Genomic DNA, 72,089 nt, shown 5'->3' on the forward strand with positions numbered 1-72,089 from the left:
TTAAAAGAAATTTTAGAAAAATGTCTTTTTTCTTGATCACCCTTTCATGTCGATTTCAAAAGCAGTTTACTAACCTTTGAATTACCATTTTGGTAGTTTTTTTCTTTTTTTCTTTTTGTTTTCTTTTTGTTTTCTTTTTTTTTAACAGCGGATGGGGGGGGGGGGGGCACGTGCCCCCATGCCCCCCCCCCCCCCCCCCCCCCGTATAGTTACGCCACTGCCTGGTAACATTTTCCTTCGGTGCATAATGTATTTGGATGCACTGCATGCTCGCATGACTAGTCCAGGAAGCTATAGGAAGAATTTGATTTAGGTTTGTATAATTTCAGTCCGGATCCTTCCCTTTCGGGTAACAAAAATCATGAAAGTGCATGGCCATTAGATAGTTTTGAATGGAGTGACTAACTAAATTGGGTTCAGTGGGTATTATTTTACAACATGGTTCATTCGAATTCGCTCAAGAAGAAAAAAAAAAATGAAATCCTAAAATGTTGGTGAAATGAAGGGGGTGGTACTAAAGTGATACATAGTGAAGGGGAAAAAAATCACCATGACTTCAAATTATAAACGACAAGGTTTCGCCGGCCCTGTTGTAATGTATGATAGTATGTCGTTATCATCACTATTGTTATCATTACAGTAACTGCATACTTCTATCATCATCACGATCTACTATCGTTGTTGTCATTTTTATTGAATACTTTATTGCAAAGGAGTATGTATCAAAAGTCAATCTAATACCGGAGTCTTATATGCACCGTTAACCTGTCAATACTATGCAATAGTGATATTTATTATAGTGTTGCGGCTAGAGGGCTATTGATGTATGTGTTTGTGTATTGTTAGAGTAGATTGATCCTATTCGCAAGAATAAGATTATCAAATCAAATAAAAAAATAAGTAGGCCTACCTTGACCTTGATGAGATAATCTCTAAAATCATGCAGCTCTTTTCTAACTAAACTGGGATCGGATGTGAGTGTGACAGTGTAGTTGATGGTGCAGAAAATATGTACATCATAGACGAGTAAACTTATTAGGATTATACATGTCCTCATAAACTGAAAACAAAGCAAAACAAACAAGACAGAAACAACACGTTTTCTTCCAAAGGGTTGTTTTGATAGAATATCTTTGATGCAGCCAGATGCGCGTTTTGTAAAGTAATACAACTATTTGTCATGATTTCGTGGAGGAAAGCGAATACACAAATCATTTCGGTAAGTGTTGATTTTACATATTAATCTGCCTTTGCAAGCAATAAAATCCTCTGAGGCAATGAAAGAAAAGATGAAGCAAAGGGCCTAATGATTTTATAAAGCAATGGGATTGGCAATATAGTCCTTTCAATATTGACGAAAAGTCGTGGGCTGCGCAGTCAAAGGACTGGAGGTCGAACGCCATCTACTGGCAAGTCAAACTAACCACGCAAATTAACTTTACTACCAGGCGTCAAAAGATATTTCGCCAAAACCTCGAAGCCATTTCATGTGCAATGCAATCCGTCTACAAAATAATCAAAACAACCCAGCCTTGACACAAACACGTAGTGAATTTATGAATCATCTGTGAACTTGTTGCGTTGGCAAAAGGAGAACAAGCGGCTCACTCATTTGAAACTTTTACTTCGAATTCGCTGACACTGTAAATGGCCGAGGAAAAACCTCAGCTAGCTGAAGAGGTTAAGGTAGAGCCAGAAGAGACAGAAGAAATGATGAAAGACGTACAGTTAGAAGGAAATATCGACGTCCCGAGCGTGCTGCAAAAGACAGGGTAGGCAGAGTCGGATCGGGTGCTATGAGTACCGTACATGTAATGTATGTGCAACCAATTTAGTGCAGTGCACGGTATCCGCAATGTAAATACTGCACTGGTGTACTGATCCATGAGCTGAAATGCCACGACTCAACAACTGTGTAGGTAACATGTTAGACAGTACAGTGCAGTAACAAACGTTTTGATAGTCAAGACTCGAGTCATGCAGCATGGTAGCGGTAGTCAGTAGGGACCAGCGTACTCATCCAATGTCGGCAATGACTAAAATTCCATTTGTATTGCCTCCGCTAAGGCGTTAAATTGTTTGTTTGTCTGTCTGTCTGTCTGTGTCAACTCAATAAGTGTGTGCAAAATGAGTCGACCGGTCAAAAAGTTGTGAACACTTAACTCTTAACGTGCCATACCATGGTCGCCGAACGGCGACCTCAGTCCTGACGTGCCATGGTCGCCGATCGGCGACTAAGAAGAGCGAGAAAAGCATTGATCATTGAAGTTATTGTGGTAACGTCAATTACGGTATGTTCGCCACTGCGGTAAGGTCGCCAGACATTCACATCGCATGTAACGCGTGCCGCGATCGGAGATCAGGTTGGGCGACGGATTTTCATCACTCTCAAAATACATTCGTAATTCACCTTTTTCCTCCGTAAAAACACAAATAATTGTAATCAAAATATATTTTACCATATGTAACAAGTGATAAAACCATTTTTAATGCGAGGATGTTTTTGATTTAGAAAGGATTTCGGGTGGCAGATTAAGGGAGATTTTCAAACGCGGTGACTGACAATGCCTCCTTCATTGAAGCGTATGTATAACACACACGCTAATAATATGTTGCAGGCTATGAGTGGCAAACTAATTCAGTGCCGATATTAGTTCGCCAGCGCGGACGTGCACAAGAATTACACACAAGTGGCGACCATACGGTAATTGACGCTACCATAATAAATATGTTACACCAAGAAACTGCCAATGATATGTGCTGGTAGCTGATTAGTATAACCATCGTTTCCACTGAAAATATAACCATGTTTACATTGGAAAATTTTGAGTAAATACATGATTTTTCAGCTAGATGTATTTTTTTCGCGTAGGGAATATCCGCAGTGAGCACACCCTCCGCAAGATGTGTATGGACCAAAAGTCTCATTGGTAAACCACGCGTGTGTATGCTATTGAATCAGCGTGTATTGTCTATGCGGTTCCACTCGCATTGTTCCGCTTGGTTGCTGTCCTGCGGAAAGCTGCTTTGATTTTGTCCCTCAAAGAGGGTCAGCTTTCGTTCGTCGGTCAAGTCTTTCATCCTTTTGTTTTGGTAAACGTCACTAATCGTCCCCCACGCTAGCATAGGAATTGCGTGCAGACAAAGGCAAGCCGATTTCAATAGAGTACGCCCCCCCCCCCCCCCCCCCGGTCCGCTTAGACAAAAGACGGATTAGTAGGTTCTTCCTTCTCAAGTGGACAAAAGACACTCTCCCAGATCCAGGGACATTACTTCAGTTGCAAATACAGGATCCGGGACTGAAGAACTCACATTTGGGAATGAATTACTGAGGCAGAAAGAGAAATTGTTCAGACAAAATAAACTGCTAGTATCTTTAGAATCATACAATTCTAGAAGGCAATTTTGATTTTTGTTATCATTTGAAAGAGGAGATGTTGCTCTAAAACTTTCTCACAGAGTCAAGGGAGCGTTCTATTGAAGAAAAACCGCGACTGGCTCTTTTTTTCCATACTACACAAAAATTTGTAATACTTTTTTGATGTATCAATTATTTCTGCAATATTTCAGGTTCAGATAGAAATTATGGCAAACTGACTACATGACATGAAAGAACAAACATTTCTTGATATATGTTGTGTAGAACTCAATTCAAAACTGTCAATAGTTTCAGAGATATGGCGGTTTTAAGTCAAATTTCATTGTCACTCCAGTTTTGAAACGTTCTAGCTTTAGGTAAAAACCTCTGGCACGTTAGGGGTTTTGGGCCTGGCACATTAAGAGTTAATAAGTTGGATTTGGGTGAAAGCAGAGCACTAACTTATATGGAGTAACATTACCAGTGCAATAGAATCTATCACAAATCTGACAAATAGTTAAAGGGTGTGTACACTTCTGGTCGAAGTGAAGATTTAATCGTTGGCTCTAACGTTTTGCGAGATATTCAGAAATCACTCTGAGATGTCAAAGAGCATGCAGTTCTAAGGGGTTTCAAAAGTTTATTCGATGAAATTCAGTTTTGAAATGGCTGAGATATCCAAAAACAAGGTGAAACAAAAAGATCTATGCTAATAAAATTGTGGCATGTTGCCTTTTATTATTAGCACTTTTTTGGATATCTCAGCCATTTGAAAACCAATTTTCATCAAATAAACATGGAATCCTTCTTAAAACTACATGCTCTTTCATATTTCATAAGAGGCTTTTCATTATCTCACTTAGGAATGTTCAAAACCGGAATCCCTACCGTGGTACCTCAACCAGTACTGTACAGTCCCTTTAATGTCTGTTAGACAAAAGGCTGAGAATGACACAATGAACAGATTATTAAATTCTGGGATTGATCCGGGAATTTTAATGCCAATGGATTTTATGAAGGATTTTCAATATTTTGAATGATAGGGTCTATGGTCTTTGGAGGTCAAGCTGCGCATTTTTTAGGTTTGCATACGTGCATTGCCATTAAAGTGCGTGCTCTACATGTAGTTTTTGCTAGGGCGAGGTGCTCCACGCAGCTGGAAGTTGACGTATTGAAATTTAAAAAGGCTTCAAATACTACTAGAGATCTTCTGTAGGCTATGCCTACTGAATCCTAATTGGGAAATCGGGCAATTTTCAGCATACGTATATGGGTGGAAGTCACTGATAGTAATGTATAATGGATGGAAGAACAAGATAATTCTTTCAAGTCCAGGTTGGACAAGCACTGGTCCTCCGTACACCAATCTCTTCCTCAAAGAATGTATAGCCCATCGCCCACACGCACGTACACAAAGTTTTAGGTAGGATCATGTACAACCTGATGGAACGACCGGAGGTCTTGACAGGACTGCACCTAATACTACTTCCGTATACCGATGATGATGATGAAGATTGGTGGTGGATGTGAGCTGCTTGACGGAGGTCTGCGCTCGTACTCAGAGTGCTTCTCTAGTTTTTACTATGCTCGCTTTCTGGAGACAGATTTTGATTTTCCATGGAGGCTGGGATGTCTACATATTAAACAAGCCATGTGTTGGGATTTACTTTATTCAGTGATTCATGTCTGTGCGTCACCATAGTTGCGATGCCGATGATGTGGTTATGCTGGGAATAGGATTGTATGTAGTTTGCTTGTACACCTTAAAATGATGGTTTACAATAACAGTAGTAACATAAATTTACCTTAAAAATTGTCTAGATCCTGTGTTTAGATTATAGTGTACTGGTTGTGGGCTTAACTTTATTGACAGCTTTGTAAGTTTAGGCACCTTAAGTTTTGTACTTTTTACTACATGTTTGTACTTTGAGTTGAAGTTATACAAAACTTATTAATTGCCCCTCTGCTTCGCAATATTCGGCTTGTGGTAGCTGGTTAATGGTAACAAACACTTTAGTCTAATCATGTTTTGTGCTGGCTGTGCGATTTACATTGCAGTTGGAGGTCTACTTAGCACATGGCCATGGCCATGAAAATTGTTATTGTTCTTTATTTGTGTACTTTAATTGTTCATCATTTCTGTTGACAACAGACTAAAAGAGGTACAGTGTACATACAGTTGTACCTCTCAATCCAAAAGTGTTTGATATGTGAAGATAATCTGACTTGATTATGAAGTTCGATTGTTTCAATTCACGAAACACTGTATCTATCTTTATACAGTAGCACCGAGAATTATCTTCAGAGTGTATGTAGCAAATCAGTGTTTTAGGGATTTTGCTAGAACTTATAAAAACCGGCAGTGTTTGAGTGCCATAAGAGTGGAGACCTACAACAATGATTTACATGTCTCTTAACGTGTTGCAGGGTTGCAGCCATGAGCCTGTCTGGTACCTCGCTGCGTGAGTGGTTTTCGGCGCGGAGGCAGAACATCCAGCCCTGGGGCCAGTTCCTCAGCATGGCTCGCTTCACCAAGCCAAATTCAGTGGCAACAGCAGGGTCAAGAGTCGTCAAGAACATTGAGCATTTCCAGAGCAACTACGTGTTTGTATTCCTGATACTGGCCATATACTGCATGTGAGTATGACAGACAGGCTTTAGAGTTTAATTCTCACAAATTATTTTACTAGGACTAAGGAGGAGGTTCCAAACTTAATATATGAGTGAAATTAGGATGAAATTAAGTAAGAATTGTGTACGACTATTAAGATTCAGAGAGTCACCTTTGAAAATATTGTGCAGGCTTGTACATACATCTCAGTGACACAACAGTAATATTACCTGCATATCATTATGCTGTGCTTCATACACAGACATAGTTTAGTGAAATATATTTTTATTTAACTATGTGTAAATTGGTTTTTTTTTTTTGCTTTTGAGATCTTTTTGTAGAAAGTAAGATGTAAGTGGTAAAATATGCATTATTTTCATTATCAAAATGGCTACAGAGCACATACATTGTATAATATGCAATTGTGTTGATGTTGTTTTGATCTGTATTCAGTGTCAAAACCAATGATACCCGTGGGATACCATATTTTTTTTTTCTTTACTGCAACTGATTGTCAAATTATCCTACATTGCAGTAAGCACCAACTTAGTAAGTGTTTTAGTAGTACTAGCCATGATAAAAGTCTTGGTCAAGACAACTCAATGCAACAATTTCATTAAGTTGAACATTTTTTCTTATATTTTTGCGACACCTGTGCATGCCTCTGAATTTATTGTTGATATTGTGTTTCAATATCTTGGGATAGCGTTTGTTCGGAGTACCAGCATGTCTTGTGCGGAATCCAATCAAAGATTGAGAATTGGTGACATTCTTTAAAGAACTTCCCCTTGCAAGAATAATTACATCTTTCTATACCAGTTGAGGCGTGGAGATTTTGAACTGAGCAGGATGTTAGTGCTGCAGTTGATGATCATGTCAATAGCTACATGCAGTGGCAAATCCAGGGGGAGCGCACTGGGTGCCCCCCCCCCCCATATTTTTTTTTTTTATACAAAAGAAATAAAAAGGAAAATGGAGTTTGCATGCACCCCTCCCCCTTTAATTTTGCAAAGGCACCCCCTCTTTCGTACAGAATTCCTGGATCCACCCCTGACATGTATGATGATAATGATAATGAAAATTGATGATGATGATAATTTAAATAATTATATAGTATGAATTGTTAAAGAGATAGGGTGGCTTTAAATGGATAATGGTGCAACCAGAAAGGAATTTTTTGTGGTCTTCATTTAATTCTTATTCTCATCAATTTGGATGTTACACTGCCCATAGACTGACCTCACCTATGCTCCTGATAGCCCTGGGTGGACTCTTCGGTGCCTGCTACTACATCAGCGTCAAGAACCAGAACAGGAAACTCAAGATTGGCAGTAAGTAACACAAAAGAGTTGAGATAAGAGTTTTGGTAATTGTTCAAATTGCAGCGAGACCTGAGAACAGAATGATCCCTGAGCGTTAGGAAAACTTGCCCAGTAATTGAGTGCGAGTGTGATGAGACCAAGATTTAAAAAAAAAAGAATCACAAAGATTTTGTGTTGATGGCCAAATCATATGTGGTTCACTATGCAGGAGTTGACTTTGAAGAAGATCAAATCTTTCCTAGTTGGTGCCTCACAAAGTTAAAATTGCCTCTTGCAAAATACAAAAAAAATAAAATGAGCTAGTTTCAGTCAAAACAAATATATTATTCAGCGTAGTGTGTTTCTGTAATTTTTCTAATTTCAAATGGATTTTACATAGTTTAAGGTGACTACATTAGGTAAATTGTTGTATATGTGTCTGTTGACAACTCTCTGATTTTATTACACCTGCCCTAGGGGGGCCCAAGGCTTTCCGTTTGGACCATAAAATGTAATCCTTCAGTAGTACAGAGGCTGCAGTGACTGCCCCAGCATTGTGAACTGTACGCCCCTGTCTTGTTCTTGCAGGCTATGAGCTGACGTTGGCCCAGCAGTACGGAGCAGTGGCTCTCCTCTCCTTTCCCCTGTTCTTTCTGGTGGGAGGCGGCTCGGCAATCTTCTGGGTTATAGGTGGGTCCCAGGGAGAACTGGTTCCATCATGAACATGAGAGAACAGCATTCAGAGCTAAACATACCCCAGACAGGAAAATATTTCTAGAGCATTGGTATTTAGATAAAGAACCATAAAAATCTTCCACCTGATTTAAAGGGGACCTCCGGATTATTTTCAGACTTTTACATTTGAACAACTATGAATTAGTTAAACTGGCTATAGAGTTTCAGAATTTATAGTGATTGGGATAAGGAATGAGAATTGTTTTTAAGATTTATAACAAACTGCAATGAACAAGGATGATGACATGGCAGCCTCACCATAAGAATGCATGAGTTGGGGCTCAAGGAAGCAGAACAAAGGAAGGCATGCATAGATTCTTCACAGGTGAACTTATTGAGAAAGCGGTAATGTAATGGAATTACACTGCTACATTTCTGAAATATGTGAGGCTCTGATGTCATTAACACTGTTCAGTGTAATTTGTTAAAGATTTTCAGTTTATTCAGGGAGGTGTTACAGAGATGGAGTGGCAACTCTTCGTAATTCATGCAAACACACGTTTGGGTTCAAGGCGTTACAATGGGATGTCTAGCATTCCACTATGCTTTTAAGTCATGCTCGGCACTGCTCTAGTTGCAAGACGAAGTTCGGAGACGAAGAACGCATTTCACCTTTTGTTGAATTACAAGCTTTATTTCACCGTAAAATTTTAAGTGGAATACTCGAATCCATTTAGAATAGCTTAGGAAAGAATTCAATATTATAAACATGTATTTCTAGTTTCTTCATAATGCGCAAATCGAAATGAAATGAAAATCGGGCCCTCTTAAAAAACCTAATATTTTTCTATAATGCGCACATTTCCGCATGTTAGTTTTCTATCTTTTAATGTGGGATATTTTGATCTTTCAAATAAAGTACTCCGCTAAAGCGTGTTCCAGCATGCTTTTAAACTATTTGCTGTTAAAATTGTCAATTTTACACTGCATTTTGATTTGCTGCTCCAATTCAAGGTACACAAATTCATGGTTGCCATCACATTGAAAGAGAGAGCGAATTGCAGTAGGGGCAAGTATTTCTAGATGTGAGAGCGCTAGTCCCGATTATAAATGCTCTCTTTTGTCAAAGCACGTGGGTAACACCTGTAGTCGAACGCATCTTCTCGGCGGTGCCGCGCATGACTTCAAAGGAGAGCAGTAGTTGTCTCTCCTTCTCTAGCACCTCCCTGGTTTATTGGTTTCTCTGGTCATTCCCACAGGGATGTCATAATGATCTACGAATGATTAGGAGGATGAAGTAAATCTATGCATATTGATGATTACTGTGGTATCCAGAAACGTGAGCCAGTCAGTGAAAAAGGCACTGTAGTTTACATCCCTAAAGGCAAGCAAAGCACAATAAGGGTTAACAAAGAGGGTTAACCTTGTGTTTACCACCACAGAGCAATTGTGAAGCTAACAAGAAATTATGGATCAGGCCTTAAAATGCCTTTCAACTATGGGCATATCCTCCTGTGTAGGTGTATCAAGGTCCCCCCCCCCTTTTTTTTTACAATAAAACCGTGGACCAAGGTCTGTACAGCCTCTGTGCTCATCATCATTTTTTCCCCTAATGTGTAGTCAGAGGGTGGCATATAACAGAGAAGAGAATATTAGTATTAGATTTTGTAGTCTGGTAACTACAATATATATACTTCAGTACCGTCGTGTAGTTATATGTTCCTTTATTTTTCACACACACATAGTTGAGCTCAAATGCAGACACCCACACATATGTGTACATCACAAATAAACTTTACAGGTGTCTCCTTTGAGTGCTTGAAGGTGATTGGTGAGAAAACAGCAATACAATTACATGTACTGTTATCATGGACAAACCATTGTTAAAAAAAAAAAAACAACAACACAAAACTGACAAGTAACTTCTTTTTTTTGCCACTCCTTGAGGTCACTTTTGCTGCCTGCTTGATCACGCATGACTGCATACCAGTAATATTGTCCCTATGACCTTTAAGGATTATTTCAATCATGAAGAAAGAAAAGATTGCACCCCATTAGGCTTGCTCTGTGGCAGTTTCATTTGAATACCGGTACGTCCTTCATCCATGGAAAAGTCCTTCATCTATGGTACAGTGTATCAACCATACCGTTTCAGAATACACATGTAAGTGTGTTCACTGTGGTAATATGTCAGCATAACCTGGGGTTCTACCAGAGACGTTGCAAGGAATACTGCTGTAATTATAGACCATGGCACCTGTACTCTTCGGAATAATTTTTCTGGGTAAGTTAAGAAAAAAAAAGAGGAAACTATGTATTCTGTTCAGTTCATTCAAGGAAAGCTTTGAAATATCTAACTATTGAAGATTTTGCTGTAGGACCTGACAAGCATTTCCCATAGACATCTGCCCGAGTATACTCGGGACTAGTCTTCAACGGGTTAACTTGTTTGGAATGCCGTGACATTTACGGCACATGTGGGAGTCTCTTTATGGTGATATGATAAAGTTGGTTGAGTCTTTTCTTTTATATCTCGTTCTCTTCTTGATCCTATACAGGTGCCTCATTCTTCTTCATCATGCTCCACGCTGTGTTCTACAACCCTTCTAGCCCTCAGATAGATGAGATACAGATGGAAGAAGTGTAAGAGAGAAGAGCCATGTTTAGAAACAGTGCAGAGCGTGTTGCATATGGACCCTTTCCTAAAGTTAGGAAAGCCTTTATAGTTCATTCATTGACAAGTATGACGCAAGGCCTGTAGATGTAGTATTGAAAAGACTGTCTTCATATGGAATGCTTATTAAAGTCATGGACATCTGACATTTCAGTATATGCTTCATACTGGTGAAGATGCAATGTAGTCTACAGTATGCCATAGGTTCCCTGTTAAGTGCTGCAATTTATGTAAGCTGGTTAGCTGGTTAGCTGGTTAGTGCTTTGTTTGTGGGTAAATCATTATTGTGTGCAGGTAGTACCTGTCATCAGTAAGAATCAGTCATTGAACCAACATGAAAGACATCTTAAAATATGTCAGATATTGTGACATATTAATGTCAGTGTGCTCTGCCATGCCACATGGCTTGGACTGGAAATCTGTAGAGAGCTGGTTGGTTTCAACTTGCAAGAAAATACCTGAAGATAGTACCGTAGCATGTTGTATGTTTCAGCTGTGCGTGGCGTATTGTGGCTGAGAAACTATTAATGTCGCTGTCGGGTTATTTGGCCTTCTGTACGGTTATATCCCATCCTCTAAAAACCCAAGTCATTCCACAACTTTGTTAAGTTTTTTTTTTTTTTTTTTTTTTTTTTTTTTTGGGGGGGGGGGGGGGAAAGTAAGCCCCCCCCCCCCCCCCCCCCCAACAATTTGGCATAGCCAAAAGAGCGCGGCCTGTTAAAGAGTTAAATGATTAATTGTGAGATGGCGGTGTCATGCATTCATCCATTGCTGTCATCAGAATCAAAAAGTCAAGATGATATAGTTGTGCCATTTTCTGCTCTCGTAAATATGTAGGTATAATGCATGACTTCTGTAATTTGCTAATAGACCACTCTGGTAATGCACTCAGATTCTCTGCATGCTTTTGTCGCAAGATTTGCCCATAACAACCTCAAAGCTTGTCGAAGGTGTGCGCTTACCAGCTAGTAGCAACGACTACTGTAAAAGTGGATATTTTCGCTCAACTAATTTTTCGTGCTTGGCCTAGTAAGAAGAGTTTCGCATGTTTTTCATTCCACGGAATCAAGACACCAACTATGGGAACATATGGCAAGCTATTTTTGGCGCTGGTTTCTTGTAGCTCGAAATCCGTGAAAATTTTCACTTTTACAGTAAATGATATTTCAAATTTTCTTATTTTTTTTATTTTTGTATATTTTTGGTGGAATTTTAATTTTTTTTTTCTCCATGCATCAGTGTCTATTTAATCCGCAGAAATTAGCAGCTCTTCATTACATGTAGTTGTCTAGTGACTCATACCCAGCTCATTTTCCTGTATTCACCAAGTTGGTTTAGATTAAAGCCATGGTTTAGATTTATCAAGTGAAATAGACATACCTTTCATATTGTGTATCAATGTGCCATTATTGTTGGATGTCTGTTGGTGAAAACAATCAGGCAAGTGCATTTTACGCATAAGAAATTTGCATAAACCATGGACAAGATCAGAACCACCTTTGTGAATACGGATCATTGTTTTGGTCTCTGTCTCACACATATGGCTTTCTGTCCCTCCTCTGCTTCTTCCTTCCTTTTCATCACAGATCATTTGGCAGTGCATGAAGCCCCTCACCAGAAACGCCACTTTGCTCACCCGGCTTCAATAAAAGAATGGACCCACCCTGCATTGTCAGCTCTAATTCACCTTACAAAAACAGACCGCTCCATTAACCATCAGAGGGGTGTTACACGTAAGAGCACCTTGCTAACACTGTTGAGAGATGCATGCACAATGCCGAGAGAATTGCAACGAAACATGTTTATCTGCTGAATAAATAAATTATCTATTTTTGTATAGCTGACTGTATATTAGCATCTGTAACACAGCTTGTCCTTAATATGTTTGTCATGTCTCCAAGGTTTATGTTAATAACACTATTAGTAGGTCATAGTCTTTATATACAGGTGATATACACTGATTTCCATAGTTATTTTGCTATGTTTATTTAGCAGAAAGTATCAAAATGAGGTATGAAGTGTATGCTTTCTACATCAAGATTATTAGCCCCTACACATTATGAATGTTGGAACAATGTAATGCCAACAAATTTTCTCTTTTCTATGAATAGCCATAAGGTGGTGGTAATAGTTCCCAGTCATTATGATTAGCTGAGAGCTGGATGTGTGTCAATGCTGTTGTTAAGTAAAAGTAGAATTTAGGAGTGTTTATCCACGTATTACTTCTGAAGTTATTACTACCACCAAGTTCTTGGTTTCCATCGAAACAAAGAGGGTAAAATTAGAATAATTGTGTAATAAGTGCATGCCTGCAAAACACATCCCATGTCAAAACTTTGATAGTCTATGGGTGCGTTAGAGCACTCTTGTAAAGCGAACTGAACCATACTGAACCCGTGCCAGAGGAGCACTCGAACGCTCCTAAAGTGTACCATACCAAAGTGAACCGAGCCAAAAGTAGACCACTCTGTGTTGTGCTCCAAAAGGGTACCAAAAGCGTACCAAAAGTTTGCTTATTTTGAATGCATGTAACATGCACATAATGCAAAGAGTTCATTCTCTTTGTTTGGGACATCTGTAAGTACATGTAGTTTAATCGCACCAGGTAAATGACCCTCTTGCTATAAAAAAATGTGTGACCCCCCCTCTAGAAATAACTTATGAGGAACGCTTTCTCAACAGAGCGCTCGCACGCTCCAGATCTGGCACAGTTCAGTTTAGTACGCTTTAGTTCAGTTCGTTTGCTTCACTTTAAAGTGCTCGAATCCATCCAATGTAATTATCTGCTTTACAAAAGCCATTCTAGTGATGCTATGCGGCAACATCTTAATTAGAGTGATGGCAAGAAGTCGGTCAGGTTGGTGGACCTTGAAAACAGAGTAGCCATCCTTGTTGCTGATACTTATTACAATTTACAAAGTGAATAATGCACATCACACAATGTCTGGCTGGATTTTGCACAGCCATGTGAACAACACTTCTGAATGCCGTGCTCTCAAATTGTTGCTTCTGCACTTAAAAACTGGATTCGATATAACCACGTGTGCATAATTCACACCAATACTTATCGTTACGTTGTAATTGACATTCTGTGTTGTTATCGTTGTACGGCCTGTGGGGTCACCCTGGCAGAAGCTGACCCCATGCAGGGGCGGATCCAGGAATTCCCTGAAGAGGGGGCGCCTTTACAAAATTACAGGGGGCGTATGCACCCCACCCCCAATTTTTTTCTTTTTATTTCTTTAGTTTTGACAAAAAAGGGGGGCGTGTCGGATTCGACCCCGCCTGGACCACTGGCATTGGAAAGTTGACTGCACACAAGAAAGGTCCCTCTTTTGATATTGATTAAATAAACGACAGCAGTCTTGATTTGCCCTTTAATGTGGTAACATGATCATAACATGCTACAGTGAAATATCTGGAGTGCAAGAGAATATTAATCAGAGGGGTGAAGGTTGAAATGTGAATTTTCTTCAATAATTTGTCTCCCTCTACAAATGAGTCCCGTGGTTCCTTTTTTTCCCCAACATGTTTGTTAGATTACAGATCAGCAGTTGTGATCCAACCAATTCCATTTTTAGAGGGAGGCAAATTGAAGAAAAGTCACATCTCATAACCTGGGGTTTCACAAACAGAGAACATAAAGCAACAATTAACAGGAAAAGAGGATGTATTTGTTTTTAATATAAGACTTTTCCTTTTTATCAACATCAGTTGTACAAGTTTGTTGTCTTAGTGCAATTTGGAAGGGGGAAGCATTATTGAGATTGCACAATCTAGTGCGAATATTTTTTTTTTTTTTCTTTGAAGTCACAACTGATGAACATCATTTAGTAGTGGTGCAATTCAAATTCCTTGGGTGCATCACCTTTTTGTAATAATGAGCATTTACTTCTCAATACCAGCATATTACTCCTTTTTTTTTTTTAATTTCAGGGGTTGATCAGCATCAAAACTGTCAATTTATTATGTGTTGTTATTTTTGCGTGCGTGTCTGTACAAAATTTTTAACTTCTTCTTTACACCCCATTTATTGTATATACAGAGACTCCAACCCCAAGCACCTTCTGATCTGGAGATTCTCCCGCCTGAAACCCCTAGCAAACGGGAGACTCCAAGTTGATGTGTGCGAAGCGCGAAGTTCCTAGGGTTCTAGATGCTCTCTGGTGCTATCTAAGGCTTATTTTTATGCCTCCGCCACGAAGTGGTGCCGGAGGCATTATGTTTTCGGGTTGTCCGTCCGTCCGTCCGTCCGTCCGTCCTTCCGTCCGTCCGTCCGTCCGTAATGAATTTTGTGGACAAGGTAACTATCAAAACCTGTTGAGGTATCCTAATGAAACTTGGCATGTATGTGTATTAGGGGGTGAAGTTGTGCCTATCAACTTTTGGGTGCACATGCTCAAGGTCAAAGGTCAAAAGGTCAAGGTCAAATACATAAAATTTCACTATTTCCACCATATCTATTGAATGCCTGAATATATTTTCTTGAAACTTAGTGTATACATGTATTACCCAATCAAAATTCTCTGGTGAAAGTTTGGGTCATGAGGTCAAAGGGCAAAGGTCAAAAGGTCAGGGTCAAATATGTAAAATTTCACTATTTCCACCATATCTATTGAATGCCTGAAGATATTTTCTTGAAACTTAGTGTATACATGTATTACCCAATTAAGATTCTCTGGTGAAAGTTTGGGTCATGAGGTCAAAGGTCAAAAGGTCAAGTAAAAATATTAAAACTTCTTTTTTTTCTCCGTACCTTGGAAAATTGTTCAAGGTATCTTCATGGAACATAGTATATACATGTACTGACTGGAAGTGATTATCTAGAGAATGTAGAGTTCATGGGGTCAGAGGTCAGGGGTCAAAGGTCAAGTGCAACACTTCAAAATTTTACTATTTCCCTCATATTTATGCAATGCCAGCAGGGTTATTTTTTTTTTACACTTGGTGTATGCATTTTTTTCTTCTTTTTTTGCCTCAAAGGTCAAAAGGTCAAAGATCAAGTGAAAGTGCTGAACTAACTTTTTCCTCCATATCCTGGAAGTGGCTCAAGTTATCTTGAAACTTAGTACATATTACGCATGTTCTACCTGAAAGTGATTATCTTATGAATTTTAGGGTCAAGGGCCAGATGAAAATGGTAACAATTCACTATTCAATTCAGAAATTGCACTTTTTCTCCACACCTGTACCTTGAAAATCACTCAATGCCTAAATGTATGAATGGGTCAAAGTCAAGTTAAAGTCTTTATAAATCCGTAGATACATGCTCTCCTATTCATCCAATTAAATCTAGGTCAAGGAAGGTGAACATTCCACACATTTGTGACAAACTTGTCATTTCAATATTTTGCCAATATTGTGAAAATGTAATCACACATTGTCCACATGTACTATCTACACCTATTGGGAAAATCATGCATTATGGCGGAGGCATACCAGTCGCCAAAGCGACATTTCTAGTTTCAACATACGATAGCAATAAGTAAGAAATCCTTTCCAACGGGAGACACATAGCCAGAGCGGGAGAAATTAAATCTCAAGCGAGAGAACGGGAGATTTTGCAAATATGGGTTTCGGCGGGAGAGTTGGAGTCTCTGTATATACATGTAGTGTCATTATCTTGTATATTGTTATATTTTTTTCAAAGGTAAAGAAAAAAAGAGAGGTCATTTTATACCTATTTATTTGTGAAAAACTTCCTCCTGTGCAAACTCTTGACAGCAGTAATGTTATGCATACTTTACACGTGAAATGGGATTGTGGCCATGCAATGAAGTAAATTATGTATGATGCTCTACTGGGATTCGATATGATGAGTAATGTTTGCCGCTACAGTGGCTTGCAAAAAAACAAACAAACAAACAAACAAAAAAATGCCAATGCCAAACCAGTGAAGGAAAATTGCCATGTAACCAACTCAGTGACGATGGCCACAAGTTTGAAGGCGTTTCTGAAGATGATGGCGCCCTCACTGATATAAATTAAATCTCACTTTACTTTTGTAGGCCTTCACCTTTATTATGCATCCACATGAGACTAGGGAGAATCAGTGTGGTGACACTTTTTTTTTTTAACCAAGCCAAAACAAAAACAAAAGCAAAAAAGTAAAACATGTGATAGGAAGCTTGATGCCTTTGGAGACGTTCCCTGTAAACTCTTGTGTTTTTTGTTCTTGTGGGCACTGTCATCAAACTGTGAGCTAATCAGTCAAATATGTAAGTGCACGTGTGGTTCAAAGATGTGTGTGTAAAGTGCATATGTGCAATAGTGCTACAATGTAACACTGTACAATGAAATATCAATACAATTTTGTGAGATTGTCAGGTTGAAAGTGAACATAAAGTATTGCATAGGACTATTACATATTCAGGGAACCGTGTAATATATTGACCTTATCTCCCTGGCAAGTACCTTGTTCTATTGGGTTTCTCTCTACATCCGGGTACACATAAACAGAGAATTATAAAGAGTTTGAACCTGCAAAATCACCCTGTTATAAGAGGGTTTTGTTATGTCTGACCTCACTACAACAAGGTTCCACTGCATTGCAACCCGTTCCCAATCAAATTTTGATACATGTACGCCCATAAACTTAGGATAAGACCCACCATTATTCCATGAGTTAACATGCAGGCCATGGTCCTGTCTCATAATGTCTGTGAAGTAGACAACTCTTTCTAGTCAACAAGGCCGTGTCCCCAGCAGTGAAAGCACTAACAACCCCCCCCCCCCCCCCAACCATCCCAATGAGATAAAATCAAAATTAGGAAAACCCATAAAAATCAAAGAAACCAGAGGTGAGGGTTCAAGGAATGTATTTGGTTCTCGACATATTGAAACAAAAGTCAGATTGTGCCAAGGATTGCGAGAGATATGATAATTTGAAACCACATTGTCATAATTATTTAGTGTGAATTTGAGATTGTAGATACATTGTACATGTATTGTGAAGGCTTTAAAGAGGCCCAAAGAAACCGTGTGTAGGGGCCTACCACGTAAACTCAGCCAATGGCAACCTGTTTTGATGTTATGCCAATAACCAATAGGATAGGAACCTGAGAAAGTTAAAGGATAATTTTTGCACACCTCTCCTCTGGTGATATTACATTGTATTTAAAGTGAAGGTAGCATGCCACATGTGAAAACACACAAAAGTTGTTCCTCAATTCTTGAACATTTTACTGCAAACATTAGTTCTTTGGATTACTTGAGACAACATTTAGTCTCATGTACGACATTTCTCTTCTGATTTCGTATTTTTATTTATTCAGTTATTTTGTTATAGTATATGAGTTATTCCCCTTATTTACAGATAAAGTTGGTCTCATTTGTACACCATGTTGCCTGACTTTGTTGGAACTCGCATGTATGTTGTTAGACAGAATTTTGTATAAAGTAATTAATGTACAATAAAATTGTATTCATAGATTATTAAAGTGAGACATTTAATAATAGCTTACATGTACTGTGTCATACACTCCATGGTGGATTTCTTATATGTGCTTATTGTGTGTGCGCGGTGTAATTGTCTAGCCAGTGATTATATCTGTGTCAGAATGTTACGATCGAGGCGTGTGGAAAATAATGGACCCGATTGGCGGTACATGTATATTGAAAATATCGGATGGCATCATACTGCGGTCCGTTTGGACCCAGCCTGGGCGAGGTTGAATGTAGGCCCGTATGATCTGTCCATAGAATCAAGTTCAAATCCTCGCGGTCGATTGATTGTAGCCGTTAGGGAGCTTTAGATTTTCGTGACGCGGACGTTCAAGGGGAGGGGGGGGGGGGGGGGTTGGGAGAAGTACCTGTTCTACGCATGCGCAAAATCACTTTTTAATAGCAAAATCGATCTTTTCGTCTTCCGAGCTCTCACTGTACGCGTTCTGGGTCGTTTTTAGTCCGCTCAATTCATATAGGGGGCGCCATTTTACTTTGCTTAGGCTGCGTCTCCGTGTAATCTAAAGCTGCAGTTTTGCAACACGACGCGCAACGCAATCGTCTATAAAGGGTCCTCGTCTCAAATCTAAAGCCCCCTATTTAAGTTGCTATATGACGGTGTGTCAATGGTGCAAAACCAAGTCTTACAAAACACTTCTGTCGCCGGATACACAATGTACGTGTACCTATACTGTCATTATACATGTATACAAGTTGTAAGCCTCCAACCATGCGCTAGTCTTCAAGAATGTTTACAGGGCTTTTCATTCTTCTACAATGTCTTGACGAAAGAGAGCACAAAAGCGGTCGCGCAAGACACCACAGTCTACGCGACAGCCGATGAGGCCCCGATATCGTGCGCGCACTCGACGGTTGATGAAGCAGTAGATGAGGGAATCGAGCGCGGCGTCCGTGTAGCCTATCCACATGCTCAGTACCCCCAGCCAGTGGAAATTGGACGAGGTGACTACACTTTCTGGTACAAAGCAGGAATTGATGGTGGAGTAAGGGGCCCAACATACCACGGTGGTTGTAACCAGAAGAAGACCTGACGTTTATAGCAAAAGAAAATTAAATTAAGTTGATGTCCAACATGGAATCATGCTCCAGGACGAATGGAGTTGTAATCACAAATATTTGTTTTGTTTTGTTTTTCCTCCAAAAACCATCAAAGCGCTTAGAGACTTGAATGTAATTTGCGCTCTTTAAGAATGGTTTATTATTATTATTATTATTATTATTATTATTATCAATTATGATTATGAACAGTATATATTTAAAACGTTTCATTATTTTGATATTTCATTTAATCATCAGATTGTTGTATAGCCTAGGCCCTATAATGTGTTTATCAATTTTCAAGAAAAACATTAAAACAAAGTTTTGACCTCATGTGGAATCATCATGTACAGTGTACTAAATATGATTCATTTTGATACCAGATACGTGAGATTTAACTGTGTCTGTAAGAACAAGCGTATTCTGATTACTGGTTAACATCACTTAAAATTGGACTGGGGATCGGATGGTTTCACTATGCAATGCTGGCCCATCGACTGTACTGGGCACCGTTTCATGAAAGTTGTCAGCCCTGACAAGTTGTCAGTCTCTGACATGTCTGACAACTTCAGCAAAATCTGTGGATTTGCTTGGCTGAGAAGCTCCGGTGTCTCACTGTTACCATGGTGATTGTCGGTAACTGACAACTTGTCAGGGCTGACAACTTTCATGAAACGGTGCCAAGATCTCTACCCGAGATCAGTGGTGTTCGGCTGTTTGGTTTTGTAGCGACTAGATTGTTAAGTGCGCCCTCTCAGACTAAACATTAATTTTGAAAAATCAATCGGCCGGGTATTTGTTATGACACAATTTTTGGATTCGTGTTTCTTCAGGCTTTATGTGCTCACCTATTAAAGTGACTTGCTTCTCGCCGGTCAGCTTTCCGAGGCTCACCCGTATCTGCAGGCGCTTTCGCTTCCTAGCCGTCTTCTCTTGCAGGACAACGGTATCGCGCGATATGACATCGCTAGAACTGTCCTCCGATTGGAGACGTGAGGACGAAGAACCAGCTGCCGTTCCCATGGTTACGCTGCCTGTCTCGGGGGCCCACTCTGCCTCTCCAAGACCATTCGACTGGTTGACCGTAGTCATGGCGATATTTACGATGCCATTGTCGGAGTTACTGGTAGTCTCCAAGGTAGAGGACCTTCTGGCTTGCTGGGCGTGACGCTTCAGCTGCAGTTCCTGTCGCCGAAGCAGCCGGATGACGTTGATGTAGCAGAACGCCATGACGGGGACGGTGATTCCGAAGAGAAAGATGAACCAGATCATGTAGAAAGCGCAGTTGGACCACTTGGGCGAGCAGTGGTGCGTGTGCGGGTTGTAGACGAAGTCGGACAGGAAATCCACGGTGGGCGGAATGGTGTAAGCTATCGGCAGCGTCCAGGCAAAGACGATAAATCCCAAAGCGCGCTTTCTCGTCGGCTTGAAGCGCACAGACCAGACGACCGTCAGGTAGCGATCGATAGCGATACAGAGAATCGTGGTGAAGTTGCCGAATGTGAAGAGCAGTGCGCCAAATCCATTGAACTGAGAGAGAATTAAGTGTAGAAAGTGACAGTAAGTGTAGAAGACAAACAATCACCAGTGACTAAACAATCCCTCGTTTAGCAACAGTAGGTATGATTTGACGCAGAATGTAACTACATGTATTCGCTTTTATTTGAAATTTTATGTCTGGTGACGAATTCTTAGCTATAGTTGTAAGTATGTAAGCCTAGATTGAGCAAATGAAGAGGGTAAAGGAAGATAACTACACAAGAAAGTAACACACATGGTCGTTTGGAGGTTTCGATGAAATGTAGTTCCGGGCAAACTACGTCATTCATACCCTCCTAGGTATTTTTAGCTCACCTGAGCCTTCGGCTCAACCAGTCAAGTGACCTATTGCGATCGCTCTTCGGCGTCCGTCGTCTGTCGTCCGTCGTGCGAAAACTTTTTACATTTTCATCTTCTTCTTGAGAACCCCATGACCGATTTTCACCAAACTTTGCAGGTAGCATCCCTAGGGGGATAGGATCTCAATTTCTTCAAATGGGCACCATGGCCCACCTGGGGGCCCCAAGGGGGGCCCAAACCCCCTAAAATTAAGGAATCTTTAAAAATCTTCTTCTCTAGAACCAGAAGTGATAGGGCTTAGTTAATACTATGAGTTTCCCATAGTACATTGATGACTGTAGTTTCAAGTTTGTTCATGCACTGCAAAAAGTCCGGTGTTAAATAGTGAACACCGAGCTGGTGTTAAATTTTCGGTGCTCATTTATGGTGTTAGATTAACACCTCCGGGTGTCATTTCCAAATTTTAAACTGTTTTTTGAAGAGTTTCTTAGTAACTGCACTTCTTGTTGATTTTTTAATTTAAACAAGACGATCAAGAATTTTACATTAAAATACTAGATTTTTGAAAAAAATGTGAAAATAAATTTACACCAAAGTAACACCAGCTGGTGTGGTCTCTTATTGAAGCTGGACGGGTGTTAAACCATTGATATTAACACCAACAAATATCAAATCAACTCATGTGGTGTCATTTTTGAATTAACACCAGTACAGTGTCAAAATAACACCAGGTACAGTGTCAAATTAACACCACGAAGTGTCAGGTGAACACTTTTCAACACCATCACAGTGCATTTTTAACACCTGTGGGTGTGGTCCTCTATTGAAGTTTGATCGGTGTTAGATTTAACACCCGTGGTGTTAAATCTAACACCGATGTTTTTACAGTGTGGGGAATCAGGGGTGCCCCCCTTGGGACCCAGGGGAGGCCGGGGGGGGGGGGGGTTGGGGAGGGGTCCTAATGGGACCTAAATTATACATTTTCATCTTCACTTTGAGATTCCCATGTCTGATTTTCACCAAACTTGGTAGGTGGCATCCCTAGGGGGATAGGATCTCAATTTGTTCAAATAGGCACCATAGCCCACCTGAGGGGCCCCCAGGGGGGGCCCAACCCCCCTAAAATTAAGGAATCTTTAAAAATCCTCTCTAGAACCAGAAGTGATAGGGCTTAAATAATACTATGAGTTAGTACATTGATGACTATAGTTTCAAGTTTGTTCATGGGATTGGCGAAATCAGGGGTGCCCCCTCCCCCATTTTTAGGACCCAGGAGAGGGGATGAGGATGGGTCCTAATGGGACCTGAATTGTACATGCATCTTCTTCTTTCATGATGAATTTTGACTAAACTTAGCAGGTAGCATCCCTAGGGGATAGAATCTCAATTCCTTCAAATGGGCACCATGTCCCTCTTGGGGACCCCTAGCCCCCCCCCCCCCCCTAAGGAATATTTAACTAAAACCAGAAATAATAAAGCAAAGTTAATACCATGAGTTTGTACATTGATGACTTTAGTTCCAAGTTTGTTCATTGCAGATCCAGGGCTGCCTGCCCCTCCACCCTGGAGTTGGGGGGGGGGGGGGATGCATATATGCAGACCTAAGTTTCCAATGTTTCAGGTAAGAGTGTGCAAGAATGCATGGAAGGTGAAATTGCGATACTCAGGTTGTTGTTCGTTTAAACTCGTTTCCTGTTTTTATGCCTCCGCCACGAAGTGGTGCCGGAGGCATTATGCTTTCGGGTTGTCCGTCCGTCCGTCCGTCCGTCCGTCCTTCCGTCCGTCCGTAATAAATTTTGTGGACAGGGTAACTATCAAAACCTTTTAAGGTATCCTAATGAAACTTGGCATGTATGTGTATTATGGGGTGAAGTTGTGCTTATCAACTTCTGGGTGCACATGGTCAAGGTCAAAAGGTCAAGGACAAATACGTAAAATTTCACTATTTCCTCCATATCTATGCAATGCCTGAAGATATTTTCTTGAAACTTAGTGTATACATGTATTACCCAATTAAGATTCTCTGGTGAAAGTTTTGGGTCATGAGGTCAAAGGTCAAAAGGTCAAGTTAAAATATTAAAACTTTGCTTTTTTCTCCGTACCTTGGAAATTGTTCAAGGTATCTTCATGGAACATAGTATACATGCACTGACTGGCAGTTATTTAGAGAATCTAGGGTTCATAGGGTAAAAGGTCAGGGGTCAAAGGTCAAGTGCAACACTTCAAATTTTTACTATTTCCCTCATACATGTATTTATGTAATGCCAGCATTTTTTTTTTGCACTTGGTGTATGCATGTATAACCTAGATTATCTGGAAATTTTCTTTTTCTCTTTTTTTTTTTTTTTGGGGGGGGGGGGTTGCCTCAAAGGTCAAAAGGTCAAAGATCAAGGGAAAGTGCTGAACTAACTTTTTCCTCCATATCTCAGAAGTGGCTCAAGTTATCTTGAAACTTACTACATATTTATGCATGTTCTGCCTGACAGTGATTATCCTATGAATTTTAAGGTCAAAGGCCAAAAGAAAATGGTAACAGTGTACTTTTCAATACAGAAATTACACTTTTTCTCCATACCTTGAAAATTACAGTATTCATACACTTATGAATGGGTCAAAGTCAAGTTAAAGTCCTTGAATCCCCAAATACATGCTCTCCTATTCATCTAATTAAACCTAGGTAAAGGAAGGTGAACATTCAACACATTTGTGACAAACATGTTATATCAATATTTTGCCAATATTGTGAAAATGTTGTTATACATTGTCCAAATGTACTATAGACCTATTAGGAGAATCATGCATCATGGCGGAGGCATAGCAGTCGCCTTAGTGACATTTCTAGTTGATTTGTGCATTGTAACATAAAACAACTTTCATCTCGTTGCTCGTGTTGTTTACTGCCCGCATTTAAACACAATGTATACATATCTTATATTGCATGTCTATAGTATGAGTCCTTTCACTTTTGCTGTTGTTACTTATCATCATCATCATCATTATGAGTATGAATTCAGGGAGGCGGAAAATGGGTGTGGGACGTATTAGCTCAGAGTGCAAGTGGAGTTAGTGGTTTAGAGAAGTTTCTACTTCCAACTGTTCGCAAACCACCGAACTCCCTGTAAATCGAGCATGATTGTCAGAAACGCATCGCTCGGCAGTCACCTTTGAAGCATAAAGTCGCAAAGATTTACCACATCGCCCGCGTTTTCTCTATTCGTTGTCTACAACTTTTTTTCTCTCTCTCTCACTTTCTATCTTTTCTCCAGACTTTTGATTGATTTTATGTCGCGAAAAATGCAGCATTTTACGACCGCAAATTTGCTATGATCCTCGGTAGAGTGAATTGACCATAAAACTGACTGCCTGACGCTTTCACTGCCGTGTATATAGCACCACGATAAATATTGCGCATAACGTATGCAGCGTTTAATTTTGGGCATAAATGTCGTGTCGAGTTCAGCCAATCTTTCCGGAGTCAGAATGTGTACACCTGCTTTGTTTGAGACCTAAGTAGGAACTGGGCCCTGTTCATACTGGATGTGCGTAGTCTCGATTCCACTGCATACGTACAAGACCCTGGACAGGCTTCGACCAAAGCTTTTCAGTCTTACATTAGGCTCCAAAATTCTCTTCGTAATATTCTATTGCGAAAAGTCGATAACAATATGCTTTTGCTCATATCACATTGTATTTCTCATGTTTATAAGGCAATCACGCACTTCTCACTTCTTGAAAAAATTGCTGGCTGCACGAACATTGTATTTATTGTTGTTATTTCTTTGCTGTTATGAATGTCTTGCGATGTTTCAAACAATTTGGGTATTGATTTCAAATGTTTCAAGAAATAAAAGGGAGCAGAGAGAGAGAGAGAGAGAGAGAGAGATGTTCAATCCAGAAGTAGTACACGTTTCTATCCGTAGACGTTTGGAACAGTCTGTGTTGTGATAATGCCAAGTAAGACACTAAAAAATGATATAAAGAAGCCTTCTGGAACAATCCTGCGAGCCTAACGCTGTGTGAAAATGTCATTAAATCATCCAGCCCCATAAATAGTTTTATGGAGGTGAGAAAATATAGCCACCACCTGGTAGTATGGATATTTCATTTTCCTAGTCATTCTATGAATGAATTGGAAAGTTATTCTGTGCATTATCGAAGGAATTGAGTCTTGTCGAATGAATTATGCCGCAAGAATTCAGAACAGCCTGCACCTCGACGCAAAGATACTTTTAGCAACACCCATGACAACGAGATTTTTACTAGCGGCGATCGATATATGATTATGTCCTTTTTAATCGTCATCGTCATCGTAATATTGATTGTAATCGTCTACCCGTCATGATGCATAATCGTAATTGCTACGGTCAGCATTATCAATGTCTTCATTATCCCCCTCCTCCTCGTCATCATCATCATCACCACCACCACCATTATCATCACCATCATCATCATCATCGTCTTTTTAGTTCACCTGAGCCGAAGGCTCAAGTGAGCTATTGCGATCGCTCTTCGTCCGGCGTCCGTCGTGCGTCGTGCGTCGTCCATCGTCCGTCGTGCGTAAACTTTTTACATTTTCATCTTCTTCTTGAGAACCCCATGTCTGATTTTCACCAAACTTGGCAGGTAGCATTCTTCGGGGGATAGTATCACAATTTCTTCAAATGGGCACCCTGGCCCACCTGGGGGGCCCCAGGGGGCCCAAACACCCTAAAATTAAGGAATCTTATAAATCTTCTTTCTAGAACCAGAAGTGATAGGGCATGAGTTTAATAGTACATTGATGACTGTAGTTTCAAGTTCGTTCATGGGGGAATCAGGGTGCCCCCCTTGGGACCCAGGGGAGGGGAGGAGGAGGGGATGGGGAGGGGTCCTAAAGGGGCCTAAATTGTACATTTTCATCTTCACTTTGAGATCCCCATGTCCGATTCTCACTAAACTTGGTAGGTAGCATCCTTAGAGGGATAGATCTCAATTTGTTCCAATGGGCACCATGGCCCACCTGGGGGGCCCCCAAGGGGGCCCCAAACACCCTAAAATTAAGGAATCTTGAAAAAGCTTCTTCTCTACACCTGAAGGACCCCCAAGGGGGCTCAAACCCCCTAAAATTAAGGAATCTTTTAAAATCTTCTCTAGAACCAGAAGTGATAGGGCTTAGATAATACTATTATACTATATGAGTTACTACATTGATGACTGTAGTTTCAAGTTTGTTCACGGGATTGGCGGAATTCGAGGGTACCCCTCCCCCCCCCCCCCGGGACCCAGGAGAGGGGATGGGGAGAAGTCCTACAGTTGTAATGGGGCCTGAATTGTACATGTTCATCTTCTTCTTGAAAACCTCATGGTTAAGTTTTACCAATAAACTTAGCAGGTAATTTAGCATCCCTAGGGGGATAGAATCTCGATACCTTCAAATGGGCACCATGTCCCTCTTGGGGACCCCTAGGGGGCCCACCCCCCCCCCCCCCCACATTAAGGAATATTTAAAATCTACTTTAGAACCAGAAATGATAAAGGGCAATTCCACGATAAAGTGGACATGACCATCAAATTTTCAAGATAGTCAAATCTCATTCATTTTGGTATCAAATGAAAGCTTAAGGACTGAATTTTTCATATTTGACCATCTTGTTAAAAAATCACATCATTAACTTTGCTAAATATGTGCATAAAATCAGCATAATTAAATTTGACATAATTATCTGAAAAATATAATGAAGTTAAATGAATGTAGCATGAGAAAATGAAAAAGGAAGTAAAAACTTTGCCTTTGTTTTCAGAGTTTAAGGGTTGAACATCATTACCAAAATAATCATCAAAGTGCAAGATTTTCTATGTGTTAAGCTTCAGCGAACATCGCAAATACGATCATCAATAATGTCACGGTGTTACAGTAAAAACTGATGTTTTTAGTATTGTTTGAAAATTACAGACACAAAAGGGTTTATTTTGATAGCCCAAATCATGACCACATGTAGCTACCATATACAAGTACTAAAGTGATGGTAACTCATTTTGTTTATTAATTAAAGCTGATTAAAATGTGTCACGGTGTTACAGTAACTGTAACACCGTGACTATAACACAGTGCCTTGCATTGCAATAACACAGGACACATACCGGATTACACATGATAATTAACTGTTGAAGTGACCATCTGATTTCTCTGTCACATTTACTCAAAAGATAGAGGTTTTTCAAGGATTGTTCATAACAGATGGGTCAAGCTATATCCACAAAGATTATCACTTGTACTTGTTGCCAGCATCATGCAATTTTAATCCTTTCTGTGCCAAAAATCGAGAACTGTGTTTACAATGCAGTGGGGTTTGATATGCCAATCAACACTCAGAGCACATGGTGGGTTAAACTGGAAGCAGTCCACTCACAGTGTGCCACCTACCAGATTCATAACTATCCAGAGCAAACATGTCTGAAGGTTTTGAACTTTTAATTATGGTAAAGACAACAGTTTCAGTTGAGTTAATACCCTTTGTTTAATATTTTTATCATAATTGACCATTTCATCACATGGTTTGACTCTTATTTTGTAGACTCAGATGTGTTCCTAACATGATAAACAGTCTGAAATCTTGCAGCAGCTTCCCTGGTATCCTAAAGAATTACTTAAAGGACATACTGAAGCTAGATCGATGTGTCCACCAAAAGTTAATCTCACTAGAATACTACTTTCCTGTGCATGGTGCTGTCTACAATCTTACAAGTTTCACCATTAAAAGAGCCACACTCACTAGGATTTATGTGTATGAATGAGAATTTGCATTGTAATCATTTTTATGTACATATGTTCATTTTCCAGTACATCTTTGAAAAAGAATAATAATTATGGTACATTTTGTACCACACAAATTGCTTGAATGATTCTTTTTATTGCTACTGAAATTGCTCAGTGGGTTCACCTGGCTTTGTGACCAAAGGTATTAAAATCAAAGTTTCAAATTTGTATGTCATCTTTCAGTATACAAATTGGACTTTCAAAGAGTAGTTGTAAACCCTAAAAGTTCACTCAGAAATATCTAACAAGCTTTCAATGATGATAGAGTGAATTATGTCTCAAAACATAAAGTATATTTTACTGAAAGAGCAGTGTTCCTGACTGTAACGTGCACAAACGTATATGACATGTCACGGCGTTACAGTGCAAAGTTTTTCTTTACTTTGTTGTTTTTGTTAATCTGTTATGATTTCAATAATTTTTTGTTTTATCTGGAAGTGTTAAACTGTGATGTCAAACATTCATCATGAATCATCATTTCATTCTACCTAATGGAGAAACACTATGAGCTGAAAGTAAGACAACAGGATTCTCCATAGGTTTTCTACACACATTTCAGAGGTCACGGTGTTACAGTCACGGTGTTACGGTGCACTTATATAAAATCTATGTCATAGTTTTCCTGTCAATTGATTCTTTAATCAAATTTTACTTCATTATTGTCATTGAGTCTCTAGTGCATCCAATGAACACATCCACTTATCAAAATGTTCATTAACTTCACAGAGTTTTGTCAGTAAACAAAGTGCACAAAAACCCATGTCCATTTTGCGTCACGGTGTTACAGTGGTAATTAATCTTGCATAACTCATTTACCACAGCAGTTTTTCTTCCTTTCTTTTGTTTTCAAAATTGCTTATGACGATATGCATAGATACACAATAAAATTTTTTTCTCAAGTGTTACATTTTGATTATTATTTACATTTGATGAGTGAAATTATACTCAAAAGTGTCACGGTGTTATCGTGGAATTGCCCTAAAGCAAAGTTAATACCATTAGTTTGTACATTGATGACTTTAGTTCCAAGTTTGTTCATTGCAGATCCAGGACTGCCTACCCCCCCCCCCCCCCCCCACCCTGGAGTTGGGGGGGGGGGGGGGAATCCATATGCAAACCTAAGTTTCCAATGTTCTCTGGTAAGAGTGTGCAAGAATGCGTGGAAGGTGAACTTGCGATATTCAGGTGAGCGCGTGACCCCCGGGTCTCTTGTTCTCTATTACCGTCACATTTTCATTATACCCCTTCTTCCAACCGATTGACAAATTGCCCTTCATCGATGTAAACTCGACTATCAAGTGTTTGTGTAATATTTAGCCATGATACAGTATAAGAAGGTAATCACTATATGAAGAACGTATTACCCCGCCCCCAGTTTATGATTATGCCCATAATGACTTATATAATCAAGGCGTTTACACCGGCACTGAATAATTATAGGGCATTATTATCCATACAGAGGATTTTTAGAGCCCAAATACAAGTGTTATTTTGTCGACACACCTCATAACCTCCGACCCACTTAGAAAGTTGGTTGAACTCGACCAATATTTTCTGCCGAGGCGACCAATATTTAAAATATTGGACGGCAAGAGGGGGATTCCCAAAGTTTTTATAAACTGCACCGTGATTGGTTGAGATATACGAGATGACCCGAAAAAATGAAGTAAAAATGGCTGTGATCGGTCATTCACGAATTACCTAAAATATCGTTTTTTCTAAAATTCTGTGTTTATACAAACAAATTTCATATATCAATTAGTTAAAATTGTTTTTTGATACAATTTTTCAAAATATCGCTTTCATAACAGGAAATTAAATTTAGGTTTGATGAAAACAAGTTGCATTTTTTTTTGTGCAGGCGACGATCGATCAGCTCAGCGCTACTGCTAGATAGCCCGCGATATGCAAATACATATAGCCGGCCGCCGCTTGCATTTGCATGCATGTTACGTTATGTGTGTTAATTCGACCTTTCACGATCTACGGTAGATGTGACGTAAACTGTGTCTCAGATCTCGGATACAAGAACATCTAATTCTGGTCTAAATTAGCTAGATCTCGGCCTAACAGTAACATGGCGGCTACCAAGAATAGATCTACAGCTCCTCGGCGATTTGCAGATCTGGATACAGAGGATTATGAAAAACTTCTAAATAAAAAAGACAGTGAGAATACGCACAAAGCCACCAAGATCTCGGTGATTGTATTCAAAGATTATCTGCGTGAGAAAAACTTAGATACCGATTTCGAACAGCTTGACAAACCCGATCTTGCAAATATTCTTCAAAAACCTCTGTTGGATAATGATAACAGTGGATGTCCTATTTTCGGTCAATACAAGGAAATATTGGACTCGCTAAGCAAAATATTGGACTCGTCTTCGACTCGTCCAATATTTGTGCATAGCTCGTCCAATGTTTCCTTTTATTAACCTCAAGGCCATCCAATAATATATAAATATTTGTCAATCAGTTGCAGTAAAAGTTTAATCAATTTGAATACTCCTTCTTGATCATGATCTTTCATTTCACTTCATTTACTCATTTTCATTTTCGACAAAAATATATTAATGTGCAAAATACACCATGCTTACAAAAACAGTAAGATATTTTAAATAAGCCATTGTATAATCACACAATGTCATACAGATGTAAAGCAAATATGCCTGATATTTTAACTTATAATCATGATAATGTTGAGAATGCATGGATATCTCCTTCGGTGTGGTAAACGTAATTTCCCTAGGGTATTCTCATTAATCTTAAAATTTTCTCCCTGAGAGCACTGTCATTAGTATTTCAATTTCAATTTCAATTTAATTTTTATATTTCCCGATGAAAAAAATACATCAAATAATACAAAATTAAATAATCCATGATATCCAGCTAGGAGGCATAATATTACGAAATGAAATACATGATATCCATCTAGGAGACATACATAGAATATTGCAAACATAATATTATAAAACATAGTGGTCGATCTATGAAAGTTTGAATCTGAGAATGAATGCTAAAGAAGTATGAAGGAACCTACTTAAAAGCAAGCTTGTCGAGCGTAGGTCCCATACAAAATCGCGCTAAAGATCGAGATGAGGAGTACGGGTACAAAAAAAAAAAAATGACCGAAACACAGAGAAAAAAAAGAAAATAAAAAAAGGTACAAATATACAGGGATATAGCAAATTCTTCTCTAATGCAGGTTTGGGGGTCGGATAAGCCACATGCTGCAAGCGGATGAGCCGTTGTCATTCTGGCAATAACAATACATGGGTCAATGTATAATGACAATGGTACGGTTTAGACAATATTAGAAAATTATTCGTTTCGTGTCTTCATTGCCTAAGCATGGCGAGCATATATACCTGGGTCAGGAGATGGATAGAACAGCCTGTCCAAGGGTGAACGCACCAGGTCAGGGATTCGAACGAATGGTCTTAAATTTACTAATCCAAAGCCTTGTCCACTATCACAACGAACCACGTAATCACCACATCTTAAACAGGCGAGAGCCAACCTTTCCGAGCGATCCTGCCGAAACGCTTAATAAGAAATACTGCTTATGGCGTCTAAATATTCATCCAAACCCTTATAAATCGTACGCTATCGAATACGCAACTTGCACCAAAGATTCGTTGTACCAGTTATATTCTGCTATGGCAACAAAAACCCATCATTTTGCAGTAAACCTCCGCACAATTAAGTTTCAAGACACTCTTCTCATGACCTTGCTCCTTAAAGGGACTGTACAGTACTGGTTGAGGTGGGGATTCATGTTTTGAACATTCCTAAGTGAGATAATGAGAAACCATTTATGAAATATGAAAGAGCATGTAATATTAAGAAGGATTCAACGTTTATTTGATGAAAATTGGTTTTCAAATGGCTGAGATATCAAAAAAGTGAGAATAATAAAAGGCGACAGGCCACGCCTTTTATTAGGATCTCTTTGTTTCACCTTGTTTTTGGATATCTCAGCCATTTAAAAACCGATTTTCATCAAATAAACTTTTGATACCTCTTAGAATTGCATGCTCTTTGACATCTCATATAAAGAGTGGTTTCTGAATATCTTGCAAAACGTTAAAAGCTAAATCCTCACCTCGACCAGAACTGTACACACTCTTTAAGCAATAATGTCAAGATGGATTTCCACATTCTTCACGTTGCCTGTATCATGCAAACTAAAGTAAAACTGAACGGACACGATGATAGATGTTTCATTAAAGCCATTATTATACAGTGCACTCCCGTTATAACGAACTTTGGCTATAACAAATTCCGGTTACAACGAAGTAAAAATTCAGGCCGCAACAATATCCCCTCTATGTTGTTGTTTTTTTTTTTAATCATTATTGTTTATTTGTTCGGTTGCAACAAAATTTCGATATAACGAAAGAAAACTGCCGGTCCCAAGGACTTCGTTATAACTGATTTAGGCTGTACATAAAATATAGTTATGGAATTTTACACTCCCAATTTTTTGTTTCTTTTCTTTTTAATGAGTGAACGATATTTGCTATAACCTCATTCAAATTACAGAGGTGATGACGTCATCACACCTCACATTTCTCTTTCAACTGAGCACAAATTCAATCTTAGATTAATTTCGATGATTCACGCGAAAATTGAATAAGGTTAAGAGGTGTCTTTTCCATCAAGTTATTGCCATCGTGTTGTAACCTAGCAACGATGAGTAAATACGGGAAAGAGTGTGCAGTTATACTCATTGACCGTATAGAAATGATTTCAGTAATGCTCTCGTGCAACATCACCCATGCTCTTTACTCTCTTTCTAAATGACTTTAGTCATTTTCTCCAGAACAGAATGATGTCTTGGCTTTGCCGTGCGTGCTGTATTATACCCGAAAATAGCTCAGCGCACATGCCAGGCAAACTAATTTTTGCATTATGCAGATTGATGGTACCTTGATTTTAGCTACATGACTTGCAGAACGCCTGAATCTGAATATTGTAACTGGTCTTTACATGTCAATTCAGACAAGACAAAGATTGCGGTTAGTTCATTCATGGAGCTACTTGTAGCTTCATGGTTTTTATTTAAAGATAAAGTGAGGACTAAACCTCCTTCCTTTCATTTCAATAACCGGGATATAGTAGTACATGATAATGTATAATATTATCTAGGCACAACTTTCAAGAAGTCTACTTCTCGTTATGTCGCAAAAAGCCCATAAGTTCACATTAACCAATTTAAGCACGCCGTATATCATGTATTAGGTGACATCAAGATGTCTGCCATCATGACGTCACGCTGTGTTATGCATGCTGTAGTATGTATATATGATATACACGATCGAACGATATGGACTTCGCGATAAGCATTCAGGCAGCGGCGCTGGCATCACGGCTACTGCATGCTGATCTATCTATAAATACTCGGATGGAAGCATATTATGATGAGAGAAGCTTTTAGAAGCTGACCAGTTTTCGTCCAACCTGATGGGAGCGCAAGAAATAAAATCTGCCGTTACCATGCAACACAGTTTCCCACACATATTCGAAACAAGTGTCCTGCTCCCCTTGTTCCAAAGAACATCAGGTGTGCCGAATTGCATGAGCATTGCTGAAAAAGAAAAAAAAATGAGCAGGTAGTTTGATCCAAATATTTTGTCCTGATTTATTTTCACTATATTTGGTTACTATAGCAACGCAGTTTCCAATACAGTCAAAAAATTGTCTTCACCCCGACGCCAATGTATATGTACAGTGTACCAAGGTTCTAGAGCATTTTTTTCTTCTTGAACAAATGAGAAAATGCTGCAATATTTTCCCAATTTATTGCTATAATATGCCGTTTACATATTACTGTAATGCGTTGTGACCATGACAACGCAGTTTCCAGTACATTCGAAAAAATGCCTTGCACATCTTCATCCCGACACTTAATGTGTGTGTCAAGCTTCATGATCAGTTGGCTTGAAAAGTGAGGAACTTTTTCGATATCTATTATTTTTCCGATCAGTCGCCGTAATATGCTGTTACCATAATGGTAACGCAGTTTTTGAGACATTAATGAATGTGACCTGCACATCTTCACTCAAGGCAAATGTGTGCGCCAAATGTTATGATCATTGCTCGAAAAATGCGGAAGTAGCCTGATTACTAAAAACTATGGCCATAACATGCCGTCACCACCGACGGCAAAGCAGTATCCAATCCAGTAGGTCTACATAAAAAAAAAGAGATGTCTTGCACATCTTCATCCGCAAAATAACGTGTGTGTGTGCTAAATTTCATGAGCATTGCTAAAAACTGGAGAAGTAAGTCGATTCGCAAGACTTGCAACGCACCGATAGCACACGCGGTGGACTTTTCGACTCTTACAACAAATCGAGAAGTGGACTTACCGGTTTTTGCCGTAAAACAAATTGAAAAATACAAAATTCCACATTATCCTCTTTGTAGACGTCTGAATATTAAACCGCGTATTACATAGGTAACCGATATTCATACGATCTCTACTTCAATCGCGTTCTACGCCAACAGAGTGTAACGAAAAATCGTGATTTGAAGGAATTGAACAAATTGATTCATCAGAGTGTTTTTTTTTTTTCGAACAAACTCTTCATTATGTTTTGTGTTATTATGTTAAAATGTCGTCGAGTTCTCCAATACCCTATATATATTGTGGTGACGTGAGAGTAAACATTACTGGCACTTTCTGCCGGGCTTGCCAATTGTAATCCAAAAACAAAAGATATCCTGGATGGTTATCCGGATCACTACCAAAACTAAAAGATAGTCATTTGTTCCTTGTGTCATTAGAACCTTTTCCTGTAAGTTTCATCCAAATTCGTTCATAACTTTTTGAGTTATTTTGCAAACACAGACAAACAAACTAACGCCGTCAAAAAATTACCTCCTTGACGGAGATAATGGTATTAAAAGTTTGTAGTACCCGTTAAATTTGTCCCCGAATGTTCCAGGATATTAACTGTGCCTCTCCTAAACATAACGGTTTTATATTGCTTTTCGCACTGTGCTAAAATGAGTTAGACTGATAAATTGTTTTATGTCGTGAGAAAGTTGTAATAATCTTGAGCTTTATGAATATGTTCGAGTATACAACATTTATCACTGTATTAATTACACTCATAAGGACAGCAATTCAACCGCGGGTCTTTATTTCAGGAAACATTTTGTGATTTACTGCCGCTTGCTAATCGTAAAATGTGGATGAAGAGCAATTTATGGCATCTTACGGGGGTGGGGGTGATAAAAGCCAGTGGCGACGAAAGTCATCGGACAAACAAAGTTACTGTAAATAGCTCTAGAGGGCGTGCTTGAGTGTGTCCACCACTACAAGTCAGTTTGGAGCTAGCTCATTATCATAGCGCGTTGGCTTATTAAAATGACCTTTCTCTTTTGCTCAGTAAGTTGGTTAAGCATTTTCCACGTTATCAGAGTGGCGTAACGCATAAGTTTGCCCGATGTAACAATTTATGGAATTCATCAATCATGTTCAAACTTCAAACAAAGAATGAACTTGCGTCCGGACAAGACGACAAAAATGTTCCTTCTATAAACACTTGGAGGAGCAACCGTTTCATAATTTGGCATTGGATGTATCAGCAAAGAGATCTCTCGATATTGCCAAATACCAAGCTTGCTGTCAGGTGGATGTGGTGGCAAGCAGCATTTATAATGATTATATGAATAATCTTAAATTATATCACAGATGCTTATCTCAGTGAACTGAAAAGACATCGTGCTTGTGGGTACAATTACCTTTTTTCTGCTCAATTCGACGCAGCTGGCGGAATTTGCTGAGTATCGTGGGCTAAAGACATTATTTACCACTTGGAGATGAAATAAAAACCCAGCCTTAGTGCTTAAAAAAGGTTAGAATTTTAGTAAGGGATAGAAACAACCAACGTGAAAATGTTGATCAGTATAATCAATGTGAAATATTGTTGAATATACAAAATGTGAACAACGATTGATATTTAAAATTAAGAAATTGTTTATTGAGAAAAATAATAATGTCTTTTTATAAATTAGGCTTTATTGCAAAATGTTTATGTGGTACGATGTTTTGTGATACATCTGACCTACAAATACGCATAAAATGCGATAATTCAAACATTTTTTTTCTTTCCAAAATCACTGCTCCCTATGGTAAACGATACCTTTAAACTCTACAGTTGACAGTCATCAACGGTTGGTAGCGACGTGTCTACAGGTATTTCGAAGGACCGTCCAGTTTCTCCCAGCAACGTAAGATGCTCCCCCACTACCTGTACATTATTTTTATGAAACTGTCATCACCTCAGCTTATGTATTATGTGTAATGAATGCGATGACGGTTATCATAAATTTTAAAGGGGATGGCTAGTAACTGATCAGTGGGAATCAGTGGGAATGCTGGGGGATGATTGTTCCAATTCTTGTGGGATTCATTTAAGAGTATATTTATATCCGTTGTTGTGTGAAAAATTATTTGCTTCAGAATGGTCTCATATTCGAGTAGTGTGCAGTTTAATGTTTCCAGGTTTGCATGCCTGTACAGTGACGGGGCATTAAACTGCACATTACCTGAATATTAGACCGTTCTGAAGCAAATAATTTCCACACAACAATAGATATGTAATGTACTCTTAAATGAATCCCACAAGAATTGGAACAATTATCCCCCAGCATTCTCACTGATTCCTACTGGTCAGTTACTAGCCATCCCCTTTAGCACGGAAAGAGAGGGAGAGGGATATAGGGGACATGCCATAGAGCGAAAGTTTTATGACGAGAATGGTGATAAACTCTCTCCTTTTCCTCGCAATCCCATTATTTATCATTTCATTGTCCTATCATTACATTCTGCATTGTCCTGCAGTAACCCCGTGTAATATTAAAGCCGAAACTCTCTTTGCAGTATTATATATCTGAAGGATCCTGTTGTGGTTAGATATCGTCGTTGGACGAATAGTCCATCAATCATAAAATAACGTGAATTTCGAGATGACTTCTCTGACTCAAGATAATTGCGGATAATATTTTAGTCTCCTTTACCCACTTGAACAAATGAATTTCCCAACTCTTAAAGGGACAAAACAATTCCATGTTCGAGTTTAATCTGCTAATAACAGTAAAATAAATAAACTGATTTTTTTTTACGCCTCTTTTACGGATAAAACACCATGTTTGAGTGGAATTGGCTGATAATAGTAAAATAAGATTTTTTTTTAATTGGACTCTTAGAGGAATGCAAAAATGTGAAATTTGAAAACTTTCGCGAAAAGGGGGAGGGGATTAAAGGAATTCATGTACAAATAACTACGATGCCGATATTGTTTACCTACATAATTATTAGGTGATACGCTATCAGCGTATCACCTATTGTGATTGTCAAAATCTCTCTTTATTTTTAGGTGATACGCTTTTAGCGTATCACCTATTGTGTTTGTCAAAATCTTCCTTTCTTTCTTTTTATTCTTCTTTCTTTCTGGCACATTTTGTGTCGTGAATATCTCAACATTGACATGACGGAATAACATGACATTTTCAGTCAACATGTCTCATGACAATATCTAGCCACAATAAGGTTTTCATGACAGTAACATATCTATGACGTCATCTAGGCGCCATTTTGTGATTTTCGGACCATGTTACATGATCGATCATAACTTCATAACTAAAGGTCATTTCTGTATCATTTTCGTTGGACATAAAGTTCAGGTCACGCTCTATCTTACTTTTTAATGCTAATTACCTAGGACATCATTACGCGCGCATTAGCGCGCGTCAAAGTTTTTAAATGCTTATAACGACTTCCCAATGGGAAATCTCGAAGTTTCAGACAATTTTAAGCGTTCCGCGCGTTCGCGTCCGTCCGCGCATTTCCGCGCGCAGTGCGCGTAAGCAACATGAAAATGCACATTTTTTGACAGATTTGGATTCTTGATACATTAAGTAACAATATCCATTGATTTCCGATCAATTTCGACCTATAACAAAGGAATGCGCTGGCGTCAAAGTTGAAATTTCGTGTGCGCGTCTATGTGGAAATATAGCGAAAAACATGTCTTTGTTTATTTCGCCATAGCTCTTTAAAACGTCAGGTGACCCTATGTTTTTATTGCATATTACAAAAGCATATGAATTGAAAATAACGTTTCAAGTATCAATATTTCCCTAAATACATTATGACGTCATCATATCATCATCTGAAATCAAAAAAGTGGAATCAATTTTTTTGAGGTACTGTTTCTGACATTCGTTTGCTCGTATCTCTGTTGTTTAAGCTCAATATTATCCCAAATTCATATATGTTGTACTTTGAACATTTGCCTTTTAAGTCCAAGTCATGGTTTTGATATTTGATGACGTCATCATACCTTAAATTGTGATTAAAGGTAAAGATGCCAAATCGGACAAGTTTACGTGTTATGTCTATGGGAGGTGATTTTTTTTTAAACCATGCATTGACTTGGCAACGTTTAAGCACCTTTATCTCAGCTGATTTTGCTTCATTTCCTCTGAAACTTAAGTATGTTGTAGCTGAGACAATAAGCTTCAGTAATCATGCATTTTATTTTTTGAAATATCATCATCAGGTTGACAATTTTGCAGTTTAAAACTGAAAATGAGAATGGAATGTGGACAAAACGATTCCCGATTCAGCTTTCACATACATAAGTTTACGTTCCCCATATTTTCTCGCCGAGACGTATGGCCGAGTGGTTAAAGGCGACGTCTCAGAGACGTGAGGTTGCGGGTTCGAACCCCACAAGATCACGAAACAAAATACTTAGCTATTTTACTTTTTTTTTCTTCAATTTTGTATTACATATTCGTCCATGTAGAAATCACGTTCGTATATAAACGCACCTATACACACACACAGACACACAGACACACACCATATCCCTCTTTTTTGTGTTGGAGACCACATTGCTTCGACTGCTGCAAAATTTTGCAGGCTCACTTTGTCTAACCGATCATAGTATGTAATGACGACGACTGAGGTGTTGTACTTTGAACAATCGTCTTTCAAGACCATGTCATTGTTTTGTACTTTGATGACGTCATCACACTGAAAATTGTGATTAAAGGCAAGGTATAAAAACCAGCCGATTATAGGCTTTATGTCTACGGCGCGTATTTTTCCCAAGTTGCCAGAAATGGCATAGCGACATCAGTCGTTACAAGGCCGCATTTCCGTCTAGCAATGCAATACATGTTCACGCGGCCACGATTGTTGAGTGGGCATTGACTTTTTCCCCCTGTAATATCCATACATTTCTTTTTTGCCTTACCATTTCCGGGGATGTCCCGTGGTCGAGTGGTTAGAGAAACGGTTTTGCATGCACGCTCAATATAACATCAAGGTGCCTATATCACATTCTTTTCTTTGTCGATCACAGATGACCGACACCTGATGACCCCAAGCGTATCACCTAACTCGTCAGCGTGACGAGTTTCATATCTTTAGGTGATACGCTATTAGCGTATCACCTATTGTGATTGTCAAAATTTCTCTTTTTAGGTGATACGCTATCAGCGTATCACCTATTGTGATTGTCAAAATTTCTCTTTTTAGGTGATACGCTATCAGCGTATCACCTATTGTGATTGTCAAAATTTTTCTTTTTAGGTGATACGCTATCAGCGTATCACCTATTGTGATTGTCAAAATTTCTCTTTTTAGGTGATACGCTTTTAGCGTATCACCTATTGTGTTTGTCAAAATCTTCCTTTCTTTTTAGGTGATACGCTATCAGCGTATCACCTATTGTGATTGTCAAAATCTCTCTTTATTAGGTGATACGCTTTTAGCGTATCACCTATTGTGTTTGTCAAAATCTTCCTTTCTTTCTTTTTATTCTTCTTTCTTTCTGGCACATTTTGTGTCGTGAATATCTCAACATTGACATGACGGAATAACATGACATTTTCAGTCAACATGTCTCATGACAATATCTAGCCACAATAAGGTTTTCATGACAGTAACATATCTATGACGTCATCTAGGCGCCATTTTGTGATTTTCGGACCATGTTACATGATCGATCATAACTTCATAACTAAAGGTCATTTCTGTATCATTTTCGTTGGACATAAAGTTCAGGTCACGCTCTATCTTACTTTTTAATGCTAATTACCTAGGACATCGTTTCGCGCGCATTAGCGCGCGTCAAAGTTTTTAAATGCTTAAAACGACTTCCCAATGGGAAATCTCGAAGTTTCAGACAATTTTAAGCGTTCCGCGCGTTCGCGTCCGTCCGCGCATTTCCGCGCGCAGTGCGCGTAAGCAACATGAAAATGCACAATTTTTGACAGATTTGGATTCCTGATACATTAAGTAACAATATCCATTGATTTCCGATCAATTTCGACCTATAACAAAGGAATGCGATGGCGTCAAAGTTGAAATTTCGTGTGCGCGTCTATGTGGAAATATAGCGAAAAACATGTCTTTGTTTATTTCGCCATAGCTCTTTAAAACGTCAGGTGACCCTATGTTTTTATTGCATATTACAAAAGCATATGAATTGAAAATAACGTTTCAAGTATCAATATTTCCCTAAATACATTATGACGTCATCATATCATCATCTGAAATCAAAAAAGTGGAATTAATTTTTTTCAGGTACTGTTTCTGACATTCATTTGCTCGTATCTCTGTTGTTTAAGCTCAATATTATCCCAAATTCAGATATGTTGTACTTTGAACATTTGCCTTTAAAGTCCAAGTCATGGTTTTCAAATTTGATGACGTCATCATACCTTAAATTGTGATTAAAGGTAAAGATGCAAAATCGGACAAGTTTACGTGTTATGTCTATGGGAGGTGATTTTTTTTTAAACCATGCATTGACTTGACAACGTTTAAGCACCTTTATCTCAGCTGATTTTGCTTCATTTCCTCTGAAACTTAAGTATGATGTAGCTGAGACAATAAGCTTCAGTAATCATGCATTTTATTTTTTGAAATCTCATCATCAGGTTGACAATTTGCAGTTTAAAACTGAAAATGAGAATGGAATGTGGACAAAACGATTCCCGATTCAGCTTTCACATACATAAGTTTACGTTCCTCGTATTTTCTCGCCGAGACGTATGGCCGAGTGGTTAAAGGCGACGTCTCAGAGACGTGAGGTTGCGGGTTCGAACCCCACAAGATCACGAAACAAATTACTTAGCTATTTTACTTTTTTTCTTCAATTTTGTATTACATATTCGTCCATGTAGAAATCACGTTCGTATATAAACGCACCTATACACACACACAGACACACAGACACACACCATATCCCTCTTTTTTGTGTTGGAGACCACATTGCTTCGACTGCTGAAAAATTTTGCAGGCTCACTTTGTCTAAACGATCATAGTATGTAATGACGACGACGGAGGTGTTGTACTTTGAACATTTGTCTTTCAAGACCATGTCATTGTTTTGTACTTTGATGACGTCATCACACTGAAAATTGTGATTAAAGGCAAGGTATCAAAACCAGCCGATTATAGGCTTTATGTCTACGGCGCGTATTTTTCCCAAGTTGCCAGAAATGGCATAGCGACATCAGTTGTTACAAGGCCGCATTTCCGTCTAGCAATGCAATACATGTTCACGCGGCCACGATTGTTGAGTGGGCATTGACTTTTTCCCCCTGTAATATCCATACATTTCTTTTTTGCCTTACCATTTCCGGGGATGTCCCGTGGCCGAGTGGTTAGAGAAACGGTTTTGCATGCACGCTCAATATAACTTCAAGGTGCCTATATCACATTCTTTTCTTTGTCGATCACAGATGACCGACACCTGATGACCCCAAGCGTATCACCTAACTCGTCAGCGTGACGAGTTTCATATCTCGTTTTTTATTCTTCTTTCTTTCTGGACAATTTTGTGTCGTCAATATCTCAAGAATGACATAACGAAATAACATGACATTTTCAGTCAACATGTCTCATGACAAAATCTAGCCACAATAAGGTTTTCATGACAGTAACATATCTATGACGTCATCTAGGCGCCATTTTGTGATTTTCGGACCTTGTCACATGATCGATCATAACTTCATAACTAGATGTCATTTCTGTATCATTTTCGGTGGACATGAAGTTCAGGTCACGCTCTATCTTACTTTTTAACGCTAGTTACACAGGTCATCATTACGCGCGCGTAAGCGCGCGTCAAAATTTTAAAAGGCTCAAAACGACTTCCCAATGGGAAATCTCGAAGTTTCAGACAATTTTAAGCGTTTCAAACATTTTCTCGCGTGCGCGTCCGTCCGCGCAATTCCGCGCGCAGAGCCCGTAAGCAACATGAAAATGCAATTTTTTTGACTGATTTGGATTCCTGATACTTTGAGTAACAATATCCATTGATTTCCGATCGATTTCGACCTATAACAAAGGAATGCACTGGCGTCAAAGTTGAAATTCCACGTGCGCGTCTTTCTGCAAATATAGTGAAAAAACATGTCTTTGTTTATTTCGCCATGGCTCTTTAAATCGTCCGTTGACCCTATATTTCTATTGCATATTACAAAAGTATATGAATTGTAAATAACATTCCTGGTATCAATATTGCCAGGAAAACGCGATGACGTCATCATATCGTCATTTTAGATGAAAAAAGTGGAATTGATTTTTTTGAGGTACTGTTTCTGACATTCATTTGCTCGTATCTCTGTTGTTTAAGCTCAATATTATCCCAAATTCAGATATGTTGCAGTTTGAACATTTGCCTTTCAAGTCCATGTGATGGTTTTGAAATATGATGACGTCATCACACTAGAAATTGTGATTAAAGGTAAAGACTCAAAATCAGACAAGTTTACGTGTTATGTCTATGGGAGGTGATTTTTTTTTTAAACCATGCATTGACTTGACAACGTTTAAGCACCTTTACCTCATCTGATTTTGCTCCATTTCCTCTGAAACATAAATATGTTGTAGTTTAGACAATAAGCTTTAGTAATCATGCATTTTATGTTTTCAAATCTCCTCATCAGGTTGACAATTTTGCAATTTAAAACTGAAAATGAGAATGCAATCTGTACGGAACGATTCCCAATTTTTCTTTGCAACTGTATATTGATCGAATCCACGCTGCCACTTGTGAGAAATTGAATAGCGCCATCACAAGTCGACACTGTCACAATAGTATTTACATTTAAGTTTTGCACTCGATCTTCAGGACAGCAATGTGGCATAATCTGTTAGCGCGCTGGTTCTTCATAACGCCATACCGGAAGGCGAGAGGTTCGACCCCCGCAGGACTTTTATCCGTTCTTTCTTCTTTTTTTTTCTCTCTTTTTTTTTCGGCAGTTCAGCTTTACTCCGATGTCATTTATCGTATTATTTTATCAAGTGTACGTAACCCGTGAACACGGCTGCTCTATTTCCCTTGCTTTGTATTGGAGTTTGGAGATTGGGTTTGCTTCAATAATTTTGTCACACTTAATGTTGTAAATTGCCCCTTGTTACAGTGTCCCGCTTGCCACGATTCGTTTTCTCTTTCCTTTTCTCTTCATTTGTTCTTGTTATACTGTAGCAGGATATTTAGGAACGTGTTCGTTTACATAACTAACATGAATGGGAACTGAATTAATTAACTCTAGTCCAGGTGCATGGCGTCTCGCTTATCTCTTTGGAATTCCAGGTTATTGTTTGACCAAATAACGGAGTTAAAGACAGGCAGGGAAGGAAGTGACTTGATATTGCTTCATAATGAGGAATTTCGGGCAACACCTTTCCAAGTGTAGTGATTATGACGGGGTTCTCTGTCGTTTATTTTCGTCATGGCTGTTTCACTAGTTAGCCATAGGTGATATTATGTTGCTGGCATCTGGGAGAATAGAACAGATCAGTACCAAACTGGAATAGCCCTATAAGCAATGTGGTAAGCGTTCAATTTTTTGCATCATCTTTCTTCTTTAAAGTCAATCACTACTGATCGAAATACGCAATATAATATGACACGTTCCACTGGTAGTTTAGGCAAAGGGAGTTAATGCATGATGCAATGATAAATGTGCTACCATTGATTTTAGAGACGTCATTGTGGTGTGGTACTGGTGATGGTAAGGGAACCATAGATTGCTTTTAAAGTAATGAGACAATCATTGGACCTTTGCATCAAGACCGTATTCCCATCTAGAATATAATGCATGTTCGTGCGGCGTTTTTTTTTTTAATCCTGACGTGGACATTTTTTTTTCTTGTTTTTAATTTAAGAATGTTATATCTAAATTTGTTTCTTTCCCCTAACATTTGTTTTTTGTTGAATATAGAGTTAGACGTTCCGTGATCGAGTAGAAGAGCAGCGATTTAGTTACAGTTTCAATGCATCTTGTTTACCATCTTCTCTGACATTAAATTGATGGTTTTTATATTTGACATTGTCTGTCTATTTGCCAGTTTATGCTCATAAACCACTGCTATAACAACTAATACATTTGCTTCACCTGTCACACGCAATGACATGGATTGCAGTTGTGCATGCAGTTTTCCTTTTGCCACCTCTCGTTTTTCTCTCCCCTTTTCCCTCACTTTGGTTTTGTTATACTGCAGATGGGAATGATTACAATAGCATAACCCAACTTAAAGTAGGAATGAGAACTGAATAAATTAACTCTGGGCCAGGTGTATATAGCGTCTCGCTCATCTCTTTGAAATTTCAGGTTGCCATTGTTCGACCAACGGAGTTGAAGACAGGCTTTATGTTGCTATAGAGGTATCTCGCGCCACATGAATGGAATGCATACGCTGTTTAGTATTAGTAATACACTTTTTCATGCCCATCCCTGCCAATAAAAGTGTGTTTGACGGGGTTCTGTGTCATTCTGCCTACGAGAAAGCAAAGTTTTATTTTCGCCATGGCTGTTTCTCTATGCGTAGCCGTGGGTGATGGGTGTTGTTGGCATCTGGGCAGTAAAGAACCGAGTATCATGCTATAATACCCCCCCCCCCCCCGTTAGGTTCTAAGCGTTCAATACGGTGATATATCTTTCTTCTTTATTATATCGATCACTGCTGATGGAATTACAGAATTATGTTATGACACGTTTCACTCAAAGCTTAAAAAACAAAGTTTATGCACGATACAAGTAATGGTGCATGAGTCCTATAGGCCATTGATTTTAGATGAGAAATTATGATATGCCTAAAGTAGTGGTGTCATTGATTAGGAATTAATGACACGATTAAGCACTCCTTCCACTTCTAACTGTCCCCTTTGAATGTGTGTCGATCACGTGAGATCGTCATAAATTATCATTCACGTATAAGCTTACGTTCAAAGTGTACTCTTAGTTGGAGGAGACCTATAGTTACATGGTTAAAGGTGATGTTTTGCCCTTTTCTCTTTAATTGAGGTATCACTTTCGTCCAGGATAAATCACATTCTCATGTAAACAGACTCACTTGCTCTATATCCCCTGTTTTGTATCGGAGGCTTCATTGGTTTTACTGCTGGTAAATCTCACAGGCTTGTATATAGTTGTAAGAGCTCTCTGAACTGATCATTGTGATAGCAAGATTAGAGGGAGTCATATTGGTTATGTAAATAATGGTCAAAGGTCATGTTTTAAAAGGCCACTGTTAAAGCCAGGATGGTTATAAACACTTAATTGTCATGTTTTATTTGTACGTGCCGAGGATCACTTGGACCCCGTTTACAGTGCGAGGCTCGGCCGCGTTCGGTGTAAACGCGCAAAAGGCCAAATGCGGGGCCAAAATTGGCCTCGCATTAGGCCACGCTCTGGAGGTGGTCTCGGCCGCGGCCGAGCCGCGGTCGCGCCCGGCCTTTTTCTCAGTGTAAGCGCAAACTGGGCTAAATGCGCGGCCAATTTTAGTCTGGCTTCCAAACCCTCGCCTGTACTATTTCGCTATTCAGGATATTAACTACTTCAACGTCGAAAACTAGTATAGTTTAAGGTGGTTTTGTCCTGCAAAGGATTTTCTCCTTCGACAAAGGCCTTTGCCCGAACGGCGACTTCGTCGCCACGGAATTCAGTTGGCAAAGGATCTGAAAACCAGACAATACCAAATTGCGTTTGTTTAAAAGGGTAGAGCGCCACTACGACAAAATATTGAAAGGTTCGAATCAAAAGCGCGGCCGAGCCCGGCAGTGTAAACGGACTAAATTGCGGGGCTCGGCCTCGCAATTGAGGTTGTCCTTGATTGCAGCTCGGCCGCGGCTCGGCCCAGCCCCGCACCGTAAACGGGGTCTAAGTTTATGCACTGTAAGTACTCAAAAAGTCCGTAAATCGACTTAGTCGCACACGCACAGAATTTCCACTTAGTTTGTGTGACAGAAAAGCAAATGTGATCTGAATAATGTAGGCCCAAAAAAGTTCAACTAAGTATCTCATTAGAACTTCAAGGTTCTGTATTACATTCTTTTCTTTGTCGATCACGGATGACCGACATCTGATGACCCCAAGCGTATCACCTAACTCGTCTTCAGTGTGACGAGTTTCATATCTCGTTCCCCTTGTTTCCCTACTAGACAGAACACACTGTCCCACAGTGAGTTCACAGTGTGGTCGCATAAATATTATAGTCGACCATGTGAAAACGCTCGAATTTAACAGTGTGGAGATGTTTTCAGAGTGTTCACATGGTAATGTTCTGTGTCACACTGTGAATTGATGAATCACAGTATGTTCACACTGTTAAAACACTCGAATTTAACAGTGTGAAGACATTTCACACTGTGTTCACGGTGTGTTCACATTGTGTTCACACTGTGTTTCTCACATCTTGGAACACTGTGTTCTTTCCAGCAGGGTTGTTGTTGTTGATTCAAAAAAAGAAAGAAGAGAGAGAGAGAGAGAAAATGGGGCCCTATACAAATAATTTGCCCCAGACAGCACTTAACATAAAACAAACATTATAAATTTTATAGAGATATAAACAAGAATATCAAATGTACCAAGTCTCCACGAGGGAGCTCATATCGTCTCCACGGGTTGGTTCATAGGATATAATTATATACGGTAAATAATGAATGGGATAATGAATCAAGTGAATAATGAAATAATCTGTGAAAAAATAGATGTAAGTACTATTTGTCACTAAACACGTTGATAAATCAGGAACAATGGCCCTTTCACATGGCAAAGATATCATCGCTGAATCTATTCGGAGAATGTGATTTCTTCCCCTAAAATTCATGTTGTGAAATTACATGTATATTTTCTTACGATTCGACATATTGTCGTAATGCCAGCAAGAGGAGCGTTTTGACGTCATATTAACTTTGTCATCTTATAAAATTTACATATATACTGTGACGCTGACCGCTACCATAACTTCGTGAAAACATGTGAAACCTGGAGTTCAATAAATGCGTTGCCACTCCTTTATCTTGTTCCCTCTTCGACAACTCGGAAACTTGTTGTGCAATCGATGAAACACAATTCGTTCTTTCCGAAGCTTGCAAGTCGCATCAAGCGAACCAAATCCCAATGCTGACAAAATTTTGATGCAGGGGCCAGGTGGGCGGAAAAACTCATCAGCAGGGATTGGTTTTGTAGTGGTGTTTACAAAACGTTTGTTTGTACCAAATCAATTGGAATAAATTGTAGTAACTTAGACAGCAGTTAAATTGAAAACATGTAGTTCTCGTATTCTTGCAGAACTGTCGATTTTGTCCTAATGCGTACACTTAGCCTTATGTTTAAGAAATGTGTGCAAAAACACCATGATAACACGATTACCCATGGGTGATGGATGACGAAAATGCGAAATATTAATCAAAAAGGTTCGCCGATCGTGGTTGCTATGATATACGAGACGTTTTACTTTTGATTACATCGATTACAATATATTGGACCGAGTGGCGGATGCAGAGGGGGGCGCAACCGGCGCCCCCTTTATTTTTCATTAAAAACAAAAGAAACAAAAATAAAAACTGAAATGAAACCCGGAAGTGGCACCTGAAAAATTAGTTGCTGTTCTTTAAAAGAAGCTCTCCTGAATGTCCAAACTATCTTTTGGGAGTATTTCTTTAAATGAAAGGAGGTTAGGGTAGAGAGAGTAGATAGTGAGGGCAGAGAAAAAAGGAGGATTCAAATGAAACTAAGTCTGTAGAAAGAATGCAATTTACCATTTCTCGACAATGTTTAAAGATCTTTATGCCATGACGAAAAACAGATTCGATACTTACCATGCTTACAGAGAACACTATCGCATGGAAGTTCAACATATCAAGACTCTAATGTACTTATTGCAAAATGTGTGATTTTTTTTCTGCACATATATCGTACTCCTCCCTTTTTTTTATTTTTTTTTTCAAGTTCAACTTCATATTTCAATATGCAAATGATTACCACTAATGCATATTTATTGCTTACCTAGGTCGGCCAGATTTTAAGGAAACTTTTAATTCCTCGTTGGCTGCTTCCCTTCAGCTTATCATATATTATGTATTCCATAGATCCGTCTTTACTCTGTGGTTGTCATGATGTTTATCATTGTCATTCTCTGATGTTTTTTCATGCTGAACAAATAAATTCAGTTAGATTTTATTTTTCTCAACATTGTCAATAATTGTAAAGGATCATTTCCGTTTACGAATACTTCGTCAATCATGATACTTACGATGCAAACAGCGTCACTGTTGAGTAAGAGGTAGCCATTATCGAAGATGGACCACATGGTGAACGTCATGCTTGTCACCGCCACGCCCATGTCCATGACGGTCAGGTTGAGGATTAGCAGATTGTGGGGATTCCTCCGCAGCGAGCGGTCGCGGAGGATGGTCACCATGGCCAACAGGTTGCCTAGTAACGCGGAGACAAGGATGACGGCGAGGGTCATGCCTTCGACTATAGCAGCAGCCGAGTTAGGATCGTGGACGAAGACGTCGCCGTCTCCGTCGATGGTTGGCGCGGATGATGCTGTTGAGACGTTGCCATAGTTACCATCACTCACTAAAGTTGATAATGAACTTGACGACGGCTGGATGATCTCCTCGATTGTTGTAACCTCTTCTTTGACGGTAATAGTCACCAAGTCTGTCATGTCGCTGATCTAAGACTGATGCTTATACCAAAAGTTGTATACAGGGTACGTTAATCAGCTGTAGTTCTCTTTGACATTCGCTATCATGCGCCTCTCCTCAAAGGAGTAGAGTGTATACAAGCCAAGGATCAAAACCTCAGTCTGTGCAAAGCTTACATCGACCCGCAGCATCAGAGGTTTTAGATGAGAACTGTCATGTAGGAAGCCCCATTTTAAGACCTAGTTTGGGTTGTACAAGTCCACATTTTATCATAAACATTAATTTGGAGGATGGGGGGGGGGGGAGAGATCCACAAGGTAATGCTATATTTTCTGATCACACAAAATTTCATTGAGCCTGCACCAATTTTCTTTTCCTTCTCCTTCTTCTTTTTTTCTTTCTATTAAATTTTCTTTTCTTCGCATGTGGCTTTGTTATAATTTTTATTACTACTACTACTTCTATTACTATTATCTTTATTATTAAATTGACTTTGAAATCACCGAATTCACGGACTACAGATGAATTATTATATATAACCATAGTGGCAGGTAACTTTTTTTAAAGGTTTTTATACCTTTGAGGCATATCAAATATGAAATTGAAATGGATAGGCCCTACCGACCTTGAAATACCACCATTTGAAAGAAAATGAGTGAAGAGTAAGATATTCATGGAATATGGTTACTTAGCCGCAAAGTCCATCCCAAAAGGATGTCATTGCTCAATCTGCTAGAATTCCCACGCTTCTACCTCATTACTTGTTTGAAGCAAAATAGCATCAAGCGTTATACCTAATGAAGCATGCCGTCGCTGAGGTTCATCAGCATCCCAACCTTGTGTAAATTTTTTATTCAGTCCGACAATTTTATACATGATAAGTTAATGCTATGAACTATATACTACAATGTAAACTATACAGTTACGCTTGGGTGACGAAATGCCTTGCCGATCAGTTTCTATTTCACATTATACGTGTTATATGCATGTAATGAATATAGTTTTGCAAGTTAAGATTAGTAGTTATGATGGATAGATGACATAATCTAGGCATTTTCCCATGTATTGTCCTGAGAAAAACTTACCTTGCATTCCTGAGAAGACAAGCACAAGAACAGCTTACTGTGAGCGCAATCAAGATATGACTGTGGCCGACGAAATTCTTTTGCTATAAAGCGTGCAACGTGAAGAAGAAAGTCCCACATACAGCTGGCATGGAGGGAGCCCAACGTAATGTCAAGTACTAGCTGCGTACAGCTTCCACACGAGATTTTAAACTTCATTCAAACTCAGCCCCCGTTGTTGACTCCGGAGGCGACCTCGCGGTCATAAAGATCGCGAAGTCGCACACGGACGTCACGTTCGCACGTTCATAATTAACAGGGAGCTTTAGATTTTCGCGACGGGGACGTTCAGAGGAAAAACAAAACAAAACAAAAACATGTTCTGAGCATGCGCAGAAGCACGCGTCAAGTCGATCTATTTTTAGCTTGCGTCGTCTGAGTTTTTCACGACGCGTTCTGGGCTATTTTTACGTCCGCACAATTTGCGACGTAGAGAACTACTTCATGCACCAATCATATTTATGGGGGCGCCATTTTATTTTGTATACGTTGCGTCCTAACGTAATCTAAAGCTATTTTTCAGCGCGACGCAGAGAAGAGGAGAACGTCCAGCTCAGGCGTCGTCTCGAGCGTCCGCGCTGCAAATCTAAAGCTCCCTATTAATGTCCAAGCAATCACGCACTGCCATCTTTCGACTTGGGAAGAAGTCTTACCGTTGAGGGCGTGGTACAAATATTCTGAATTGTAGTATTTGATTTTTTTTTTTAAAGCTATAATCCTTTTTGCAGAGAACAGTTATCTCCATGTCTATGAGGTACATGTACATTTATATTTTATTACCTGCCTCTCCTTATCGAAGCGAATAATGGACTTTTAATACGTGTATTTCTAGAGGCCAATCTAACCATATTCGTCATAATTATTGCATGGAACACGGGGACGAAATATATTACAAAGAGTGTGAAATTGTATTATGCATGACATGCAGAGCTTACATGCATGTTACATCGATACGAACTGATGTTATTGCATGAATTCGTTTTGATACTTAATTTTTAATGCATGCCTTACGCGTCTTCTTGTCAAAATGTTAGATTTTGATTTCAGGCCTATCCGATTAAAGTAGATTACGATGGTTCTGCGATAATCCTTTGAGATGATTTTCCCCCGAATGCACAACTTTTTGCATTCCATTTACAAGTAAATTATTGTTCATAGAGTGGTGTTTGGGGCAGTGATTTAATAATTGCGTTTTATCGTCAAGGTTTACGCGAATCTCTAGTTGTCTTTTTTTTTTCAAGTAAACTTGAGTCTGAATACAAAGTAACTTTCTTGTTGCTAAATCTTTATGAACAATAATGTGGAGTATAATTAATCATATAAAAACCTAATATCCACAGTTCCTGTGAGCACGGCATCTTTAGAAATTTGATTCCTACATTCTTCAAGCAAAAGCAAGCCTTTTTGTTTACTGTTTTATGTGTCATGCATAATCGTAAAGAATACACGAAATACGATAATGTCGATTAGGTAATTTAAAGGGATGGTATTGGTGGAGATGAAGATTTTATGAGCTTGTAACTTTTTGCGAGATACTATAAGAAACCATTTACGAAATGTTACATTGGAGAGCATACCATTTTAAGAGGAATTCAAACTTGATCTTGATGAAAATAGGTGTTGACATGGCTGAGATACCCCCCCCCCCCAAAAAAAAAAAAAAAAGAAAAAAGAAGTAAAACAAAGCAAACCTTTTGTTAGAATCGCTTTGATTTGGATATCTCAGCCATTTCAAAACCAATTCCCATCAAGTAAACTTTTAATTCCTGCAAATGTCCTCCTTTCATATTTCATGAGAGATTTCGCATTATCTCACCAAAAATTAGAAACCTGAAGTCAGTGAGATCTCAACCAAAACTATATACCATCCCTCTAAATCATCACCAACCTTATCAAAAAAATTGTGTTCAAACCAGAAAGTATTGTCACATTGAACTATACTTATGATAGAACGGGGGAAAGCATTATACTTATTGGGGAATCTTAAAAGAGAGTGGGAAAAAGGGGGAAGGAATGAAAAAAAAAAAAAGAACAGACTTCAATCCGTGAAATCAGATAAAATGATTTTTGCAGCACAGAAGTTCTCGCGGACAGCCTGTGATAGACATTCTGGATCTTTGTAGATTTGAGTCAATCATCTTGAAAGCAAACGTAACTCTCCTTTCTCACGAGATTCACCTAAGCGTTAAATCTTATATGTCAGATTGTTTGCGGTATAGCACTCATGCCATTGACGATTTTTTTTTTCTCTAACCGCTTGCTTACCCTTTTCATCCATTTCGCTGCTATAAAATCATAGATTTTTTGAAAAAGAAATATTATTGTGTTGCAGAACTCGCCCATTCTTTTTTCCGTCTAGCTGACACTATTAAAAAGAAAACCAGGCAGAGTTGCGTTGAATGGAAACCAAGCGTAAACAAAGAGACTCATTCTGATATTCGAATGTCCTTTTTGCAAGGGGAGAAAATGACAGGGATATGATTTATTCTTTTGAGTTTTTTTTTTTTTTTTTACTCTGTGAAAATTGCTTCATTCAGTGACAAGAGTGAGTGAGTACAACAACAACAACAACAACAGCAACAACAACAGCAATAAGAACAACAACCACTATCACACAACTACAACAACAGCGACAACAACAACAGCAACAACAACAACAAGAAATCACAACTGTAAAATACATATCGATGAAAAATAGCGTTTCTATTGCTAATTACCAAGGAAGTACAAATGTGGACACAGGTAACTCAAATAAAACTGCAACTGAACTTGCTTATCATTTCTATATGCAAGATATGCAATTGTTAAGGCCTTCTGTATTTGTCAAGGAAAATTATTTGTTATAAGAATAAGTTCATTTGTTATAATAATAAGTTCATCAAACTGCAAAATAAAGAAGTTGTTACACAAGATCAGAATTCTATCACAGAGATTCACTTTGTAAAAACGTATTCTATGTAGTGTTTCTCTATTTATTCTTGATGTTTCATGTGACTGTCGAAGAAAATCCAAACTCTCGGCACGAATAAATTTCATTGCAAAATGTTTAGTGGGATTAATGAATATTCAAGCTAAATTAAGCAAGATTTATGGAAGCTACTATTTACGTTTGTGTTTCTTAGCTTTCATTTTACCTACAATTGTATTTACTTATTCATTTCTTTATTCATTCATTCATTTATTGTGTTTATCTATCTATTCATTCATCTATAGGTTTTTCTGGCCAATTTCGTAAAATTGTCATTCATTTTCAATTTATATGCATTCAAATTCGTTTTATGCACTCAAATCAATGCCCAAAAGTTCAAATTTGGATGTTTTAAAGAATTCGCTTTTGTGTTTGGACATAATTTCCGAGTTTGTGCATTCAAATTAGTGCGATGAGCTCAATAAGCACTTAAAAAGACTTTCAAATTCGGTTTTTGATCTAGGGAGTTTTGCAATATGAAATTGAATGACAAAATAATGAAATTGGCCGTAAAACATATATTTTACTTATTTATCTATCTATCTACTTATTCATTCATTTATTCATTCATTCATTTATGCATTCATTGGATTTATTGTTAACATGAAGCTCCTAAATTGACAAGGGAACAAGTCACAGGCAATCCTAAATAACCCTATGTTTTACTCCACTTGTTATAATAATAAGTTCTTTTGTTCACTATATGCTTGTACGTTTTAGGCGTATCCCTGGCAAGTAAGCGACAGAAAATAGTAGGAGATATAATATTTTGATTAGGTATAACTATGACGAAGATTTAGACATTCTTTTGGCCACATAGTGTTTAAGAGGATATCATGGATCGATACTTAAGTCAACATAATTATATTTGTATCTCATACGTATATAAAGATTCCTTGAAACGCACTCTTGTTTCGACCCGCGCGGCCGTAGGTGATTTGGCAAAACTATACGTATCTCGATTTTTTGACAATTTGTTTTTGTTTTTGTATTTTAGCTTACTGAGTTTTTCATAACATCATGCTTAATATGTTAAAATATGATGTTTTAACTTTTTGTCAGTCTTAAAATAAATTTCTCAAATATCAAGGTTCTTTGGGTAAAAATTACGTCATTGAGCTGGCAGAACTACGTAACTGATAGTGATACGTAGTTTTGCCTGATCGTACTCCTTCATTGAGGCAGCTTGAACGGCTGGCAGAACTACAGTAATGACGTAGACCAGCAAAAAAAATTCGTCTGTTGAGAATGATAAGGGCGTTAAGTGACCACAAAACCCATAGTGTTCGAGAAGACTTTAAGCCCTTCTCATTCTCAACAGACGTAGTATACGTATCTCAAGTTCCGATCCGTTCGCGCGTGTCGTTTTTGTACACAATCTATGGGGTTCTCACGATCAGGTGGAAATACGTATCTTTTAATAAACTTAAATATGCGGCAATGAGCATGTATTTTGAGTTAGATAGAACATGAAAGTTTCCTTTTTGTTATAGAACACAATTCTAAGTTATGTAAATCACTCTATGTTAAGTGAACGGCAGGCGTTCAAACTTTAAACGTGAATATCTCGAAGTTAATCGCTTGAAACGAGTTACGTAGTTTGCCAGATCACGGCCGCGCGGTGGTTGGAATACAGCAGCGATTTTGCGGTACGGGCTCTTGTTTTACTGGTGAAAATATCTCGTCCCCTCTCCCCTCGTTTTGCTCTCTTTCCCTCTCCCTCTCCCCTCTCTCTCCTCCAATCTCGTCTCCGATGTATGCGTTTGAATCAACTCCTGACGTACTATACGGGGAGAGCCCGCACGGTCGTACGCGAAGGTACGACACCGTATACATCGATAATCAGTTAATGGGGTGCGGAGAGAATTTCGTTGATTGCAGGCATAATCAACGCCAAATGGCCGCCAGTTAACTTCGACAATGCCGATTCAGTACACTCTCTGTGTAATTGCCATAGCCTATGTTCACGGAATCACGGTCGGATGCGATCGCTAGTAGGCGTGCGTTGGTTTCTTTGTAGTCCGTGCGAAAACTTGCAAATTATGATTCATGGATCTTTTGTGGGGCTGTTATTAGTACAGCCTCGGTAATTAGTTTGTAATCATGTCTAATCATACGCCAAAGCCGGTTGCAAGTGGGACTTTAGTGTCGCAGCTGCGTTATAGACGTGAAAATGTACAGACCTAATCAATGTAAGATATCTGGCTCGCCGGCTTTGTCCTATAGAACTAGAGCTTTGTGGAAGGAAAGATGCTTTTGCCAAACACAGTCCATATCGCGGGAGAAGAAGCTGCCGCTTTATACTTCTTTCTTTATGCCGTCAAAAGCCCAAAATCTCTCTCTTTCTTTTTGGTGAATTTTTCAGGTGTCAACTGCCAAAACTAAGAGAGAAGGCTTTAATACCTTAAGTCCTCGGAATATAACGATGACTATCAACAATAAGTGTAGTTCTCTGGAAATATATTCGTTGCCATATTGTTTGCAACTTCACAAAATAATACTGAACCAGGACGCTTTTACACACTGCATGAACACGCATGAACAATGAGACAACCTGCATTTGGTATGAAGGTTATTTTACTTCACTTCCTCTTAATACTTTATGGGATGAAGTCAACGGATGACTCGCACTGATTTTCTTTTTCTTTTAAAAGCGATATAGACTTAATTTTTTTTTTAATTTAAGAAATAAAATTGTATTGACATAAATCTGTTTCGTTTTTTCTGGTCAGGTTTTAACAGTTTGACGACCTTTTGTACGCCATCAGTACGCAAACATCAAATAGTGCGTGTAATTTCCAAGCATGAACTCTCACCCGGAACCGAGAAGAGAAGCAAAAGTATTGAGGTCGGCTGGCGACTCTATTGGTGATCTCGGAGCTGAAATGATGAATGCTCTCTGTTCCTCAATGGCTTTAATCACTTGTGACCTTCCCAGTGGCAGGAAGAGACAAAATATTTTTTTTTTGACAGATTCAGCTCCTGCCAAGATGAATAGAGACCTTTATTTCTTTTTCAAAACCTTTATATTTCTTCGCTTTCCTGTAGGCAGCTATCAATATGATTATCTACAGTAAGATATAATTCTTTATGTTATACATTTTTCAAACCTTTTCGTCTCCTTTATAATATTTTCAAGGAGTATCTTCAAGACAAAACGTTCACAATGGCGAGTTAAGTAAAGTGACTGTCAAAAAAACAAACAAACAAACAAACAAACAAAAACAAAACATAATTATAGCTCTAACATGCTCTCAAATTCTCTCTCTCTCTCTCTCTCTCTCTCTCTCTCTCCACTATACCAGAACATAATATTATATCAAATTAACAAGTTTCTTTATGTTTAAGGCATGTAATAATAGACGGAATATAAGAGATGGAAAAACACTTAGTGAATGCGCATAATCATATATCACTCTTAATTTTACCGTCGGTGTATCATGAAACGCAATTACATAATACACCCGCCATTATAATCATCAAGAAAAATTACAAAGAAAGTCTGAATGCCACGTCTGCAAACATCTCCATATGTTTTCCTTTCTTTTGATGGATTCAGGAATCTAGACGCGCTTTATCCATATGATAAATGTTGCTTTCATTCCTGAAACCTTGAAGAATGGTTTATCTTTTTCTCGTTGTGTCCTTGAAATAATTATATTATGCCACCGGCCTTGCAAGCAAGATAGGAGACACTTTTTTAAAAGTGTAGGAAAATATGCAAGAATTGAGTAAGAAAAAAAAGAAGAAATTACTGTATGCATGCATCAAGCAAAATATTTTTGGAACTACCGTAAACAGTTTTTCATTTCAGATTTATTTTTCATTTCTGTTGAAGTGATTTTCTGCTTTCCGACATCTCCATATCATTTTAGTTTCAGATTCAAAATTAAAGAATAAGTCACACGTGGCCTGCAATACATAGCTAAGATAAAAACAGGCACATTTGACTGAGGTTTATAATTATGCCAAGTACGTGTATCACTGCAATCTATAAGTAATTAGGAATGTTTCACTTCATTCTTTAACTGCCCATCTTAAAGTGATTATTTTAAAATGACTGAAATGCCTAATTTTCTAAGTGTGTAATCAATCGAATGCACGCATACACGCAAACAGATAGAGAAAACACATTACACACATTTTTTTCCATCCCATTAACAATATAATGACGCTATCAAAAACACTCTAAAAAAGGAAATGGTAAATCAACATTCTAAATTTTGACACTTCTTCAACTTTTTGTTAATATTCAATTTAACACTCAAAATTGTTTTTTTTTTTTTGCCATTTCTGAAATGGTAGTTCAACGTTTTGGGTGTTAAATCAACATTTTGAAAGTTGAATTGAACATGTAACAATATGTTGGAAGAGTGCTAACATTAAGATTGATGAAAATGTTGGTTTATCATTTCATTTTTAGATTGACGATTACAACACAAAAACACGAAACGTTACAAAGCATCTGATATTTAGGTTCCAGTTTCAAGTTTCAAATCAATTTGCAAAACATTTACCGCTACTTTACAGTGCGTTTCTCATTATTGACTTGTATATTCATGAAGTCATACAAAGGAATGCAGAACCTAAAAAAAGCAAAGCTTGTGATGAGCTGCCTTACAGAAATACATTATATCACAAACACGATATACAACGACAAAAAAAAAATGATAATAGCTGATTCCCAAGACGATATAAACATGAGATGCTCTCCCAAGTGTAACAGTGTAATGGCTGCAAGAAGTGTGAAGTGACGAGTTGCAGCCTATCAAATAATGTGTAACACAGTTGAGCTTTTCATATTTATAAGTGCACCAAAGATCTCATGATACATTGTTTACAAATGTAATTTTACAGACACAATGATTATTGGTATATAATATATGTGTACATATATGTTTATGCATACTTACATAGGCCTACATAGAAAGAAAATATAAACAAAACGAATATATTCGTTTGCAAGTATGTTCCATAAAGACTTAATAGCGAAGAGAAGGATTAGTATAAAGAGAAATCGACTTTCTTGCCACGCAGTCAGAGGCTCGGTCAATTACCATGCATAACTAGGGCTCCGGTCTCATTTTCGTCCATTACTACTATAGCCGGAGACGTTTGGCCCTTAGACCATAGAGCTACATTTAGCTCCATGGTAAGACAGTGACCCGAAGTGTCGGATAACTGGAATATCCTTGCCTGTCATTCAACGTGCGCTTAGTAATCCGCTGGCCAATGGAATACATCTTGACACTCCCCCTTATCTATCGACACATTTCCGTACGCAGCGTCAGAGCGCGCAGACCGCTCGCTGGTATATATTACTACTAGTATTTTGTTTAAAGGGATAATATAGTTTTTGGTTGAGATGAGGGATTCAGATTTTAACTTTTTGCGAGATGATAAGAAAACTACTTATAAAATATGAAAGGGTATGCAATTGTAAGAGAAATTCAAAGTTTATTCGATGAAAAATTGATCTTGAAATGGCTTATTAAAAAAAGTAAAACAGTGGTCCCAATGAAAAGTGGGTCCCATCTTTTATTAGGACTTCTTTGTTTGACATATTATTTTCAGCAATTTCAAACTAATCTATCGTCAGATAAGCTTAAATTGTGTTCTCTTTCATATTTCATAGCAGATTTCTCATTATCTTACAAAAAAAGTTGGTAACTTGAAGCCTCACCTCACCCAAACCTATACTACTCCTATACTACCCCTATAAAATATGATCGGCTTGTGTTCTTGGTTTGTTACATCTTATCCACTCTATTCTTGGTATATTGGCACCGGCTATCCAGATATTTTTTTCCGGTTTCTCGCAGGTGACCGCTGAGTCCATCATTGTAATGCCTTCAATTCATTGGCCATGAAGAGGTGCTCAATCGAAATGATTTTTGCATGAACGAAAGCGTTATCGTCATGCCTTCCCTTTCAACTAGTGACTTTGAAATAATTTCCTAGCCTTCCACTTTCCAAGGTGACGTTAAAAAAAGATAGACCATCTATGGCGACAATATGGCTTGAGATCATATTGATGCGTAGCAAAGTATTGTTAACTAAGTGAATAGCAGTGAGTAAAATAACTATGAATGAATGACTGAATGAACAGATGAATGAAATATATATGAAATGAATATACAGACGCATAATTATATAATTATATGCATGTATATATAATAAAAGATAGCAATATAGTGTTTTTATATATATATACATACATATATATAATTACATACATATATATGATTAAATATATATATGTATATATATATATATATATATATATATATGAGTATATGAATATAAGAAACGACCCAAGTCCGTGGAAGATCATTTCGAGTAAAACTGAAAAAAAAACTTCATATCTTTTTTTATTTGTCCAATAATATTCTATTTAACTGTGATGGGAAGGCAACATTGTATATACAAATTAGAACATATATTATTATGACAATTAACATTTACATTAATTGCGGAGAGGCCATTTTGTGTGGTGGACTTGGGTCGTTCTTTGATTCATATACATGATATTCTGCTATAGAGATGATAGAAGGATGAGAGAGGGCGCTATTATATGAATGTAAGAATGACCCAAGTCCTTCATTCTTACATTAATATAAGATTTAACTCATTCATTTTAGGCACTTCCGGGGGTAATTAGGATTTATCATTTACACACAAGATGAGTCCATGCATAAGCTACAATTTCCCATGTCAAACTAAATATGGCCAAAAATTGGACTTGGGTCGTTCTTATATTCATATACTCATATATATATATATACACGGACAAGAGAGAGAGAGAGAGAGAGAGAGAGAGGGAGGAAAACTTGAGATTTTTAAGAAGGAAAAAGATATGTTGCGATAGTTTCTCAATAGTTTCCAAGCAAAGGTGAATGCATTTTGCCAAGTACATTTTATTACTTCAGGAAAAGACATCATTTAACTTAAGCTAAAAATGTCCTTTCAGATATTTTAAAACTGAAAACCTCTTCATTGCAATAATATTATTCATTTCACGTTTTTATATTATTTTACTGACGTATGTTACCTAAACTATACTCATTGTATAGGAGCATTCTGGTTACTCTGGAGCCTTTCGGAAAGGTCCGCAACGTTTGAATGGTTGAAACCAAACCTGCTAGGTTTAAATTGCGTAATTCAATTAAAAAAAAAAACTTTTTTCTTTCTCTTGCTCCAGAAGAAGCTATTTTTTACAAGATTGCAAGCTTTTCAGGATAGGTCCCCCATACCATATTGGTAGAACTTCGCTTTAATGCTTTTTGCGTAGACGCTTTAATGATTTATTTCTTTAATTACAACATCCAACGTCATAATATGCACTTACTAATTTCTACTTCTTTTGTCTTTTTACAACAGCTGCCTTGATATGTTCTTTCTATGAGTGATTGTATTCAGTTTGTGTCATGTTTATGCGTGAAAGTGGAAAACAGGTGAAAATGTTAAAAAGTGTAAGAATCACGAGGAAAAAAAACCCACATTCTATCAAGACAATTCCTGTTTAGAAGAACATTACCATATTGGGAGTAGACAAGATATTTTGTAAAATGACTAACTTCAGGCAAATGTCAGGGGAATATCTCATAGGTCTGCAATAACAAACCGCGAATATCTCGAAAGTACCAAAAATAGACATCAGACACCGATTTCATAAAAAGTTGATATAATAACAACTCTTGCTGGAATGTCAATTGTCGTGGTAACAACAAGAATCCAGCTCCCTGATTGGCCATATTGGAAGCTGCCATTCCAGCAAGAGTTGCTATCCTACACTCTTAAAAAGAAAAGGGTAAATCAAGCGTTTTAAACATGTTAAAAGGGGCGAGGAGTGACAGCGTTTTAAAAAATGTTGTATTCACCCCTTTTCTAGCTGTATCTAGCACATCTAACTGTTGGATTCAGCTGGATAAAAGGGTGAATACAACATTTTAAAGACGCTGTCACTCCTCGCCCCTTTTAAATGTTGATTTACCCTTTTCTTTTTAAGAGTGTATCATGTTTTATGAAATGGGGCCCAGGTATGGTTGTTTGGCCGAAAAAGGCCGTCGGCATAATGTAATGATGGCATTGGGAAATTTATTCTTATGATGTGAAGGCCGGGGTGCTAAAGCAGTCCAATATAAAAAAACAGAAGAAAATAGTAAGCACCATGGTTGCATAATCTTACATCGTATTTGTTGAGAATGTGTCTGAGCCGCACTCGGTACACTATTGAGCCAACATTACGTGGATAGATACTGGCGAAGGGTGCATCTATTTTGGCAATATGGGGGATCTTTTAAGCATATGGGCGGTTTCTCAATCAGTCCTGTTTATCTCGGCGTGTGTGTAAAAGTAACTTTTTTTTTTTTCTGGTTCATCTGAATAGCTAACATTAAGAACGTATAAGAACCCATTTCGTTCTGGCAGTACATTTCGAGGATATTCAAAACTGGGGCAGGACAATAAGACAGAAAACAAATCCAAACGCTAACCTCTTTGAGGAACCTTGCCTCTCGACAAAAAAAAAAAAAAAAAAAAAAGAGAGAGGGAAAAAGAAAAAGAAAACTTTAATGTTGTGTGGATGCCTGATGAGGTGCATTTTCACGATTGTGACAAGGAAAATAACAGACTATTTCTTTAACGAAGACTAGTATGTCCTCTTCCCGCCCGCCGAGTAGTTATCTCGCGTCTTCTCTCTAATTATATGTACTAAGTGTCGGAGTGTCTTCGGCCGCCAGTGCTTCCGTATTGGCACTCGAGTACAACCGTGTGGTCGGACCTGAAACGACGAACACGCGTTGTATACATCATCACTGAACTACGTACTATTCTCCGGCGCCCGCGCGCGCGATGAGACCTATCGGGTGGAATTTGCTAGACAGGAGGCGATGTCAGGCGGTAGATGTAGAAAACGGAGCTCGAACTTGGACTACCGCTTTCCGTGTATGCAAAACTGGATTTTTAAGACAGGCTTGCCGTATGTATATCGTGAAATCAACGCAGCGTCGGTCTGCCGGGTAAGTTCAAAGAAATACCCTTCATTTCTGTCGAATCATCCTTATGATTAGTCTTGACCGTGAGATGCTACAATCCTGATGTGCATTTGTTTCATGCTTGGCAATGGTGATGATATTATGCGATTGACTGCGTGCGTACAGCGTGCAGCTCGTCTCTCTGATGATTCTATCGCACGAAGACAGCAACGTACTCACGTGACGCTCTCTGCGTATATTCCCCATCACTGTTTCCGCCATGCGTGCCATCAAATTCGTCCAAATTCTGAATGTGGATATTGTTTAGATATTCTGCTGGCTTTACACTTCTGAACTAATGAATCTATATCATGTTGACATATAGTGTCTTGGGTGTGTGTGTTTGTGATGGGTGGGGGGGGGGGGGACGCCACAAAGAGAGAGATAACACTCGTATAACATGCACCTACATCACACGCATAGCTACAATGCAATAGTATTTCCGGATGCAATATTCTAATATGTTTGCATGAAATGCATGTACATATAAACATCAATATCATATCAAAATGTCCCCCCCCCCCCCCCCGGCATGCATGTTCAGTAACGACGCTGTTTTCTCTGAGCGAACTGCAGCTTTCATTATCCCAGCATTAATTTAACTACCAGATAATTATACACTTTGAACATTATTTGGGCCCACAGAGACAAAGTGGGTAAAATGGTGCCTGCTGCGATTCAAACCTGGGATTTTTTTTTTCAAGGGTCAAGGGTCGAAAATCTCGCATTTTAAGATCTCTCGCAACATCCCGATTTTGGTCAGTTATGAAAATAATAGTTATAAGCTTGATCCTTACCATACCGAAAGATGCTTCGCTTCCTATGTATTGACTGGAAATAACGTTCGTAAGGAATACACATACACACACACTCGCACACCCATATATAATATAGGCCTATATATATATAGATATATATATACATATATATATATATATATATATATATATATATATATTATGTATGAATATATGCATATGCATATTCATGTTATGTCAAAATCAGCGCCAGTAACAATCCACGTAAGTGGTAAGTTTCATTCAAAGCGCCCTTACTGTGGTTGTTGTGTTGTGTTGTGAATGTAGGCTGCCTGACAACTGCCCGATGGCCATGATCTGCTGTACTAATATATTCATGCACAGGTACCTAGATGAATTACTCTTTTGTGTTCTGTTTCTATCCGTGTTGTTCCATCGCATCTACAACTGTCTGTATGTATAGATACACGTGCATATGTCGATATACGTAGCATGTGATGTCTGTACACTTTACGTCATGTACGTCATGTTTATTGACATCGATGCGTACACATGATGGCGCGACGGCTCTGATCTGTTCATGCGCTGGCGTTAAAATTGCTGTGATGCAAAAAATCCCGACATTGTTTGTCCTGCTATCATAATCATAGACTTCATAAAATACCTTGTCGATTAACATCAAATTCCCCGTGATTCCCCAACGTCTTTTCCACTTGACTCTATTCAACGAACACAAGATATGATTCTCTGACATCAAATGCTCCTTTTCTTATACAATATTATTTGGGAATGGTCTGTTTAAACAATTTATCATCGTGAAGTGAAAAGTTATCGCATTTTCAAATGCCGTATTTTTTCTTCGTAAAGCTCCTGAGCGTTAGAGTTTTGCGATATAGTCACATTCAGATTAATAAATTGTTCATCAGTCGAATAAACAATGAACATACTCATTCAAAATCTACCAAGCGAACACAACGTATGAAACAAGAAGGCTAACCATTGAACGAATGCCTTCTCAGATAGTGCATTCCCCGCGTGTGCTACTGATTGATAAGTGTATGGACAGGTCATGCAGAGGCTTGGCTGTGCATACAGAGCAACGTATAGGATATATTATCATGACTGTGTCCCAGACGAGAATGTTCATAATGAAATGTCATACACGTTACAAAACACTCTCGGTTCCTTTCTGGCTCATTAGATCGCACAATGAGATCAGCGAACCGTGGCTCGGTGGCCACGGGGACCTCGCGTTGCACACTACATCGTCGAGGGGTACACCACGTGACTGCACACCAGTCACATATTATTACCTACAGTTCGACTCTCCTCTATGCGAGCTAATTAGCCCCGAGGTGTATCAAGCCAGACGAAGTGTGCACATGAATACATACCACTCACCGCGCTGCTTGCTTTTACTTATTAATGGCAGAGGAAAAACCTCATACGGTATACACATATAATGTATTTTTAAAATGCCATAGATATCATGTTTTGATATGCATTACATTGTTACACTTGCACATTTAGACAGCTGTTGTCATAGTTGAAAAGGTTAAGTGTTGTTACAGTGATTTGCAAAACATCCCCAACAAAATTTAATCTGGATCACATAATAAATGTTTAGAGTACTCGGTAATAGTATTCAAGATAAGAAATAACAAACGTAAGGTAAAAAAAAACGCTTCCGGTTCATTTATCCAGAATCTTGAATATGTGAGCTTCACTTTCAAGAGTTATCTGCATTTTGTCTTTGTCCATGTGCAGCGAAGCCTCGACAAAAACAGAGTAATACATCACATATGTTTGCCTGCTGTATGTACGTCAACGAAACGAGGACACAGTATCTCTACCACGATAAGTTAGGTTCGTATAAAACACAAAGTGCCAAGGTCGTGCGTAATAACCAAGGGCAGTGCGAAACCCGTGCAATGAAAGGGAGTTGTAAGAACATGATCCGGCCTTCTGCGAGGGTCCTTTCATTTTGAAGGTATACAAAATATCTCAAGTACAACTTCAAAGGCTTAATGCTGTATTCAAGGTCCCGCGCAATATCAACTTCAATGGTATATCGGTTACTTCATTTTTTTCAAAATTGGCTAGAAAAAAAAGTTCGAATTGATTGATTACCCGAGGCGGCACGATTGTGAATTAAGCAGGAAATAATCGCAACACCTGCTGTACAGCTCACACTCTTTGATATGCAGATGTTTATTTCGGAGTATTTAACTGGAACGATGATTTTTCGTCTACGCAAGATAACCGTGTGTGTGTGTGTGTATGTGTGTGTGTGTGTGTGTGTAGTGTGAGTGTGTGTGTGTTGCGTGTGTGTGTATTAGTGTTTGAGAGGATATTTTAGAAGTTACTTACAGATGTTACTTTTGCACTTATGCGTCAACTTCTCTTAAAGCCACACCATAATGATATCTAAACCAGTCATAATGTCGTGATAGTATTATCACCCTACGTGATTGGCATATATAGGACTGTCAAACCAAAATCTCTCTATCTAGCAGTGAATTGAGCCCTTGTCAGGGAGTGTTGTGCCATTTTATTTTCTTTCCCTGTTGTATATTCCACGTATGAATATATGGACGACCCCCTATCCCACCCCCCCCCCCCCACAAAAAAAAAGAATAAAAACATCTTCATGAAAACGGCAACAAACAAACTCGGCAAGCGCGCATAGTAAATAGGCATATTATGCTTGCTGATATAAACACATTGTATCGACTCATGGAGTGAACGCATCGCAGCCTTTCGTTCATTTCCAATGCCGGTGGTGCCCGTGTAGACAGAACTTATCTATGGCGATTATGACGTTAACATTTCATCAAGCTCACGCGGAGAATACGAAATCGAAGGGACAGTGAGAGTAGTCTCAGTAACCAAACCTATTGCTTCCGCTATAATCTGTCATGCATGCTTGAAGCCCCGAGCAGATCCAAGCAATGGCAAGCATGCACATACGATTTCACTGATATGACCTTCTGGATAAAAGACCATTACAAACTTGAAACGGTAGACTGAGGACATCGCGCACTATAATAATCGAAGTAGGCTGTACACATTTATTGTATGTCTACAAATGTAATGCAATAATACTATTCGTTTGTTAGTGAATGAAATGAAGTGAACATTACGTTTCTGTCTTTGTTTTGTGGGCAGTTTCTTGACCTTTGTTTTTTTTCCTCAGCATTTGTTCATCTCTTTACGAAATATTCATGGGAATTAACACACCTTAAAGCCAGTGTCACGGCATGCAGCTGCCACCCTAATCGTGTTGTGTCTCGGTCTGATCAGAAATGACAGTTTGCCTGGACAATGGAAATGGACTGGGGAAATCAATGAGCACTCTATAGACTAACAGTTTAAGCATGATAATAATCCGGTACCCTGGTCACAGATTTTACGAATGATGACGTCAGTGTATAATTGTCCTTTCGTTAATGACCCCTTCCATGGCTACATCTGGTATCTAATGACCATAAAAGTTGAATCAGCGTTGCCAATTTGCGTTCATTCATAAAGTTACTTCATTGACTCTTCGAATTTGAATGCATGCCGTGTCATAATTTCCTATACAACAGACAGACATGAGACTCGGAAGAAATAGGGGTTTTGGTATGTATACTGTCAGACACGAGAAATTTGCGTATCAGTCACATGAATATAACTTATAGCTTTTGTTTATTCCTTGGCCTGTATGGGTAGTCGAGATTTCGATGGGCTTGATGATTAAATCAATGAGGGTATAGAGTGATGTATAATATAGAGTGGAGACATGGTCTAAAAATACACTGTGGAAAGTTTGCAATGGGAAGTGTGTATGGGACTGCAAGTGGCAAAGTGGGCGGGGCTGCGACTCTTTACCGGCGTCTATATGCGCGTATACCACTGGGGTGAGATGGGTCGATAACGATCGATACAAATACTCATAATTGCAGAATGGAATTGATTTTGATATTTCGAGGGTACCTATACATGTACTGTGGCTAGTGGTGTGTCCAGAAATCGTACCATTTTCTTCCTCAGCATGGGCCAATTATGAAATTAATCCAACGTGTTCGAGGTGCGACGTTGCTGTAAAAGCAGAGGAAGAATAATCAACTTTTGTTGGTTATCACTCTTATTATTATCATTATCATTATGATTACTATTCAACAAACGCAAACAGAAAAACTGACCAGAAATGAATATGCTTTATATAAAGTGGAAAATTAAGCAAAGAAAATGGAATTCCATCGGGATGGAATCCAATTTTCTTTGCTCAGTTTTCCACTAATGAATAATCATTATTTAGTCAGATTCATACAGGCACTGAACACTGTTCTCCAAGTCGGTCTTGTTCAAATCGATAATCAGATACAAAGATATAAATACAGATAAAAAGAAAATACATTGATAGTTTTGGCTACTGCAAAGGGAGAATGAAATTCATTGTTTATTGTTTTAAGGTATACTGGCTATAGATGGGTTGACACGGAACGATTTCAGTCTGAAGGACAATTATGAATGATTATGAATTATGGAGATATTGATAAACATAATTATGGTTTGAAAGTTACACGAGAAATATATATATGATAATATGCAATCAAACGTATTCTTTGTTCAATTTCGAAATAGGATAGATATACAATAATTGCATTGTCTGCTCTGAAATAGCACGGGAAAAAGAAAGATGTAGTTAGGAATGGCCGGATATGAAAGGAATTAGGGTATTCGAGGCCAACTGACCTCGACTTTCCAGAAATAGGTCTGTTTTCACTCAACACGTGCCAACTTTGAAATTTGATTATGGAATTGAAGAGGTCTATATGGATGAGAGTCACCGGTTGGTCACTGCGACGAGAAAAGGCGACGGTGTATGGGGTTTTCTTTAATCCTTTCGTTACTCGACAATGAGGATTAAGATTATGTGGGCATGTGTATGTGTGTTTGTTGTATGTATGTACTGATGGTGAACATGACAACGCATGGAGCCTTTATACTTTCTGGTGTTTCACAGTTACTTTGCAAAAATTATATGCGATTTGCATCACTCAATAAGCCGTTGTTCATAGATCCTCTTTGGGCATGCCAAAAAAAAGAAGGGTCAATAATTGTGATATTAGGCATATTGTTGCTGTTTATTTTTTCCCCCAATGGTGCTCGAATCTGTGATGTGATGATTATATGATTTAGCACACATGCAGGAAGAACGTGTTCGTGAACGTGTTCATTAAACCCGAAGGTTGTTATTTGGCAATAATAATTATAGAATATTAACAGAAGAAAAAAAAAACCGTGAATGATTTTATGCAAAACAAAGAAATGGATGCTTCTCCAAGTTAATGGTGATTGGTAATATTGCTCATCAGGTCTACCCGAGTTTATTCTGTGATTAAACATGAATTCCACCAGGAATTGCTAAGTTAGGTGAGCTTATGCATCAAGACACTTGGAAAGCGAGAGAAATTGCCTAATACCATTTATTTATTTCATAAATTTACGCCAAGTTTACTCCATGAGAAGAATTAAATCAAGCAAAACTCAAGCGATTACCTGATGCATGCACGAATCTTTTAAATTGAATTAAATTAAATTGAAATCAATATAATTCAATTTATTCATTTCATAAATTTGCACCACGTCTACTCCAAAGAGAGAATAAAATGAAGCCAACAGAACGATAAAAGTTTTATTAATATTGGGATATCATTTACTCTTTTTGGTTGTTGAAAACTTCAACAAACAAACACATAAAGTCAAGATGGAATAATAACGTCAAACAAGATAAAAGATATTTACTTTTTCTCCCATTCCATTATGAGGAGCGGAAGAGAATTTGCAGTTATAGTTATTATGAGGAATCTTCCTTACTTTTTAGTGGTTGCTAAATATGTTGCCACTGTAAGAGCTTACCCTTTCTTCTCTGCTCCTTTGAAAGAGCTGCCTGCATGAGATGAGGCTCCAAAGTGTTCATAGTCTTTGATGAGGAGAGTTGTCAATGAGGTAATCCTTCTCCATGCAGCAAGGTGACTGCCCTTACCAGTCGACCAACCAGAATGACTATGTAGTCCCGAAATAGGAGCTCCTCATAACGTCATCCTCCGATTCCTATGGAATTCCATTCATCTTCATTTAAGGGAGGTAAATTACTGGGTAATTCGGTCAGCACAGAAGCCCTTGAAAACATTTCTCTTCCAGGACCCCATGGAAGAACAGAATCATTGTGATAATGAATCTGAAATGGCCAATCCATTCATGTTATAATCTTTGATTATTCACGTATTTATGATTTAAGTTTTCTGTCTATTTTCATGCGAAATTGAAATTGAATAAACAAACAAACAAACAAACAAACAGGAATAATTATATATATATATATATATATATATATATACCAATTTAGTTTCTGTTCCTTTAAATCATTTCATTTCCAACAAAGTATATTCACAGCGTAGCATTTGCAAAAACGTAGTTATACGAAATCAAAAAATACTCTCATTTCTTATAATAAGGGACGATATAGTGTAATGAAATACAATCATGTAATGTAACTTTATTGTATATATGAAAGAAAAATTGTTGGACATGGAGGGGACTGCTGAAAAGCATGGCCATGTAATTTGCAGTACCAAGATGAATTCCCTTATTAGATATTGTATTATATGATTATGATATCACATTAGATTAGACTAGATCATAGCATATAATATACACATATAATGCGCAAGACAGAAGAACAAATCTATCGATGTTACGGGAATCATTAATTCATTAACGTTAGGGTAATAATAAAAGCAGAGCCATCTGGTAGAGCAGTGGCAACACTGAAGAGGCTACCCTGGGTAAATGAGACCTTATTATTATTATTATTATTATTAGGTGATACGCTATCAGCGTATCACCTATTGTGATTGTCAAAATCTCTCTTTATTTCTTTTTAGGTGATACGCTATCAGCGTATCACCTATTGTGATTGTCAAAATCTCTCTTTATTAGGTGATACGCTATCAGCGTATCACCTATTGTGATTGTCAAAATCTCTCTTTATTTCTTTTTATTAGGTGATACGCTATCAGCGTATCACCTATTGTGATTGTCAAAATCTCTCTTTATTTCTTTTTATTCTTCTTTCTTTCTGGACAATTTTGTGTCATCAATATCTCAAGAATGACATTACGGAATAACATGACATTTTCAGGGAACATGTCTCATGACAAAATCTAGCCACAATAAGGTTTTCATGACAGTAACATATCTATGACGTCATCTAGGCGCCATTTTGTGATTTTCGGACCATGTTACATGATCGATCATAACTTCATATCTAAAGGTCATGTCTGTATCATTTTCGGCGGACATTAAGTTCAGGTCACGCTCTATCATACATTTTAATGCTAATTACCTAAGACATTATTACGCGCGCGTACGCGCGCGTCAAACTTTTAAAAGGCTCAAAACAACTTACCAATGGGAAATCTCGAAGTTTCAGACAATTTTAAGCGTTTCGCGCGTTCGCGTCCGTCCGCACATTTTCGCGCGTAGTGCGCGTAAGCAAACTGAAAATGCACATTTTTTGACAGATTTGGATTCCTGATACATTAAGTAACAATATCCATTGATTTCCGATCAATTTTGACCTATAACAAAGGAATGCGTTGGCGTCAAAGTTGAAATTTCGTGTGCGCGTCTTTGTGCAAATATAGCGAAAAACATGTCTTTGTTTATTTCGCCATAGCTCTTTAAAACGTCTGGTTACCCTATGTTTTTATTGCATATTACAAAAACATATGAATTGGAAATAACGTTTCAAGTATTAATATTTCCATAATTACATTATGACGTCATCATATCATCATCTGAAATCAAAAAAGTGGAATTATTTTTTTTGAGGTACTGTTTCTGACATTCATTTGCTCGTATCTCTGTTGTTTAAGCTCAATATTATCCCAAATTCAGATATGTTGTACTTTGAACATTTGCCTTTCAGGTCCATGTCATGGTTTTGAAATTTGATGACGTCATCATACCTTAAATTGTGATTAAAGGTAAAGATGCAAAATCGGACAAGTTTACGTGTTATGTCTATGGGAGGTGATTTTTTTTTAAACCATGCATTGACTTGACAACGTTTAGGCACCTTTATCTCAGCTGATTTTGCTTCATTTCCTCTGAAACTTAAGTATGTTGTAGCTGAGACAATAAGCTTCAGTAATCATGCATTTTATTTTTTCAAATCTCATCATCAGGTTTACAATTTTGCAGTTTAAAACTGAAAATGAGAATGGAATGTGGACAAAACGATTCCCGATTCATCTTTCACATACATAAGTTTACGTTCCTCATATTTTGTCGCCGAGACGTATGGCCGAGTGGTTAAAGGCGACGTCTCAGAGACGTGAGGTTGCGGGTTCGAACCCCACAAGATCACGAAACAAAATACTGAGCTATTTTACTTTTTTTTCTTCAATTTTGTATTACATATTCGTCCATGTAGAAATCACGTTCGTATATAAACGCACCTATACACACACACAGACACACAGACACACACCATATCCCTCTTTTTTGTGTTGGAGACCACATTGCTTCGACTGCTGCAAAATTTTGCAGGCTGACTTTGTCAAACCGATCATAGTATGTAATGACGACGACGGAGGTGTTGTACTTTGAACAATTGTCTTTCAAGACCATGTCATTGTTTTGTACTTTGATGACGTCATCACACTGAAAATTGTGATTAAAGGCAAGGTATCAAAACCAGCCGATTATAGGCTTTATGTCTACGGCGCGCATTTTTCCCAAGTTGCCAGAAATGGCATAGCGACATCAGTCGTTACAAGGCCGCATTTCCGTCTAGCAATGCAATACATGTTCACGCGGCCACGATTGTTGAGTGGACATTGTCTTTTTCCCCCTGTAATATCTATACATTTCTTTTTTGCCTTACCATTTCCGGGGATGTCCCGTGGCCGAGTGGTTAGAGAAACGGTTTTGCATGCACGCTCAATATAACTTCAAGGTGCCTATATCACATTCTTTTCTTTGTCGATCACAGATGACCGACACCTGATGACCCCAAGCGTATCACCTAACTCGTCAGCGTGACGAGTTTCATATCTCGTTCTTCTTTCTTTCTGGACAATTTTGTGTCATCAATATCTCAAGAATGACATTACGGAATAACATGACATTTTCAGGGAACATGTCTCATGACAATATCTAGCCACAATAAGGTTTTCATGACAGTAACATATCTATGACGTCGTCTAGGCGCCATTTTGTGATTTTTGGACCATGTTACATGATCGATCATAACTTCATAACTAAAGGTCATTTCTGTATCATTTTTTGTGGACATAAAGTTCAGGTCACGTTCTATCTTACTTCTTTTGATGCTAATTACCTAGGACATCATTAAGTGCGCGTAAGCGCGCGTCAAAATTTTAAAAGGCTCAAAACAACTTTCCAATG

The 72,089-nt window shown here is 38.4% G+C and overlaps 2 protein-coding genes across 2 annotated transcripts; one reads left to right on the top strand and one right to left on the bottom strand.

Annotated features, from left to right (window-relative positions):
- The first annotated feature begins 1,575 nt into the window (after positions 1 to 1,575).
- Positions 1,576 to 13,926, top strand: LOC139728366 (prenylated Rab acceptor protein 1-like). Its single transcript, XM_071639310.1, has 6 exons — positions 1,576 to 1,772; positions 5,786 to 5,995; positions 7,203 to 7,300; positions 7,859 to 7,960; positions 10,504 to 10,588; positions 12,206 to 13,926. Exons 1-6 carry the CDS (start codon positions 1,648 to 1,650, stop codon positions 12,222 to 12,224), a joined length of 639 nt encoding a protein of 212 aa, XP_071495411.1. The 5' UTR covers positions 1,576 to 1,647; the 3' UTR covers positions 12,225 to 13,926.
- A 4,900-nt stretch (positions 13,927 to 18,826) lies between these two features.
- Positions 18,827 to 48,759, bottom strand: LOC139728354 (octopamine receptor beta-2R-like). The gene is made up of 3 exons (XM_071639299.1): positions 48,337 to 48,759; positions 19,970 to 20,651; positions 18,827 to 19,110 (listed from the first exon to the last, which is right to left on the bottom strand). Exons 1-3 carry the CDS (start codon positions 48,757 to 48,759, stop codon positions 18,827 to 18,829), a joined length of 1,389 nt encoding a protein of 462 aa, XP_071495400.1.
- Positions 48,760 to 72,089: the final 23,330 nt, after the last annotated feature.

This window comes from Diadema antillarum, unplaced genomic scaffold (genome assembly GCF_040938485.1).
Source record: "Diadema antillarum isolate AM-2024a unplaced genomic scaffold, OU_Dant_1.0 seq00000175_RagTag, whole genome shotgun sequence".
Classification (NCBI taxonomy): Eukaryota; Metazoa; Echinodermata; class Echinoidea; order Diadematoida; family Diadematidae; genus Diadema; species Diadema antillarum.

Excerpts from the sequence above, each read along its gene's own strand:
- LOC139728366 (XM_071639310.1), top strand. The coding sequence starts at position 1,648 with ATGGCCGAGGAAAAACCTCAGCTAGCTGAAGAGGTTAAGGTAGAGCCA. Across the intron at positions 5,996-7,202 it reads ATACTGGCCATATACTGCAT|ACTGACCTCACCTATGCTCC; the intron begins GTGAGTATGACA and ends CACTGCCCATAG. Across the intron at positions 7,961-10,503 it reads GGCAATCTTCTGGGTTATAG|GTGCCTCATTCTTCTTCATC; the intron begins GTGGGTCCCAGG and ends GATCCTATACAG.
- LOC139728354 (XM_071639299.1), bottom strand. The coding sequence starts at position 48,759 with ATGACAGACTTGGTGACTATTACCGTCAAAGAAGAGGTTACAACAATC. Across the intron at positions 20,652-48,336 it reads ACAGTGACGCTGTTTGCATC|TTCAATGGATTTGGCGCACT; the intron begins GTAAGTATCATG and ends ATTCTCTCTCAG. Across the intron at positions 19,111-19,969 it reads GAAGCAAGTCACTTTAATAG|GTCTTCTTCTGGTTACAACC; the intron begins GTGAGCACATAA and ends TATAAACGTCAG.